This window comes from Paralichthys olivaceus, chromosome 1, assembly GCF_024713975.1.
Source record: "Paralichthys olivaceus isolate ysfri-2021 chromosome 1, ASM2471397v2, whole genome shotgun sequence".
NCBI lineage: Eukaryota > Metazoa > Chordata > Actinopteri > Pleuronectiformes > Paralichthyidae > Paralichthys > Paralichthys olivaceus.
Genome location: NC_091093.1, coordinates 21,112,988 through 21,178,871, shown reverse-complemented (window position 1 = coordinate 21,178,871; position 65,884 = coordinate 21,112,988). Strand labels below are relative to the sequence as shown.

The following is a 65,884-nucleotide window of genomic DNA, read 5'->3' as shown; positions in this document are numbered from 1 at the left end:
AAAGATGTCAATTTGAAAAGACGACAAGATTGGAGAGATTTAGGTAATCAAAGTGTAAAGAGTGCTAAACCAACAATGCATGCTAAAATGGCCGGGGCTTATATAACTCACTGCAGATTAGGTAACAACAGCTTGGAGGTATTAAAGGATTATTTTGCTGGTTGGTAATGCAGAATTTGCTTTTGTAAGTTTGTCATATTATGTGATATTATAGCCAACATGAGTTAAAAACATAAAATGAATCCAAGTGCTATCTATCCAAGTGCTAGTGAGTTTTATAGCTAACAGATAACATTCCAACAATTCAAATGTAAGCCAGGTGGCAAAATGCTTGATGTACACTAATGTCAGCTGACAATTAGCTATATAGGCTAGCATTGTCAGAATTAGATAATATTTCAGACTCTGTCTAATTAAGCCCTCTTTTGGGGACATCTCCAGTTCCTTTGGTTTACAATGTCTCTTATCAGCAAGATGCTAATTAGCAAGCTAATTTGTCTTTGCAGACTAATGCTATCTTGCAACCTTTGATTTTATATGTGTATTCATTTTCATTTGCATTAATGCTGTGTATGCGTCCTTTTACATAACTTAAGCTATTTGTTTGAACTTAAAACAACTTAAAACCATTTAAAAAGAATAATACACTCTATTTTAAGTAGTGTTCTGCTCATTTAGACCAGGAAATCTCTTCGGGCATCAACCTCACCACGAGAGGAAGAAGTTAACGATGCACAGTTGATTAAAATGAACACATTTCAGTGTGACACAGCCAGCATCAGCATAAAATCAGGACCGAGAAACTGTTTCCTGTGAAAAATACAATTTTTCTGTTATAATTATATTCAAAATATATTTAGGGAGATGTAGTGCTGATTCTGACTTCAGGCATTAAATTATGTAAAATCTGAAACCACAGGAAAAAAGAAAGAGTTCACTGTGTGAAGTTTATTCACTCAGTGAGTTTTCCTCTTTTATCTCCCCCTCAAACTAAAAGGATACAATAATCATATTATTCCATTACATCTCACAGTATATACTATTCTTTACGTCGCTATTTAAGCTAAGATGTTTATACTCAGGAAGAATTTATCAAAACATGCAACAGTTTAATGGCTGCAACATTCTTTCAAATGGGAATATTATAGATACCTTGTGCATTTCTTATTGTATTACATTGTATAAGCAGTTTTGCTTTACATATATCTGACTCAAAGTTTAAATTCAAATTAAATTTATATTAATTTAATATCAAATTGAAAATTGAATTGGTTCAGAAGGAGATTTGTGTATCAGATATTTTAAGCATCTCTCAATGTGTTAATACTCAACGTCAAAGACATAAACTTGTTTGTGAGCTCTAACGTATGATTAGTTGTTTTTTGAAGATTGAAGACTATGGGACGTTTAATGTTTTTGTTGTTCTGTAGAAATGAGAGAATTCAAATAATGTGACTTTCAAGGTTCCCTTTTGTGTTGAACAGATCATTTTCCTTTTCTGAGGGTGTCATCTGCGACTACCTGAATTTAAAGAAGAAAAGCGACAAGGGTGATGAATACTTAATTTCATGTTTTAATTACACTGTTACATTGTTCAACACAGACAATAACCTGAATTAGAATGTTTTACAGCTTCACACATCCAACAGAGCGAACAGTTAAAGAGTGGTATTAGCAACAGGGAGGAAAGCATGCAAGAAATAAATACAAATCAGAATTTAATTCTTCTGGCACAGTTTACTTCATCTAAAAACGGCAACATGACTTTCTGGAGAGGAAAAAAAAACAAAAAAAGGAGAAATATCTTCAAAGCGCCAACCTTTCCTACAGAAACAGATTTTTCTGTAATAATGTATTGCACAATACAGTATAGAATGCTTCCCTACACATATAAAACCATAAACCTTTTTTCTGTTCATGTAAAGGTAAAAACAAGACCATCCTGAGCCATGGCTTTTAGGGAAACTAGTGCTGAATCCACTGTTATCTTTCTACTGTAGCTGTTCATCAGTGCCTGTTTCACAGGAAGGACGTGTCACCATCACATCAGATGAGCCTTGAAACTTCATTGGTAGAGTTAATGGTTCGGGTAGGGAGGGACGAATGCCAACCTGCTAATATTCGTCTTCTCTAAACATGCGTTTTGCCCAAATCATGTACATAGTTAAACAAACAGAAAAGTGGCTGATGTGAAGTGTTTGAAGACCCTTGGATGGTACGAAACAAAAGCAGAGCCCTTATGAGTTTGCCATCTAAAATATCTTCACAGAGAAACGTACATGACACCTCGGCACAGATCTCATTTGTTCCATGACTTAGTGAAGCTCACACCCAGCTGAGCGGAAAACCGAATGGATCTTTGTCGATATCGGAGTCAGGAGGGAGAATCTCAACGACAGATTTCTCTCTCCTCCCACTCACATTGGTGGGACGTGACGTTCTCGAATGCTGGGACACGAGACAAAAACCTGAACCAAAGTGAAACCTAAAGAAGAAAGTTGTAGCTTTTGGTTGTATTTTGGTCATTTAAAATGGTCTACTGGGTTTGGTTTTGTTAAGTTTTTCTGAGGGCTTACTTGCAGACAAGGAGGCACATGCAAAGCTCTTAATTGAGTTGAATGGAACTGTCATTGAAGTGTTTGATGCGGATATTGTGTGTGAAACATGGTGTTTGACTGAACAAAGCTGTTGCTACATATTGCAAATTGATCTGCCAGGATAGTCTGTCTGGGATGTTTCATTAAAGCTCTGAAGGTTTCAAGTAGTTTGTACAGAGACACAAAGAAAAATGATTTTTTTTTTTTTTTTACAAAAACACACACCACAATTCAAACACGCACACACACACACACACACACACCCACCATGCATTCATTTTTATCTCTGCAAGGCTTTGTAACTGTAAGAACATGCAATCACAAGGCTTTTTCCAAGGGAGAGGCCTCTATTGTTTTTTACAGAAGCACTATTCAATATGTAGACAACAAGCGCTTTGATTGCTTGAATAGGAATTCTACACATTTCAAACTCAGCCGCTTCATTGAGCATGTTCCTTACTCTTGTGCTCCGAGTGTGTGTATTTCAGACACTTTGGTTAACTGCTGTAATGGAGGTCTAACCTTATTATTTATGGTCTGTCAATACACACACAGTGTCAAAGCCTACTATGGCAATGCAGAAGTACTTTGGTCTGTGCTTTTATTGGTTTTTGGACGACAAATGTACATGTCATGGTGGATTCTATGTGTCAGTTTGGTAATCTGCAGAAAATGTATTACTAAATTCCTGCAGCATCAGTTTGGTTAACGGGATGTCATCAAAAAGGTGATGTTTGGTGGGAGTAAATATTTTTTTTCCACATCTTGAGTAATGGCAGTTCCTTTCAACGCTCATTAACCGACAGATTATATGCAATTCCATGTCTGCGCTCAGCCCAGCTTTTTATTTCTAAGTCCAGGTCAACCTCTCCTGGTGGTTAGCTGTATGGTCACAGGAGGTAGCTAGTGTGAGAGGGGGTCGTGTAGAGTGGTCTGTGGGATAGTCGTGGAAGAAGTGGACGTTTGACAGAGGGGAGGGCCACACAAAAAGGCTGAGATTAACACCACATTACGGTAATTATGACACACACATACATTACAAAAATGCTACACACAGATGCAGGGGTACCTTGCAGCTTATCTGATTTGAATTATATGTATCACAGAGTCAAAAAATTTTTGTTTTATCCATGTGTTGACAAATGAAAAGGAGAAACAACATTACCAATAGTTTTTTTCTAATTTGGTCCAAATGTGTATGAGGCCAACCTTACAGGTTTGGCCCATAAAGGCCTTGAGGCTGTCGGACATGTTAACAAGAGGGCGATCCGATTGCTGGAGCATGTGCGGAGGGCTGAAGAAAATAGCATAAACCTAAACCTCCCTTAACTTCAATCTCAAGTTTACATGCTCACGCTGCAAAAAAGAAGCAACATTGTAATGGTTGGGTATGGAAGTTAGCTATAAAGTTTACTGTAGCTTAACACTGGCATTTCAAACCTACACTGATGGTTTGCCCTGCACCTTGGGGGGAACACAAACACACATACACACCAGTTGACGAGAACCAAGAGAGAGGGTCACTTTGCGAAAAACAGAACGCTTGATATGATATATCAAGTTTGACAGTTCCTGCATTTGGTGCAATTATTGAAAATGAGACCTTTTTTTAAAATATTGACCAGACTGGGGTTTTCTAATTAAAAGCAGGATAAAACACACACAGTTCAGTCCCCTCCTGCAGGATGTAAACAGACCTGTGGTGGATGAAGCACATGACAATAGCTATTTATTCCAAATTAATGCAATGTTAGTGATACTCCTTTTGTGTCAGAGATTATCCTGATGTAATTTGGGTGATTTTCTTTTTTTTTAATTGTAAATTAAGGCCTATTATTCTAATAAAAAGTACAGGAAGTCCTGTTTTGCCTTGTCTTGTCCATCCACTCTAAATCTTTTTTCATCCATTTTCAGCAACATGCATCGTGGTCTTTTATGGAGCCACTCCAGGTGGTGTTACACTTTGTTTAGAGTGAAATTTGAAAGTGTTTAGCTTTAGAGACAGTGAAAAAAAAAAAGAAATTGATAAATTCGAGAAACAAATGAACTTTGAGAAAATCATATTCTGGACATTAAACTTTAAAGGTTTCTGTTATTTGGCAAACACATTTTTGGACCTCTTTAAATACTATGTACATTCACATTAAGTTACTGATGTTACTTTAAATATATTTATATGTATCTATATTATATGACACCCTATGGGCAGTTGCTGAGGTTCCATTCAGTAGCTGAATTCTCTTCATATTGCACCTCCGTCCTCTCACTGTCTTACAATGCGAGCAATACAAAATACTCTACAAGAGGGGGTTTCATCTCGTCAATATAGATACAAGAAATCAAACAATAAGTACAATGTGGGACTTCCTCTCGTAAACGAGTGTCCTCTGCTCTGACTTCACTGCTCAGCCCAAACTCAAAGGAGGAAAATGAAAAAGGTAAACGGAACTGAAACAAAGTCCATCTTTCTGGACACACACAAGGGCAGCACATGTGGACATTAGCGACAAGAGACATTATCAAAAAATGAAAAGAGGAACAATATCTACAAGCAGGTTTGAACTCTTCCCATGCGGCTGCTCGGAGGCTCCGTCCAAAGCAGGCTGTGTGGTTAGGGAGCAAACGAGAGTCAAGTAGTCGGGGAAGAGCATAGAAGGGAGGTGTGGGGCGAGGGGAGGTAGAAAGAGAGAGGATAAGTCTACACCACCCTTTTACTCAGCTCGTTCATCTGTTTATCATGCTTTGGAAAAGGAGGAAACGAATGTAAAGGTAACAGCAATTCCTTTGAAATATCTCCTCGTTGTGGAGCTTTAAAAAAAAAAAAAAAGATTTAGAAACAATCTTCCCATATGTCTCTGTAGTATGTCATGCCTTCTTTGAAAATGTTTTCAAGCTTGCTTTGAGGTTTTTGGCAGCTCCATTGCCGCGTATCATCTCCTTTGAGGCCGTGTAGCTTTTCCTGTCCTCTCTGTAACCATTCACAAAAAAATCACACTGTGGCAGGGTTTCTATTCGTCTCGTGAAGTCTTTCTCTTGTAGGCAAGTTCACAGCATTGTCCATGTTCACTAGTCTGGTCCATCACTGAGGAATCACTGTCGTTTAGTCGAGGCTGCAGGAGGTGGCTGCAGATCAGACCAAGTCACAGTTTTGTTTTTTTTTGTTTTTTTTTTGTCTGTATCTCTGGGTCCCGCTCTGCAGCTTCTCTGCAGCCTGGTCCTCTCAGGGCTGGCTTATCTGCTGAGGAGGTGATGTTGCTTTGCGTTTGGTTATGAGTGCTTCTCCTTATCGCTTACTTACTCACTTTGGCAGTGTAATACAAAGGTTTGGATCAGGTTGTTTTTCATCTTTGAATTCATTTGGGTTCACAATGGTGCAGAGAGGTGAGTCCGGTGTAGATTTTCTTGGCTCGCTAGCAAGGTAGTTAGCAGTTTTAAAATTAATTTATTCTCATATCATTATTGTAATCATCAGCATCACTATTATTCTTTATTTAGAATATTTGGACTTTTCTTTATTTTTTTCTTTAAAGCCAGAAAGAAACATTTAATAAATACTAAGCTGTGTTTCTCAGGAATTAATCGCATCACAGGTTTTTTTCCCCTTCCCATCATCCATTTGAAAAAAAGGTATTATGTTCCTTGCCTGTTTCCATTAGGACATTGTAGGAAAAGTGCCACATCAGTGAACTGTCTGGACTAGTAGTGCACATCTCAGGGCTGGGTTCTGTTCTCTCATTGGTACTTAATTAAAGGGAAATCCTACCCAAGTGCTAATCGGCTTAGTCATCCCCCTGTCGATGTTGCCTTACTGCAGCCCTTGTCTTGTGTCCGTACATGGACACTATTTTCCATGCTTACATTACATCAAAGTTCATGTTCTCAGCAAACACATCTGATATGTTTCTGTTACAGAGATAAGAGACACTGCACTATTCATGCTTTACACTACACTGAACCCCAGGCTGGAATCTTTGAATGTGGTTGTGAAGAAGAGAAAAAGTATTTTTGGGGGGAAGGTTACGAGTTGAGTCTGTTGTCAGGTAGTGAGAAGATTTTCAGAAGAGCTTAGAGGGAAATGTGGGAGGAGGAAAGGGATCGGTGTGCAATGAAGATTCCTCAGTTTGGTTTTTGTGTGGAGTGTGGGCACTGTCGCATCAGTATGCAGGGGAGGGACGAGGGTCAGGCGTCAGCGAGAGGTGGCGTCCAGGAGGGCGGGGGTGGCTGGAGTTGTGGAGCGAGAGGCACTGCTGGAACTGCTCTCCTTGGGGCTCGCAGAGACGCTTCCGCCGCCGCTGCCTGGCCCTCCTGCAATACTGCTCTGGCCTGCCAGGGACAGGGGTCCTGGCGGGGTGCTCTCCGAGTGGGTGGGGGGCGCACCGGAGGATGCCGAGGAGGAGGAGGGAGTGCCGAGGGGGACACTGCTGCCCCCTGGCAGTCCCTGCAGGCCTTGACCACAGACGTGGTGGTGCTTCTCCCAGTCTTTGTGTTGGCAGAAGGAGCCGCAGTAGCGAGCCGTGTTGCAGCCGCTGCACGTCTCACTGGCTTTTCTCCCGCAATTCCAGCAGCTCTGTTGAGACAGTGGGGAGAGAGTGGGTTGATAAAAATAAGTCTCTTTCTTATCCCAGGGTATCAGCAAGCTTTTTCTCTCATACACAACACGTACTAATGTTGAACCATAAATAAATCATGTTTCTAAACTAGTTTCTTTGACCGATCCTTATTTTTTTCTGTTACTCTCTGATAGGGCTTTGATTTTAAAGCTGTGAGAGCTGCACCAGCACCACTGGTTAGAGTTACCAGCAGGTGGTGGTCAACTGCTCTGTAATGGCCTCGGCCTGGCACTCTGCTCCAGCCATCTGGGTCCGTCTGCTTCTATTTACACAGACAACTGGACTGCTTCTGCTATAATGATGACAACCTGGTGCTGCACCAAACCAAGAGCAGCCAGCTGTGTGGATTACACAACACAAGATAGCCTAGATAGGTAGAACAGTCACAGAGAGAGGAATTGAAAAACAAAAGGAGAAATTGTGAGAAGAGGAAGTCTGTGATACTCACTTCACTGGAGTCCTCCTGTTGGTTGATGACTGTGAGTGCATCCTCAGAGGCTTGCCTCTTGGCCTCGGCCAGCGCCCTCTCCATTTTAGAACGCTCGGCTGAAATCATCTCATGAGCCTTCCTCTCGGCGTCCGACACCGCCTTCTGCAGCTCTGACATCGCCTGTCGCTTCACCTCATTCACAGCCTCCTCTACGAGAGAAAGGGAGAGAGAGAGAGGTGTGTGAGTGCCTATGACCGTCATCTCATCCTGCCTGCTCTGTCATCCTTTATTAAGGCCCTTTAAGCTGCCATCTTGTTGTAGCTCAGTGAACAGATGTACATCATCCAAGATTTAAAACTTTCTGCCAGAAAAGGGAAACAGCCAGACTTCAATAATTAATTCAAACACGTCTGGCCACAATAATTTTCAGTGTTGACAACAGCAGATGTCTCTGGAGTTTTGTCGCCAACTTGGCTGTTCATCCAACATCCTGGGATTCCCTAGTTTGCATGATTGTCATCTTGTCATGAGAATTGTTTTAAGAGAACACGTGAGACAGAGTTAAACAGTGATGGGAATAATTTCCCCAGCAGTAGACATGCATATCTCCACTGCAGGGCTCCCTACATTGTCGATGTTCTTTATCTTGGAGCCCTCTGTTCATCCAGCACAAGCACAAACTGTATGAGTGAGGAGGCTGTGTTTTTACAACAGGCAGGTGTGTAGACTCCTTTCCAGATGGCAGTCGAAAATAGAAACTTCCCGCAGAGGCAGGAGTGATTACATTTTGCCATCTTTCATTATTGGCCTCACTGTGCAACAATTTCTCGCAGGTCTTTTTATACCTGGGAAATAGGTTGAAAAACATACACTATTTATTAATCAAACGCTAATGGGGTGTGTCTTGATTCCTCTACAGTATCATTTTCTTCTGCCATCTATGACAGTAACACTTGAGTTTTTTCTCCCTCCTGCTCCACCTCCTCCAGATGTGCCATGTAGACAGTAGTGGCCCACCAGATGATGTGTTGGCCCAACCAAGAGGGAGGTGAGACTGATATTGTTCCCTCCGCTCCTCCATTTCCTTCAGTCAGTGTTTGTTTGAAGAGAACTCATAAATATTCCTTGTAGCTTAACTCCAGTTTTTTCAAACTACTCCAAAAAAAAAGACGAGCAGTAGGGAAGGGGACCTTATCCAGTCATTGCTGTGTGTATATGTGCATGTCAGTGTTTGATTCCTATGCCTTTAAGCCAAAAAGTTAGTTTTCTGTCAAACCTGTCAACACGCTGTCTCTATACCTGCCCTCGTCTACCTTCATCCTTCATTTCATTTGTACTCTTTTTTCCCCTCATACCCTTCCTCCTCCTCTTTCTTCTTTCTCCTTGCAAACAATATCTGCATTATCCCAGGCTTCTCAATTATCTGGCCTAATGCATGCACCACTAAGATTAGTTTGCAAATTTAATTAATTCTTATCAAGGAGACTGCACAGCAGATGCTGGGGCAATTAGCACTTAATGGAAAACACGGGGGCAGCAATATTAACGTTTTAATTCCACAGGGATTTGGCAAGTCCCTGAAACGTGTTATTTCTGTCTGCCTTTTCACACTTCAGATCTTATGTTTTCAAAAGCACCGCAGTCTCTCAACCTGAACCAGACCAGAGAATACGTGTGTAGTTTTTAATTAAAAGCAGGAGGTGCAGCAGTACATCGGGCTGACTACCCAGCTCGCCGAGATAGAGGTGACACGTCAACACATACAAACACTACAGAGGTGAGATGTTGGGAGCTACGTTACTCACCCTGCTTGTTTTGGAGGTGCTTTAGTGCTGGGGAGAGCGGGATGCTTGTAGTACCTGTATGAAAAACAACTGCAATTAAAAGAGCTTTTTTCCTGCTGGTGAAAATGCAGCACAGTATTTTGCCAACAGCAGCAGCATCTTAGCTCCGCAGGGTATTGGAGTATGACTGCAACATAATAGCGCTGGGACTGGTACTGGAACAAGGGCTGAGTCAGATGACTCCTGGGATGGGCTCTATCTAACATGCAGCATACGAGGAGGCCCAGGCAGTGCAACACTTCCACCTGCTTTCCATTTCTCTACAGAATGAGTGGACATTAATCACCATGGTTCAGATTTCTTTGTCTGTAAAGATGAATGTCTGTAGTTGATGCACTCCAGTGATATATTTTAAAGGAAAATTGAAAGAGAGGTATAAAAACTTGAGAGCGAGTGTGTTTCTCAGGACAATGGAGACAAGTTGCGGTCCAACCTGTGCTGCTCTGCTGCGGCAAGCCTTGGGCCGGATGACTGCATTTTCACTGCAGCTTTAACTGCAGTGGCCTTTCATAATGGTGACTGATGGAGGGCGTCTCGCCCGATAATGACACAGTTCTCCAATCCTCTGGCCTGATGGACCTACGGCTGTGAGAGCTCTTTTCTGTGTGTCTCGGTAGCCAGGGCGAGGGCCACGAAGACTGATGATGGTGATTGTGTGTGTGTTTTGTTCGTCTGTATGTGAGGTCAATTAGGGAGACAGTAAGAAAAAAGGAGGGATGTTGGCTCTTACCGGCTTTCCTCCAGATTTCCTCTGGCAGGTATCCTGAGGGAGGCCTGTGTAAGAAGTCTCGGTGGATCTCTGAAACACACATGTGGGGAACACACTGAGTCTCAGTTACACACACACACCCACACACGGTGACAGACTGTTGATTTGCACAAACACACGCACACAACCCTCCCCTATAGTTTGCAGGTTTCAATTTGGAATCAATGCCATTAAACCTTTTCATCCATGTCTTGAATATAAATCTTAATTATGAATGAGCATGCTGGAAACTTGTGGGTGGAATCAGTTGTTTAAAGATCCAAGATGTTGCAGCTAGAATTTGTAAATTTGAAGAAAAACATGATCATCTCACTGATTCTTTGTGTTAAAATCGATGTATAAAGGCATCTCAGCATTTCAAATAAGCCCTACCTTGCAGTGAGTGTTTTGCTTTTGCCAAACATAACCTGCGTGTGTTTGTCTACCTGTCTGTCTGCCTGTCTGCCTTTCTGCAGCCGAGGGAGTTCCTATGGGCAGTGACTCGCTGCCGCTAGCTGTGTTGGAGGAGGAGTTGTGGTGAGGAGTAGGAGGAGGAAGAGGAGGAGGAGGAAGGCAGTGCTGTCCGTTGCTCCCACCTTTTTTCATCTCCTCCACGTCGCTGTAGCGCCGAATCCAGTGGTTCATCTCTTCCCGGTCGGCCTCCTGGCAGCGGCGCAGCACCGTCAGAGAGCGGCGCGTCTTCTCCACCATGTCCATGATGCAGTTCAGCAGCTGAAAAGAGACAGGATTGAGGATAGGGTGAAGAAGTGATCAATGAACAGGTGAAGTTTAAAAATATAAACATGCTCAGGGTGCTCAGGATTAAATAGAAAATAACTAAAACTTCAATAGTGAACTGAAATGAACCAAACTGTCATAAATCTATTAAAAACTCCACAGACCAGATGAACAAATCTGATTCTACAGGAACAAATTACTTTTGGAGCCACTGTGCTTGTGTGTGAATTCACGCACTATTTCAATCTGCCCCCAAACACATACCACCCAGCAGATGTTGTGTGTTTGTGTGCAACTATGTGTCACTGTCTGTGCCAATCGGTTCGTGATTCGTGTGTTTGTCAGTGATTTCCAGTGTCTTTAGAGTCTCACGGCAGCGATAAATTAACAGCTGGACTGCTGATGAAATAGTTGAGCCAATTCCTTCCACCCTTCTGCTCCCTGCCAGCTCAGCAGATTTCCTCTGCTTCCTCTCCATGCACCCACTGTTGTAAACAATGTCCATTTTTTTTCCCCACAGCGCCCAGTTTCCAAACCTGGCCCGCTCTTCTAAATGGGTTTAGCATGGTTGACATTCAATCCTTATCATTCTTCTCATTAATCTGTGCGTATCTCTCTGCCTCCCCCCCGTCCCCCCCGTCCCTTCCTCCCCTCAGAGTTCGCTATATTTATTTCAGTGAAGTGTTTCTAATTTGGCTGGGGTCCAGGCCTGGTCGGTTCTCTCCATGACTGCAGCTCTTGTCTCAGCTGCTCTGCCCAGCTGGAGCTGCTCTCTGCTGGGTCCTGAGCTCCATCTGGGGCCCTGTTTCTGTGTGTGTGCATGTGTGTGTGTGTGTCTGTATCTGCAAGTCTAGTATACATGATTTTTGTCTGTCTGCATGGAGCTGGGTGCCAGGAAGCCAGATAGGTGTCTGTCTGTTGTGAGTCCATCACACAGTCGTGAACCTCATAAGGTCGGCTGTCCCTCATCTGTCAACTCAAATGGAATGAGGGATTCTCCATCTGTCATCAGTTCCTGTTTCTGCTATCTAGACTCCATCTTTACTAAAACTAGCTTCAACCACCTACTGACCTTCCTGGCTCTCTTTTTTCCCGACAGCATTATGATGTTCATGAATCAAACAAAGAGGCGGCTGATGTAAACATGGCTGCAAACTCTGATACGTACATTATCAAGGTGCTTCCATTCCTCTGCCCACTCTCTGTCTGTCAGACGGTGGTCGATCACCTCTTCTTGGCGAGCGCCGTGCACTGCTGCAACAAAATCACATGGGACAAATCTCTGTTAGGATCATGTACAGAACAATTTAAATGACACTGTGGTATTACCTGAGCAGAACAGTCCATGTTAGATATATAACGATGTGTACTGCATATTCTACTTGATTCTATTCCATTTATTTAATGTATCTTACTTCATTTTATTTTATCTCATCTTGTTGTATTACACTTTGGTGAACTGCAATTCCTTTAAAGTGTGCTATATGAATCAAATCAGGCCTCTCAAGTGTTAAACATACAAACCCCGTTGGGTTTAATGCTTAACTCATCCACATAATAAACTAATAACATGTATTTTCTCAGACTTGTCATTGTGTACCTATGTGTTCGATGCTGTCTGTGGCTTGAATTAATTTAATTTTGGTGTATTGTCTGTATTGTATTCTCCTGTTCGTATTACTTTTTGCTGCTAAGACTAAAGCAACATAAAGCATCAAATCCACAATGCAATGTTTAATGAAAACTGGTGGCAGAAACAGCCTCGTGTGAGACCGTTTGTCTAACAATTGATCTCTTTCCTTCTGGGAAAGACGAAAGGCATATATGGTTGCCACAGTTGTAGCACACAGGCATGTACGGCTGTGGGCTTTATATAGATGCACCGCCACAAGGATTATCACACCGGACTGACAACTGGCCTTTGTTCATCACATACACCCCACTGACATATGCACGAGCCCACTCAGTTTTGACAGTATAAGTGTAACCTATGTGACTGTGGATGTTTCTATCCGTGTGATAGCTGCTCTACCTGTCTGCCGATGCCTGTCTCGAGCGTCACGGTGTTCGTTATGTCTGTAAGCGTCTCTGTACTGGTGCGCCAGGGCCATGTCTTCTAAGCGATAGTGCTGGGGTCCCATTTGGGGGTTGGGCGGGTGGGGTAGGCCGTTGGGAGGGTGCGTGGGGAGGCCGTTAGGTGGTGGGTGAGCAGGAAGACCCGTGCTGGGGCTGAAGCGTTGGCTGGGGCTGATGGTGCAGGGCCTCTTGGCGAGGTGCTCTGGGTGCAAGCCATCCCTCTCTGAGCTGTCTTTGGTCCTGAAGAGGAGGACAGGGGAGAGGATTAAAACACGACAGAATGCTGAAAGACTCGGCTGCTTCTAAAATATACAGTATCACACCTCGACCAGAAATGAATAGTGCCAAGGCTCACTATCATACTAATTAATGTGGCCACTAATTTGTAAGAGCTTGCAAATTAAAAAACCTTTAAAGGGTGTTTTTTTAACTGAAAACAATTCAAGCTCTGAAGTAGAATAATTCGTCACCACATAGTTAAAAGTGTGAAAAAGCAGATGCCATGCAAACTACCATGTTGTGCTGTTATATTATGATAAACAACATAACAGATCTTTGTTGCATGATTCCAAGTTCATTTGCCTATAAGTGATGCCCTTGCACAGCCACGCTACATCTCACAAGCTCTGTTTCCATTACCACATTTACCACTATTCCACAAATCCAATAAACAATTCAGCTGCTTTTCTAAATTTCAACCAGTCAGAAGTAGTTCTGAGGTTAAAGTCACCAAAAAATCTGCAGCTTGGCTCCTTTCTCACCCCAGTTTTATTCTGAAACAGAGTTTTGACACTGTGTTAATGTCTGGAGGAAGAAAATTTACTTTTGAAAAACCTACTTCATCTTTCCCCAGCTAGTTCATCCATGGCTGTGCCAGACCACAATGAGTAATGTGAAATGGATGGTTTTGCCAGGCTGAATGTGCATTGCTGGCGAATTACTTCATAGTTTAGGAAAACATGACCTAGTAAGGACCTGAATGCCCTTAACATCAAACCAAGACACACATAAACATCATGAATCTGTTTTTGTTTTTGCAGTGAGCTGGTATTGCCAACATTACAGAGAGTATCTGTGTATGTGGGAAACCAGTCAAGATAAGAGTAGCGCCAAATTATGATGCACAAAGAAAACTCAGACGAATAAATGATCAGCTGTGCTCCAACTCTGAACAAATAAAGATGAATTCAAAGAGTCAAAATGTGTCCTCAGCTGCACCTCTACATGCAAAAACAGCTGCGATATGATGTAGTGATGTAAGTATGATGTAACTACATGTTCTGAGAAAAATGAACAGTTCATCTGTCGAATGAGAAATAACAGTTTACAGCGAACTGTCGTAATCATTTATATTCAAAGATTACAACATCTAGTGCTGTGGATTGTATTAGATGAGGCTCTAGTAAGGAACACGAACTTGTGTTTCAAATTTCAGTAACATGGTGTATGCAAACTCACACATTCACACACACACACACACACACACACACACACACACACACACACACACACACACACACACACACACACACACACACACACACACACACACACACACACACATACACACACGTGTCTCTGTATTCCTGCTGAGAGCTGCTTGTTGTTCAGTTATAGTACGACTCTACCCCTCTCTCACACAGCTGTGCACCATATGTATCAAGCAAGGCCAAGTCCAACTGTACACCCTGCGTCTCAGGCTCTTAATCTGAGTTCCCCTCAGCCTTAGATTGCAAGTGTTCCCCCCCCTCCCTGCTCTCAGGCTTAAAGGGCAATATGGGCCCAATGCTGTGTGTTTGGCAGATGTTTACTGACACTCATTTGTGTCCATGTACTTTAAGTGTGTGTGCGTGTGTGTGTGTGTGTGTGTGTGAGAGGTTGTGTTTGTGAGCCATCTGGACAGTTTAAATGGGAGTGTTGATATTAATCTGTTTAGCTGGATGGCAATAGCCAGGCATTCGGATAGAAGTTACTCTTTATCATCCAGAGGATCAAATGCTACGCTGGCCCATGTGTGAGTGCGTGTGTGAGTGCATCCTCGCGGGCTCACTCTCAGTTATCCATGTGTGTGTTTGTGCATGTCGGCCACACTCGCTCTAGTATCTGACAAATCGGAGGAACAGCTGGCAACAACGCACCCCCCCCCAACCACCACCAAGCCTCGCCTGTTTATAAACCAGAGGTCGGGAGGCGGAGGTGTGCGGATTACAGTAGGATTGCACGTTTAACTCCAACCTCTAGTCCCGTCCAAACCACCATCAGCCACCTCCCCCCCTCCCCTCTTAAAGTGTTACGGTCAGCACATCACAATCTGGACACATCCCTGACATATGGACAGCTGCTGGGAGCCCGCAGGTCAGGCAGTTGTGGAGAGAGCAAGAGGGGGGGGGGTAAAAAAAAGGGTGAGGAAGTAATCAGAAAAGCACGATGCCAGGAGGAGAATAAGGAAGAAAGGGGAAGAAGAAGAAAATGCCTTTTAATTCTCATGTGTCGTCGTCTTAGTCGGGCGAATAATGGAGAGTCCTGACTGGGGAGAAATGTGGGACAAAAGTAAACCGCAGCTTGATGTCTCTCTTTCTGTCTGTGGGTTGTGCTGAGGACATCTACTGTACTTCCCCCCTTCTTTTCTTCTCTAGCCCTCTCTCTTTATCTCTTCATTCTCAACCTCTCTCTTTATTTTCCTGCTCTACATTTATCTCACCCCTCCCTCTCAGACAGCTGGCAGAGCCGGCCTGGCATCAGGGCTGTCCAGACTTCCGCCTCCCGCACAGAGGATTTATAGCCTCCCCTTGTCGCTTGGCTTTCTGAAATAATTCATTTATAACACTGTCTGCGTGAGAGTCTGCCAACGTATGTGCCCGAGTTAATGCGTGTGGGCTTTCTAAGTGAGAGACACTGTACCTGTCAGGGGTCCTCCTCTTGCCGTGTTCGTTCATCTCCAGCATGATCTCGGAGGAGTCGAGGGGCGAGCTGGCATTGGCGTCCAGGAGAAGCTGCTCGTGTTGGGCCAGATACTGGGCTGGAGTCTGCTTGGCTAACCTGGCACAGTGGAGCAACTCTCTCTGCAGCAGAGGCAGGTTTGCCTTCAGTGGTAAAGACAAAGAGGGAGGACAGACAGATCTGGATTAGGAGGTTGTTGAAGGAAGGATATACGGTAGATTTAATGAAACATATGTAAATGAAGGGAACAGTGTTAAATGGACAAGAGATGAGCTAGAAACTTAAGGTGGAACAATGGATTGATGGGGTGATGGTAAAATAATGCTAGATTAGGGTGAGAAAAAAAAGAAAGTGATAGATGAAGAGACAGGATGAGATAAGACAGGTCGCCTCACACATTCCTCTGCCATGTCTCTCTCTCTCTCTCTCTGGGTTGGCTGGTGTGTATATTGTATTTGTGTGTGTCTGTATGTGTGCGTAACATTGCTGTCAAATAGCCCTCTCAGACCTGTCTGGTTGATATAACACAGACATTGCTGCAACGTCCCAGATGTGGAGGATCATTGCATGCCAGGAGGTCTGACAAACACACACACACACACACACACACACACACACACACACACACACACACACACACACACAGGCACGCACACATTGACACACACACACAGGCCCAATATACCACATTTTAATGCTGCACAGTATCAATGTTATACAGCTTTATGTTTCTTATCGAGACTTCTGCTCCTCTGAACAGTTTCAGAGTCAAAATCAGAATGATCAGAGGACAGGAATACATATCTGCATAAAAACACACAATCTTGAACAATGGCCCTTTGTACAGCTAGGGGCAGTAAGCTGTGTGCACGTCAATTGAGGACTTGATTTAGTTTTACACAGACACTTACCTTCAGGAAGGGAATGACAAATGGCCTCAGAGGAAAATTGGTGGCCTCGTGAAGTTTGGAGTGAAACTCTTCGATAGTGAGGGTGGAATTCTGTCAGAGAAAACAGGCCGAGTTAAACAAAAGTGCGCACAAGAGTCACAAATCAAAATTAATTCTGCAGGAATGTAATGAGAACTCACCACCAGTCCCAACACAAGGCTGCGCACTCTCTCTCCGATCTCAGGCGATATGTCGTTGCCAAACTGCTGCAGCGTGGTCAGGAAGCGCTTCAGCTTGCAGAGCTGCCGGGCGCCGCAGGCCGGTGGGAGCTGCTGGTTGGACAGCGAGGCCGTCGAGGACATGGCCGGCCCGTTGCTGAAGCCGTTGGGCGTGGACGGAGCACCATTCAGCGATGTCGGAGAGTGGCTGCTTCCGTTCAGCACTGCAGATAAACGGACAGACAGAAGGGGAAAGAGACAACGTGAAGTGGGTCAGTGTGGATGGGGCCTGGGGGGCATCTGACAGATCTGAGGGCAAGAGGGGAGACGAACTCATATGCTGCTAATAGAGGAGAGTTTGGGTCAAATTCAATAGACGTTAAGGACACAATAGACCCAGTAGTCTTTGAGGCACAAAGTGACTTCTGTGGTGCACTTTTCCCCCAGTTTGATGGAGAACTCTTGAGCATGTGTTTGTGTGTTTGCAGCAACTTCAGCTGTCTCACAAGTGGCACCATGGTACATCTGACCCCCCACCCCCTAGCTCCCCCTCTGTATCAGTCTATTCCACCCTGCTCCTCACCCTCTTCCCCCTCACTCACTCACTCACTCAGTAGGACACAGCTATAAGAGGAACTTGTTAAAGAGCTGCCAAAAATAGTCCTGCGGCCCATGTTACTTTTATTCCAGTAGCAGGTGTGGAGCCAAATTTGGACCCGCACCTGTCCACCAGCTGAAAGTAGCTTTGCAGCTTAAGGGTTCAGAATAGACTCAGCACTCATACACATGTATAATCACTCACATATCACTCTTCTTAATTCAGGCACAAACAAACTCATAGATACACAGGAGCTCACTCACACACACATTCTCACACGTTTGACCTTACCCCTGATTTCACATTTGAGTTTCTGAGCCAGACGCGAAAAAATAAATGCAAACTACGTTGTCAGATTTGATTTGGAGATGAAATGCTCTTTTCAATCTCTACTGTCTCTTGTAATTGCATTTTTTTTAAATATGCATTTGCACGCATGACATCTGTGTGGCCGCAATAATCTTTACTAAACGTATCAAAGCCTCGACAGTGAGGCACCGAAGACTGTAACGCTCTGTCTTAAAACTTAAGCTTGAAAACAAGAGCGTACGCAGTTGAGTTGGTCAATAGTGGAGTTGCTGCTGTTCCTCTCCGGCATGCTTGTTGCTCTAATCTTTGGGTCGAGGGCCTCAACACATATGGACTGACCCATGTGATCCCGACAGGCAGCAGCGCTTGTGTTCTGGCTTTAGAGAGGAGGGAGAGGTGCGAGGAGGGCGCTACACTGCTGACCGTCGGCCACAACAGGTGAAACAACACAGCCTGTCATTGCTATATAGGGAAGAAATTAGTCCACACACACCGCAACAGCGCCCAGGCTGATGTCCCCTGTACCGCCGCCGCCGCCTGACCAGCTGGTAAACAACACAGACACACTCGCACATGCACTCAAGACAATTGTGCCACCAGCAAGGACATTCTGCACACAAAGAGACACACACATACACACTCACACACATAGTTGCCTGCAGAAACACACCTGACGCACAAGTGACTTCAACACTTGCTCAGCAGAACAGGGAAGAAACACATATTTGGAATTTCCCCTCATGTTTTACATATTATCATACATTCCCTTCATATTTGGAATTTCCCTTCATGACGGTTGAGCAACAAAGACTGTGGCGTTCATTGTAAATGTCGTCTTAGGTGTTAAAGCATGTTATTTTCAAAGATTGATGGGTGAATGGTTTTAATCAAGGTCTTAATGACACTATGAAATATCAAAGTGGCCAAAGTGCTTTCTTGTTGGGAACTGTTGGGTTTAAAGATTATGACTTTTTAAGGTCTTGACCTTATTATTATTTATTGTTGAATTGAATACCTTCTATTTTAATTCATTCATTTTTTGCTATGGATTTTTGTGAAGCACTTTGTAAGCTTTTTAGGATAAGTGCTATACAAATAAAGTTATTATTATTACTATATCAGACCTAGACCAATACTCTGATTTTGGGTTGAATTTCAAAATGTTTGCTTAAATTTTACAGTGAAAGTGAAACAAATGGAGAGAAAGAAAATGCCACAAAGTTGCATATGGAATATCAAAGCAGACATTGTGATCACAATATGCATCTTAACACCAATAGGCCACTGGTTGCAGGGTTATGGTGCACATATTACACTGTATCAAGTTAACCTAAAGTACTATAGAGAACCCTTACTTGATTTACTGGTGGTGGGGGTGAACGAAGCGCTGCGATTGGTTGCTTGGCTGACAGCCGGGGGTGGTGGAGGCATGGTGGGTGGGGTGGACCTGGGCTGGGTTTTCACATCCGCAGGTGAATCTGGCATTGTTCCAACCTTCTGCACTCTGCTACCTGAGATATGAGAGGAGGAAAAGACGGAGAGAAACAGAGAGAGAGAGACATCAAGATGGAGCTCAGGGAAAGTCATACTTTTCAAAGTGGAAACAGCTGGTGAAGGAGCAGAGCACGGACATTTTCACCTGGGAACCATCGATTGTTTCCTTAAACCAAAAAAAGTCCTATAAAAGGAAAACAAATCAATGCAGAGTGGAAATGAATCCAAACTTGTATTGTGTTGGAGATTCATGGGCCTGGGAGACATACAGTAACACCTGCTCACTGGTTCAGCTGCTGCTGACTGAAATCCCCTCCTTCTCTCCCCTCTCTCTTTCTCCTTCACACAGACACACTCCATGTAGCTCTGACATCCCAATCAGTGCCCCTTCACTACAACTTCCAACCCCCAAACACACACATGCACACACTCCTCCCCGCCTGTCCCCTCTCGTCCCCCTAGTTCAGACAGCCGGCTTGACAGCCAGTGACAAGTGCAGCTGGATCTGCTGCTGTCCATCACTGTGGACTGGCTTTCAGCAGAGCTCTGGCTGCTACTAGAGGCTCCCCTGTCCTCTGCCAGACACCCTGCCAGGACCAAACAAGGCAAGGCCAGGCGCTGTATCGTGAAGGGGATAGATGGTACAGAAAAGGACACGAGAAGAAAACAAGACGCAGGGTGGATGTGCCAAAGCCGCAAGCGTGCAACTCCTGCCTTTTATTCTGTATTTGAAGGAGAAAGAAAGTCTAATGCACAGTATACATGTTCAGCACAAAACCACATTCACTGAGACAAACTATTCACAATAACTATTATTTGATGTATCGGTGGCGTGTTGACACTCTTTCTCTCTATGAGTCTGACGCAGTGCAGCTGTTGGAACCATATCCTTCTGCAATGTCAACCTGAGCTGAGAGGTGTGATGACTTTTGCAGCCTGTGAGCAGATAGCTTTTATGCATGTGTGCATGTGGAAGTGGCAGAGAACACCACAGATGTGCACTGTGCGATGAAAAACAATGACATCAAATCGCAGCACAGTTCATACATCTGAACTGAAACATCTTTCTGTCGAAAAACACACGTTTATGTGGAATTCATTGAGTTTGGTTTGAAGCGTCCTTTCTTCTTTTCTTTTTCTCTCTTTCAGCTGTTGAAAAATCCATTAAATTAACAAATCACTAAAGGAACCTTTCAGAAAATGTAACCTCTTGTGCTTTACTAATAAGTAAAAGGAGAAATACTCTCAACACCACTGGATTGAAACCCAGTTTCCAACTGCAGTGTTAATACATCGTAGTAACTAACATATTAAATCACTGTCACGTAGTGTGTCTTACATTTCACTTCTCCCATGAGCCAACAGTAAATCCAGTGTTTTCCTCCGCGGCACATTTAGCCCATTTCTCAGAGCTCGCGTTCAACAGCTGGTGTCTGTATTTAAAGAGTGCCACTCTGGAGTGCTGCTGCACGAGGGCCATTGACACAGTGATCCTCGGAACACGAGGGGCACTCCGCTGTTTGCCCCACGCCAGACGCTCCGAACATAAACACATAAGGTTGCAGATAGAGGCAGACAAGGTGGTTGGTATAAATAGATGCAGCCATTCTCTTCCATAGAGCTCAAAAACACACAAACAAGCTCGCCGTGCTACTGAATTGCTGGGCAGCTTCCTGTAGGGAGACGGCCATATGTTCCAGTGAAACCTCGTCTTTCATCAAATTGTACCGTGCCGCTGTGTGAAGTGTGCACTGCAGGACGCTCATACAGCAAATACTTTTCTAGAGAGTAGCTTAGTCTGTTTGTCCCTTGTAAGTCTGAAAATACAACTTCACTCAAATGAACAATAGGTGGACTTGTATGTAAGACCAGGGGGAGGGTGTACAATTAAAATGCTTTTGTGGCTTTCTCTCACATACAGCACAACTATTTTTATCACTTCCTTTGGAGGAGGGGAGACAAGGGGAGAGGAGACAAGAGGAGATGAGAAAAAAGGAAAGGAGAGGAGATGAGCAAAGAGGAGAGGAGAGGAGAGGACGTGAGAGAGGAGGAGACAAGAGGAGAGGAGAGGAAATGAGAGGAGACGAGAAAAGCGCAACTACTTTTGTCACTTCTGTGGGAGGAGAAAAGAAGGAGAGAGGAGAGGTAGGGCCCTGTCTTTCTGTCCGTCCGTCTGCTCCCACTGTGGGATTATAGACAGCTGTTTAATCTGACCAGCTACAGGGACAGGGCACACACATACGCACCGCGCTCTGGATTTCACTTTTAATACATTAGAAAGTCTGCTAGGTCTGCAACCCCATCTGCGGCCATCTGTCCTCCCATTGTGTTTGACGCTGAAGGACAACACACACATGCCAAAAAGAAGGATGAAAAAGAAGAGAGAGACTGATGAAAGTCGACCTGTGGTTGAGGTTCAGGTCTGAACCACGCTCCTGTCTGCAAGCTGCTCGATTTCACCCCAAACAGGTTTTTATCTGAGCCTCTGAAAGGAGCCACTTTGTGATCAATACAGCTGAGAATAGATACAGAGATGCTGCTGTCTGTCCCAAAGAGCCACTATTGAATATTTAGCTGAAAATAGAGCGACACAATCATTACAGCTACCTCTCTGCTGCTGTCTGTCTCTGTTTCTCAGCCGTACGCCTGCACGCTTGACGTAACCGGGGCTAAAAGATTGCTCACCAAAGAAACAAGTCTGCCGTCTGTAAGTTCTAAAAATGTTCTCTGTCTTATCCTCTCCCCGTGTGCAATGATGAAACAAAGTGAAAACAACTATTCGCTGTGAGACGCACAAAACCACACACCCTGCATTGTACTGTGGGCTACAACTGCAGTCACTTGGTGGTTTCTACAGCCATTTGGGGGTCTCATTAGAGATTTAAGATATTTGCACACGGTCATCAAAGCACTCACATACACATACACAAATAAATACCCTTTCACACTGACAGGCCATTAGACGGCAGTTTAGACACTGGTCTCCTTTCACACTGCCATATGTCTGTGCGCTGCATATCTGCGTGTGTGTATGTGAACGTGTGTTTGTGCTTCCCCTGGAAATACAGCTGCAACTTATTAGCCTGAGCTAACCACCGAAGAACAGTCCCCCTCAGTACCCCCCCCCCCCCGTCTATTCAATCTTGCGGACTCCACAGAGACTCTTCTCAGTGACCACATAGCCCTAAAACTCTCCCTCTGTCTCTCGCTCCTTACATCCCTCCCTCCCTCTCACTGTAATTCCCCCAGTCTCCAGGAATGCTGTTGTTTTTAATTTCTCCCAGCTGCTCTGGCTGGCTGCCCAGCCTCCTGCCTTCCCACATCTGTTCCCTATCAGGCCGCTGAGGAGTCCACACAAACACAGCCTCAGCCTCTGGCCCCCCAGCCCCCCACCAGGCCTTCATATCAAAACACGGGGATTGTAGCCCTGTGCCTCGGACCTAAAAGACTCAGGGATACAGCACTTAAAATGTTGTGCACTCTCATAATATGAGCCCAAATAATAAAAACCCTGTTGGCATCTGTAGCATGAAACACTTCAACCTTTTCAGGTCAATCTAAAGAAAGATTTTCATGCCAACTAGTTCTATTATTTTGATACACGCCTTGTTATCAGCTGGAGGTACAACGTCACAGGTAAGACAGGAACATGTGTGGGTGTCTGTGTGTGGGTGCACACGTGTGTGTATTTGTGTGTCAGCGCTTCTGCAGACAGATCCCAGACTCCACTTCATCTTAAACTGATTTAGAGCTCAGAGGCTTTAAAGCCCTCACTAATGACAGGGTGGGAGACAGGCCTGTACAGTGCTTGCACACACACAAACACACACACACACACATTTAGACACACAGATGCATGCACACACGCCCACAAGTTTGTAGAATGCATACGTTGTGGACACAAACATATTTTTCCCTGCTTTACTTGAGAATCTCTGTGATCATACTCATGCAGCGCCGGCTGAATAAACAAGCTGAACAGAAAACAAGCGAGTGGAGGAGTGTGTGTTTGTGTGTGAGTGTGTGTGTGTGTGGGGGGGGTCTTCTGATAAGCACTCACAAAAGCAATGATGTCTCTGATCAGATTCCCATGAACAAATCATTGATAAGTGACCATTTTTCCAAGTCAAAAGCTTTGCAGTTTTCTTTTTAAATGGTTAACCTGGCGAGAACAGCAAGGATAACTTGAGGACAAGCAGGGAGTGAGGATGGATTAGACAATTTATCCAGGGCCAGAGGTGCTAAGGGTAGAGGAGTTGTATTTCGGTCTCTCTGAGCTGCAGGGATCCTGTCATACAGTGCTTATATCTGTGAAAGCTGTTATTGATGTAATTGTATTGAAGTTCTAGCGACCATCTGTTCTCCTTTGGGAGGGCCTGGCTCCTCTCGTCGGCAGTGAAGTGGTTATGTGCAGCATATCACTGCTGCCGACGTGCTCACAGAGAAAAAACTTCCTTTTCAGATTTTCCCAACGGCTGCTAATAAAATCCAGATGCTAGACCGGAGCCGTTTCTGCCTGGCTCCCTCTTGCTCCCTCCTCCTTCACTCCTCCCTCTCCATCTTCTGTCCCTCCACATCTCTTCTCTTAGTGCCCCGTCTGCCTCTTTCCTCCCCTTGTCCTTCTACCCTGCTAATCATTCATTCTGCTCTTTTCATCTTCCTCTCCTCCCTTGGCTATACCTCCCTCCTCCTCCATTTACCCTCAGCTTTTTCTTTTGCCCTAGCCACCAACCCAGAGCCCATTCCTAAATAAAGGAAAGTATTTGTGACATTCAGACAAGGCAGGCTGTGCCAAGAACAACTCCCTGGTTAGCCAGAGACATCTGGAGTGTGTTAGGGCTGCACTGGGCACTGGTACCCACACTGGCTCTCCCACCACACATGCACACACACAGAGCAGTCTCAAACTGCACCATAGGAATCCCTCACACACTGGACTGCGTGCGTTTTCACAAAGCTTTTTGTTTTCATCTCAAATTGAAAACTGTGTTTACTGACGCCCGCCAGACAGCCCGGCAGCTCTAGACACATTTCTCTGTTGTACTTGTTACTGTATTGTTTGCATCTCTGCTCAGAATCAATAGAATATGCAGTTTGTGTGCATAACTGAGCATGTGTATGAATGTGAACTCAAATGGAGTGTGTGCATGTATTGTGCTTCTGCGTGTGTGTGTGTGTGTGTGTGTGTGTGGCTCCAGGGTCTCTGTGTGAGAGGAGTCGAACACCTGAACATCAATAACTGTCATGTGGGCCACCTGGGACCCCACAGCCAGCTTGCACCATGGGCACACAGCCATCACGAGCACAGCTGCCACAGAGAGGAGGAGGCGGGCGGGGGGGGGGGGCAGCAGAGATATGGGGAGGAAGTAGCAGACAAGAGAGAGACACACATATGAGGAAGTGACTGTGCATGTACATGTGGGAACGGGCCAGGGAGACAGAAAGACAGACAGACACAAGTGGAGAGAAGGATTTACATGTAGCTTCTGCTCTGCATGATAACTCTACTTTGTTCCAACTCATCTACATCTTCTTTTCCTCATCCTGTCAGCTGTGTGCCTAATTTTGCCAGCTGAGAGCTCAGCCTCGGGCTGCCACGATCTAACAGCATATCAGACCTTTTTTCATCTCGCTGTCTGCACACAAACCTAAAACTTTACCCACCTCTTTAAGACACGCCTTGGATATATCTGACTGTTTTATCCACATTTAAGACTCAAGCTTGACCTGAGACATGGAAATGTAATTTCTACCTTTGATCTCACCAGGTAGGTGATGCAACGCACTGGCTATACACTCTATCCCTCTTCCCAGTGAGCATTGCGTATGTACTTGCAACGCACGGCATGCACGGCTGCAGATGAAAGATAGAGAGAAAGATGAATCTGTAAATGAAATTTTAAAAAGACATAAAAAAACAAAACCCTTTAGAGATTTTCTGCGAGCTGACTAAAGCATGATGGATCCCACCAAAATGTCAGGTTTTAGGTCTGAAAGCAGCTTCATGCTACTGCAGGAGTAAATCTTACCAAGAAGTCACACTGGTGCTGTGTCCGAAATCAACCACTCATCCAATAACCCCTAGTTCACTCTATCAGGACTTCTACAGAGGACTAGTGAGCTCATGGGCAAAAGAAAAAGTGCTTTCGGATGCTACTTTGTGCATTTCCTAAGCAGTGACCATTACTTTTCATGATGCATTGTGGGAAACAATGAGAGCTCTATAGAGGGAATAAAAACTAGCACTACAAAATGGTGAACTCACTATATAGTAATTAGGGAGTGAATTCTGACACACACTTGACCACTAGCCATCATTCAGAAACACATACATTGAATCATATATTTTTGAATAAAATATGTTCTAGATCTGCCCTGCCCCCTCACAGGATGCTCACTGTGCAATTACATCAATAAGAGCCAAACACCTGCAGCCTCACCCAGCACCAATTAGCTCATCAGGCTTTTAATTACTCTGTTAATTGCATACAGGCAGCATGAAGGGCAGCCTGGGAATAGGGCAAGGGGGCCTCCTGAGGACCCAGCCTGACAAGCCTGACAAACAAAGAGGAGGTTTTTCTACCAACGGCAGCCACAACAGTGTGACTCTGGAGGCTGGGAGGAGAAGCAACACAGGAGACAATATGGGTCCAAGTGCTTCATCAGCAGCACGGCAGTGATATCACTTCCTGCCCTGATCACTTTGGCTGAGACAGCGGAGCGAGTGATGAGTGACGCTGGTGGGAAAGCAGAGTCACGGAGAAACGGAGAACACAAAGGAGACGGGCCATGCAAAGAGAGTTATGCGCACATCTGTGAGCAGCCTCGCTACATCTGGATTAGTTGATATTGGTCACAGGGGGGTGGGGGGTGGGGGGGAAGCTGGGCGAGGTGGGGGTGGGTGGGCGGTGCGAGCAACAAGCGTGGGAATGTCCCACCGTTAAGTTTAGGGCGTGCAGGCTCATTGTATTTGTGGGAGAGTTAGGCTGGAGTCTCCGCAGAGTGACCTGTCTGTCACAGAGCGCCGCGATAACACAAACATCCTCTCGACTGTGCACAGTCTGGATGCGCACACATGCACACAGGACCGCAAGGCAGCTGACGTGAGAAGGGCGACACAGTCCATGAGAAACTGTGTGCTTGTTCCCTCCTTATGTTATTTGGCATTTAGCAAATCTCTCCCATCTATTGATCCGTCAGTGTATCAATCTGGCTGCCTGTCTGTCTCACCCTCGCAGCAGATGTCCTCCCTTCATTTCTTCCAGGAGCAGTGTTTGAGGAGGTGTATCCAGGAAACAGTGGCTGGGCGCTCACTTCCTGTGTGACAGGTGTGCGATGGAGGCCTGACAGCTGCTGTCCAGCGCTCTCTTTCCCTCTCTGTATCCCTCACTCCTGTTTTTTCCTCTTTCCAGCCAGCTGCAGCAGAGAGCAGCTCTGTTTGTTCTTACGTCACTGCTGCTGGCTGCTGATTTATGGAGCACAAAAGACTTAGATTTAACCCTGGCAACACACTCACACACACACACCAAGGCAACTGCACCATCCCTCCTCATCATAAAAAACAAAATCTTGGGTTTGTCTGTGCGTCTGTCAATTTTCCTTCCCGTGTCTCTTGCTTTTGTACTTTGTTAAAAACCTGACACTGAGCTGTCACTTACAGCTAAGATGGGAAAACAAACAGCAGATTAGTCTCTCTCTCGTACTGGATGTCATGTATTTCATTTCATTCTGTGTTAAACGTCTGCTCCGTCACTATGGAGCTTTCAGTGGCCTGAACTGCTCCACAGCCTGCCAGCACCCTCATACCTTTTCATTTGGCCCGTGGGCACGGCAACAATGGCTCCTGACATTAGCCAGACACAGGGTAGCGTGTTGTGCATTATCCTGCAGGAGCCTGTAGGTTTCACACATACACACACATTGACATGTGTGTACACAAACCACTGGGAGAGGGGGAGGGGGGCATTCATGTGACAGGTTAGAGAGACGCTTTGACAGTTTCTCCATTTAGCCCTACGGTCAGCTCGTGCTGGAAGCTGCCGAGATAAATACCAGCGACTGCTCTGGGACGCAAGCCGACTACGGGACGCCGCCGTGAAAACAGAGTGAGCGGGGAAAGAAAGAGAGCGACGGTGGTGCCAATAACATGCTGATTACGTGAGCTAATTGCAACTACATAATCTTTTATGGCATAAGATGGAAGTTTATTTACTTTATTTAATGTTAAGACAAACCACTACACTTAATTCCAATGGTTTATGATAAACATTTTCAGTTATTACTGAAAGTTTGCCAAGGATATGAATCTCACCACTAAATAATAAGTCAATTACAGATCTATAAATTCATAATTAACACAGTTAGACCTTCTTAAATCTCCATAAACATATTCTGCATGTGAACATATAGAATCTTTTGTAAGGGAGATTTTGAGGCTGGATGTCCTTAGGTTTTCATTTTTAGTTTGAACAATCACTTTTGAGTGCGCTTGTTTTCCCACAGGTAAACAGTGTGTGGAGAGGAAAGAAGTGGAACACATCGTGTTTTTAAATACAGAACGCTGCCAACGGAGATGAGCCAAAATGTTGCGTGAACCTAAAACAGCTACAGAAGAATTGCTTGTTTTCGTTGTTGGTGGAGAAAGGTTTGAAAATTATCAGCCAACCCCCAGAGGCTAATTTGCTGTTCGACGGTAGCCCATGGGCTCCAAGCTTCGACTTTCTTAGATGATTTACCTGCTGCGTCAAAATTTTGTACATTTATGCCACTGATTCTCACATAATGATGTGTCAGGCACTAAAACATTAAAAACGCAGGGAGGAAACATTTTTGGTGACTCCACTGTAATCTCTTAATGAAAACTGCTTGCAACTACATGCAACTTTCCTCATTTAGAGATCCTCGGTGTTATCAGGAGGTCCAAAATAATACGAAACCTCAAGAAAATATGATCTCCCGTTTAACTGAAAGCCTGTAAAGACGTCCACCTGAGCGATAACTAAGAGGGCAGGGTATATAACTAATGATCATCTCTCCCTCTGAGTCAGCACTTTAAAGTGGAAAGAGTGGAAACCATCAAACGCACCCTGCCGAGCCAACGAGGTGACTTTAAATGCCAGATGATGACTTGCGCCTCAGAGTGACCAGTGCTCATCAAGAACACGTCTGACCTTCCCCTCTCTGCATTTCAAATACTTTGCAGAAGCTGAAATGTAGATTAACCAGTGAAATCAGTACTTTACACAAGCAGTGCTATTATCTGAAGGGCTAGAGTTGGTCTGTGTGTGTGTGTGTGTGTGTGTGAGTGTGTGTGTGCAGGTGTGTCTGTGTAGAGAGAGACGCAGAGAGGCAGAGGAAGGAAGGCTGGAGCCAAGATTAAGGTCTGTACGACTAACTGGTAACACGACCGCACTCATTGGCTCAGCCTCCCATTTGAAGAGGGACGGAACCATCTGTGTGGCACAGGATCTGTTTCCAGGAGATAACGGCTTTTTTAATTTCACAAATACTGTACAGACAGAGAGCGATGGAGAGAGAGTGAATGTGAGTCTTCCTCCCCAAATCTCGGCCTGAACGCAGAACTTCCGCAGATGTCCAAAGAGGACTGTTGTGGAGTGGAGGCCTTAATAACTTCAGTCTGTTGTTTACTCCCCGCCTGTGATAACAGCCTCGACATAGGGCAGACAAAAAGGGAGGGATTCATTGTATCAGGTGGCGGTGGCAATATGAACTTCCCATTTTCTCTGTGGGCCTGTCCGTTTGACTTGATTAAAACAGAGCTCAGCGCTACTGTAGATTAGCCCAGCTGTTTCCTGTGTCCGACTCTGATGTGAACACACTTCCTACCGTGACGGGGAGCGACTACGAGGTGAGGAGGTGCCACGGGGGAGAATGGGAAGGGGGTCAGGAAAGGGTCAGAGTGCAAGTGAGGAAGTGAAAGGTGAGGAAGGAGGTAAGGCAGAGGTGAAATAGGCACAAGACAAGGAAGGGAGGAGGAGGAAGGTTTTATTTTTTGTTGTTGTCTCAGCTGGAGCTGTCAGAGATGCAGCTACGGTGTACGTGTGAATTCTCCGATGTTGTGACATTTGTATTCACTCGATTGTATTTGTGATTGCAGCCAGAAATGTGGCTCCCTTTTGAAATGCATAATTGAGGGTACAATTTGTCAGTGCTGTATGTTGAAGTAATTTCACTAGAATGAAGAGTCAATTGAACAAATTCAACAAATAATTTCTGGAAATTCTCAACCATAATGGCGCGTTTTCATCTGTGAATGTCACAGATAAGGTAATTGGAAAATTTCACCTGCTCCACATGCATCTAAAGAAAAAAACACCGGTTCATTACAGTGGATGTGAAACAGTGTTATGAGTAGCATTGAATAAACGTTAAGTGTGTGTGTGTGTGTGTGTGTGTGTGTGTGTGTGTGTGTGTGTGTGTGTGTGTGTGTGTGTGTGTGTGTGTGTGTGTGTGTGTGTGTGTGTGTGTGTGTGTGTGTGTGTGTGTGCACACTGTCATTCTTGGGAATCTCTGGATCTGTGCACATGTAGGGAAGAGAATTAGGGAAAAGAGCGAGAGGGTGATATTTCACACACACATTTGGGGTTTTGCTTGGCCTCCACCCTGCGCTCTGCTCCCACGCTGTGGCGTCGGCAGGCCAGCCATCCAGCGAGTGCGTTTCTCATTCCATCAGATGTTGGGAAGCAGCTCGCTCCTCTGCTCTAGTCTCTGACATTCTCCATCTCCCCAGAGAGGCTGGCCAGCCTTGTCACAGTAATGTCAAACACATGTGGAACAGACCAGGGGCAGAGCAGACACACACACACATACACACAGACACACACACACGCACTTTCCCACTATATATTGGAATAAACAGCAGAGAAACCATAGAGATTCAGCTCCGGGAAAGTCACTTGCTCCCATATTCTCACAAATACACACATTTACACACTGATCTCATTAAACCCACTTTAACTGAACAATACGCACACTGTGTCTCTGCTGTGAGCATCAATTCTGCACGAGACTAACTGTCTTTCATTTGTCAGCCTGGCCTACTGTAAATACCAGAGACCTAACAAAAGTCAAGAAAAGCCTTGTAACCCTCTGTAGCACTTCATCGTCTTCTCTATAAAAACCAATCACAGTTCAGTTCTCCTCCATTTTCTACTTTTACCAACAGTTGGAATACTTTTAAATTGTGGCTTCTCCAGCTCCTGCAGGTTTTTTTCTCACTGTATTTTTTTCACAGCGAAACACATTGAGCAGAGGGTGCACTTTTCCCTCTTATTTTAAAAGTGCCCTTCTCTATTGGAGGTTAACGTTCTCACCCTGGAGACAAGATTCTCGCTTATCGGAAAAGAAAATAGAGAACTGGTCTTGAGTGACAGCTTGGATCACGGATAAATAATTTGAATGAACATAAACACTTTAATTGTATTGATACCTGAAATATATTCACACATCAACAGGAGAAAACCATAGACTTTCACACAAATTACCTTGTTTTGACTCATGTGGTCAAATTTGTTCTTATACCAAAGGATGACAGATTGCACCGGCACTTGAAATGTCCACTTTCACATTGGTATCTTTCTTATTTTTCTTCCCTTTATAGCTTTTCCTCTTAAACCTTTCAGTTCAGCATATTGCTCCTTTTTATTGGAGGACATGAAATCAGATATAACAACACCACACATCTAATTGTTGACTCACAGGACACATAGACACACACACACACACACACACACACAATCCTGATGTGTTTGGCTTTTGTCAACCGCTCGGCTCGTCTTGTTTGTGATGGCCCAGGTGTCTGTGTTGTGCTGACCACCTGACTGGCTTGCTGTGCGCCCGCCGCTCCCGCCCACCTGAGGCCATCTGCTGCGCTCATTAATGAAGAGACAGCCAGTTTCACCTGCACAGCCCGCGTTTAGCTCACAATAATTACCACACACACACACACACGATAAGCACACTCAGTAAGCCCACACACTCATACAGTAAACACGCAGGTCATACCCAGACCCTGCAACATGGAGTCACAGCACAGACAGAGGCTTTTCACCTGCCCTGCATGATAAACACACAGTTACACTGAGATGATGAAAAAAAGCGACTATTGGAATATCTTGAAACATCTGCTATACAAGCAATTAAAAACAACAAATCTTGCTGACAAAATAACATATTGAGCCTTTTAATCCTTGAAGGTTTAGTGTGTAGAATTAAGTCATATTTAGTGGTGAGAACTTGTGGTAGCCTCCAGCTGTTGTAAAAACTCAAAATGTGTTGATTTTTGTCCAGTTTGGACTTCTGAAAGAACATGGCAGCCTCCCTAGAGAGGACTCGCTCCAGATGTAAATATTAAAGGGCCATTCTAAGGGTAAAGAAAACCTCCATTTGTAGAGGAAACACAGTAGTGAAAACATCACGAGGATTAAATTATATTCAATTTCTGCCAATAGATCCCTACACACTGGACCCTTAAAACATGAGTCATGATGTGACAAAATAAGCAGCAATGATAAAGACTCTAAAGTAAAAGTGACTCTCAGGCCTGTGGCTTTACATGATGCTGACTCTTCAGACAAAAGCAGGTTGTCTGGAGTTCATTTTCATGTTTTGTTGTATGTTCTCTCATATATAGAAAAAAGAAGACACCCCGTCCTTGCACCTGTGGTATAGATGGGAAGTGAACAAACACTCGGTAGGTTGGGGGTCATAATGAATGTGCCTGCCTTTTTCAGGAGCCGCTTGATGATGAAGTGGAGACATCTGCCTTCGCAGGCCGGGCCTGAGCTGAGCGATGGGATGGGATGGCCAGCGTTTTGGAAGGAGAAAAGAGGAGATGCCCGCTCAGTGGTGATGGAGGTGATGGAGGTATAATGTGCGGTGAGGCAGGGTGTCTGCACTGCGGTTTCACCTCTACAACCCCCTCATCCATTGTTTCGAGACTATTATCAGCTGTTCAATTATTCAGGTGATATTTACCAGGGCCAATTATACAAGGCAGCGTCCTGCAGAGAAAAAGGCCAGAGTGTTTTACTGTTGCACTCATGAGCGGAAGAGTGCGCTGCTGAGGCTGTTCAAGTGGAGGTGGACTTGTTTCTTCTCAGGGAGTGTCCCATTGGTACAAATCATGATTTCACCTTTTCATCTAATCACCTTTGAGTTAGGTAAGGCCTCTGTTTGCCATAATATGTCCTTTTAACTGTCTCTTTTAATGTCTTCACAGATTATATCACAACAAGCACCCTTCACCCACCAGGAATTGGTCAAGTGTCTAATTGCTTTGCTACACAAAGGTTTGACACTGCTGCTGTGTCACACAAAAGGCAGTGGGGGTCTATTCTGAGGCACCATGGAGTTCAGGTCGAGGCAAACGTCTAAATTTATCCCTTCACACCCATTTACCTCCATCCAGTGCAGCTGGACGCCGAGTTCACAGACACCAAAGATTTTGTGTCATCACTTTGGTCTCAATCATCACTCTGATGTGCAGCACAGACTGAAGAGCAAACAGCACACACAGCCTATGTCTCTCTACCTCTCTCTCTCTCACTCACACCTCAGATCTCAAAGCACAACTCAGGGAAAGTAAATGAAAAGAGATAATAATAGGAACAACAACTACAATAATAAAAACAATAACAATGCTTCTGCTGCAGTTTCCAGTGTAGCAACATTCACTTGATAAGAAAAGTGTTAATACTCAAATAAAAGACAGACTGAAGAAAAATGTATGTGTAAATAGTGAAATTAAATATAAAAAAAGATACGCACGTGAATAAAGATCATTATAAAAAAATATAGAAAGAATGTAGAGAAAGACAGATGGAAGAACAGCCTTGTCTGTCTTCACCTTCACATTATCAAAAATGTGACTTTCAGCTGAAGATATTTCAGCAGTTTGATCATTTAAATATGAAATATGAGCAATTTAAAGGACAATTACAAGATACATCCTCTTTCAACTCCCTGTGCGTTTATGAACAATTCACACCATATTATAGAATGCAATGATTTGCATTAGTAGCAGTGGGTTTTTGCAGGTTGTACTTACTTTTTGAAGGTCGAAGTCAAGCTGAGGTAGCGGTGATAATCCACACCAGAGTCTCTAAAACACCTTTTATATCGTCTTAATCCTCATTATTTTGGGGGGAAAGAGGGGATAGAGCGTTTTGCTAAACAGTGTGGAAAACTATTCCCTCGTTGTGTTGTTTGTTTTTGAGATATTAAAAAGAAGGAAGGAGGTGACACAAAAGAAAAAGAAGGTTTATGTTTCCTTTGGAAGTTCAAAAGGTCTCTTGGACTTTCCAGGTTTAATAAATTATGAGGTATTTCTCTTCTCGTTTATATGGAAAGAGAAAAAAATGAAAACTATGCAGGGCTGTTGGATCCTTGTTGTCTTTGGTTTTGCAGTCTCGTGTTTTGTGATGTGTGGAAAATAAGTCACAACATGCCCCAGTCATGTAAATCCTCTCTCTTGTTCATTTTAACCATCCCAGGAGAAGGAATAAACGAAAACAACAGCGATGCAATTAACGCTGCGTAAAACCGCACTTTTTGGTTCGTTTTTACGCAGACGAAACTATAAACCGGGTAATATTTTGTCCACAGATCCTCTCCTGTTGGCTCCCATGTATTTAAAAAACCCCGCAAATGATTAAGATGCGGATCCTGTTGTCTGCAGGGTGCGTCTTTATGCCCCCTGTGACAACTTTCAAATCGTCCTCTTTAGTTGAGCCACAGTCCGCGCGTTAAGAACAAGTCTCACCCGACGAGATGGATAGATTCGTCTCCTTCGTGTGAAAAAGAAAAGAAAAACAATTTCTTCACAGTCTCCTCTTCCACCACCACGCTTCTCCGAGCTGTTCTCCGGTGCTTGTCCTCCTCCTGCTGCTCCTGCTCCGACGCGCCGATCTTGCGCCGAGCTTCACACTTCAGACGGTGTTGGAGAAAAAAAATACTCACTTTTCTTTTTATTTTCCCCCAAATTAAAATCACAATCGGCCGATCTGATGTTTTCTCCTCTGCTGATTTCTCAATTATTTGAATTCTGGGACTTGTTTTGTCTTCAGTGATGAGTGGGGCTGGCGGGGCCACCGTGCGCACTAACCACGGCTCTCTCCTCCTCCTCCTCTCTCTCTCTGTCCTCGCTGTAGCCTTCTGTCTGCGTTTAAACACCATCTGGAGCTCCTAACCTCTCTCTCTCTCTCTCTCTCTCTCTCTCTCCCTCCCTCCCTCCCTCCCTCTCTCCTTCTCTCTCTCTCTCTCTCTCTCGGGTACCATCAGATGCAGGAGCTGGCAGCCACACATGCAGGAATCCGTTTTAAATTGAAGAAGATCCCAATTTAAAAGCACCACAATGGCTCATTAATTATTATTATCAATACAATCATATATATTATTGCACAATACATGCATGGCACTGATAATCAATTTGTATGGGCTGTAAATATATATATTATTTACAATAAAACGCCTTAAAATTCCCAATATAAATATTATTAATCATGTAAATGTTTATTTTGCAAAATTATCGCCCTAAACCTAATTTGATCATATCAAATAAATTCAAACCAGTCGAATGAAAAAAAGAAAGAAAAAAAGCAATGATCTCAGTGTCACTGTCCCGTTGTCTGCCCATGGGGGACGCTGTTTCCTTATATCAGGCCGACGAGGACAACAAGGGCAGGCAGCACCGAGTCCATTAGAAACTGCAGATTTGATTTATTTTATTTGTAACACTTGAGGTAAACAAAATACACACAAGAACAAGAATTAATGGAAAATAACGTCTCTGCCTGCGTGTGCGAACACTCACCAGTAAAACAGTGAATAGCTTGTAAAGTGTGTAGTTTTCTTTTGTGTTGTCAGCTGTTGTCATAAATCGTCAGCAGCGTGGAGTGATGCGAAGATGGAAAGATATGAATAGATGGAAGACAGTGTTTGTCTTGCAGAGTAAATAGTGCCATTATCACAAGTGATTAATGTGCCTTTTTTATTTGCGCTGCCTGTATTTATATGCTTCTGGTTGTTGACGTTTCAATTAGCAGCTCATGCAGTAGCCTAGTGTTGTGCTACTAATTATAGTTAAAAACATATTATCTTTATTTATTTATCTGTCAATATTATTTGTTGTTTAGTTGATTGCTGGAAAGTAAGCGCGCGTCTTTAAATTGCTTTGTTACAATCCAAAAGCCAAAGGTGTTCAATTAACAATTAAACAGTTTTAAGGCTGTTTAGACCATTTTATCAACAAAAACCTTTTAGTAATTAATTGATTTTCAGAATTGTTGTTGGTTAAATTAATTTCTATTGATTCATTAATAATTCTACTAATTATTTCACCATAGAAAAAAATAGACCTTTGGCAGACCTTGGTGCATATGCAGCTATATTTTCTAGAACATCCTATATAAGAGAGACAGGCAGAGTTACAGAGAGCCCTGAGAACAAGGCAGGTACATCAGGTCTGTTCATGGTGAGAATCCTCCACCTGTCCACACTGGTCTGTGAGTCCCTCTGCCCCACCCACCTGCCCTCTCTCTCCCTCTGGCGGACACACACACACGCCCTCACACATATACACACATAACCATGGAGGGGGACAGAGGACAAAGCTGACACCCTACTGACCCCTCCTGTGTCTACAGAACAAACAGGACCAGCTTGTAAAGTACTCACAGACAGCTGCTCATCCCTGACTCTCCTCAGCCTCAAACAGAAACGCAGCCTTCTTATGGAGCTGTGAGGACATTTAAACCAGGTCTGGTTAAACATGTGAGAACAATTATACAGGGGGAAACCCCTGCTCTTCATGGCCCATTGGAGGGAATAACTTCAGGTAGCCTAAGGTCCAGTGCCAGGGTTTTAGCAGGAAACACAATACAGTACATCAATTCAATGTAAGGCTGCTGCTGCTGTAAGCGTGGTCACACACAGTCACACAATGAAATACATCAAGTTTACATACATAAACAGCTGCACAGGCCATTACAGGCTGGCTCTGTCAGAGGCAGTGTGTAAAGTACCGTGGTGGAAGTACACTTGTCAAATAGATGGATGGATTGTTAATGAAATCCACTCTCTATATTTCTTTTTCTCTCTTTCAGAGTTACGGCCTGAGGTGGCTCCTCGCACAGGCAGCATTGTATGTGTGTCCCCTTAGTATCTTACTGTATGTGGCTTATTTGTTTCCTGTGCAGAATACTGAAAAGGGAAGAGCTATGCCAGCATGTGTGTGTGTGTGCGTGTGGGTGTTGTGTGTGGCCTTGAGTGACAGAAAGGTTGGCGATGGGGGTTGCATCCAAAGAAAGGATTCCTGTCAAGGTGACGGCTCCGAGATTGACAGGATGCGATTCTCCTCGGGAATGGCGTCAGTCAACCTGTCAGCCTCCCTGTACGACAGCCTCTCACTCGTCTTAATTTGGCCTTTTGTTGAGCGGTCACTGGGTTAGCGCTGACACTCCATGTGGTCGGCCTGATAAACTGCACAATGGAACGCGCACAAGGTGGGAGCTCGCCTCAATGAACTCCCCGCGCCATAATACTGCGACTGGAAGTCCCTTTGATGGCCTTAATGACGGAAAAACAGCTTTGTCCCCTCTTTCGCACACTCCTCTATCTCTCTGTCTGCTTCTACGGTCAGCTCACAGACACCCCAATCAACACCCGGCTCTCGACTCTATTCTCTTGACAGCATCTCCGAGGTCTAAGAACCAGGTTTGGTCATTACGCTGGTGTGGAAAAGATTATTTCTGTGTGTGTGTGTTTTGTGCATGTCAGCATCAGAGCAAAGAGAGAGAGAAAGTTTGCAGCATTTCCTCTACTCCCACAATGTAAATCTTTTTCTATAGTGGCAGTCACAGGCTAGTGTGTTGAAAGGAGATAAGGCCCTGAGCCGAGTGAAAGGAATGCTAGACCCTTTGTGTTCGCGCTCTTCTCAATTCTCCTATCCTCTCCTCTCACATGCACAATGAACAGACAACACTGTCATGGACTTAACATTAAAGACCCCGGGCATCATGAAAGGACAAAGAGAACACCTCACTCAATCAAAACAGAAACAAATAGTACCTGAGCTGTGTTAAACGTTGATGGAGATGATCGGGTTTGTGTTGAGAAATTTCCCTTTGAGTCTTGTGCATCCTGCCTGACCATGTGTTTGGCGTATTTACATGTTTTTTCATTGCGTTCAAGAGGATGTTGTTCTCTCACTTTGGGCGTTAAGATCTTCAACGTGTGTACTGTATGTCCTCGAGCTGCTCCATTATCTTGTGAAAGAGGATGAGAGAGAGAGAGAGAGAGAGAGAGAGAGAGAGAGAGAGAGAGAGACTGTCTGTAATATGGCGTGGTGTAACGGATCATTGACCCACCCACTCAAGCACGTACGTTGGAATGCTGCCTTTACAAATTGCACCCATGGACCCGCTGACATTTTGTTTGCAATTGAGCAGCAAAGTGTCAGTTGTTTGAATCATCCAGACATGATGGGAATTCAAAATTCAATCCGTGTTCTTTGGAAAAGAATAATGGCCTTTGAAATACTTGACTTCCAGGGTCGTCTTTGCCAAAGAACAGCTTTAAGAAAAGCACTATGGACAATGCATTGCTATTTCATGTCTGGCAATTTTTTGTATTCCAAGCACTTGCTGCAAAGTATGACCCACTACAATACCGACATTAAGATTCACTTGTTGGAGCCTACATTACTTTCTCATATTTATCAAGAAAAAAACTTGATACCATGAACCCAACATGCCTTGTTTCATCAGTTTGAGCCCCTTAACACCATCAATCATTGTTTGAATGTCACAACCCAATGAATGGTCTCAGTTTAACATCTTCTAATGTTTATTTCTTTAGCAAAAGTCTCAACTGGTTGGTGTTCAGTGTGTCTCCAGTCATCAGATTTTAATGCAATACAAAATCTTTGTGTTAGAATGACACATTCACAGCGTGAAGCCGACAAATCTGTAGAAATAATGCGATGCCTTCACGTCAACATGCAGCAGAATCTCAAAGGAACGTTTCCAACATCTTGTGAAATCCATAAAATTAAGAACTGAGACTATATGAAAAAGCAAAGACAAGAACTACCCAGATTATTAGCACTTAGCAACTGTTTGAACTTAAACTTATACACGCAGTTACAGCAATTTGTGTTTTCTTCGGCCAGTGTGAGAGCACAGCTGACCAACAGAAGTGCAAACAGACAGAGGAGGAAGTAGCACCTGATTACATCAAGTGTTGACTCAAGAGCAGGATATGCAGCCTGAGCACAGAGGGAAATGGACAATAAAAAAGTCCTCAGACTGCAGGTTAATACGTCCCTCATACATTCACATGAGAAAGTCGCAGCTCTCTGTGTGTGTGTGTGCGTCTATGTGTGTGTGTGTGTGTGTGTGTGTGTGTGCAGACAGTTGGTGGTGCTGGCTTTGGAGATAGTGAGTAGAGGGGGATGAGGCACTGTATCAAGTTGTGAACATCTGTTCCTCATAGAAACCACAAAGCTGGTGCTGAGGAAATAGAGAGGATAACTGCTCTCTCTCTCTCTCTCTCTCTCTCTCTCTCTCTCTCTCTCTCTCTCTCTCTCTCTCTCTCTCTCTCTCTCTCACACACACACACACACCTCATCATCACCTTGCCTCTCCTCCCACATGTGCCCCTCACTTTTTCCCATTTACTATTAACACATTTTTAACTATTCTTGCATAATCATCATCCCGATATTCGTTATATTCATTCACTTGGATCGGTGCCACAGATACAGTGATGTAGTCATTAAGCAAGGCATGTTTCAAAAACTGGATGCTATCGTTTCAAATCAACATTGCTGTTTTAAAATTTCATTACGAAACCTGTCTGCAAAACCTTTGCACCATCCATCGTTCTGGCTGTGATGACATTGTCCAGCTTCACTGCTGAGATGTGCTGAAAAGATAAAGATAAAACTGTGTGTGTTTGTGCACTAAACTATATGGTAGATCTTTAAACCCTCAAATGAAAAGGAATATAATTGATCTTCTAATTTGTGTAATTGTATAGTCTCACAAACCCAAGATATAGATATAACTTATACCCAAGATATAGGTGAAGTTATGTACTTGTGTAGGTATATATAAGTCATTACTGGTGTCATGTCTCTTTTTGTGAGAGGAAGCTATAAAGCATAGCCTATTAATAGCTATAGAGGATTAGGACTGGCACCAAATTATGAAGTCTATGATACAGCAGACATGAGCCAGGGCTTTGTTAGGGATTCACTGCACCTTTTTCATCAAAGTCCCTTGATTTAGTCCTTACTCCTTTCTCTTCCTCTCACCATCTCTCATTGCCTTCCTCCCTCTATCTAGGCCTGCTGTGAGGATATGCTAGTGCTGGGTGGCTGTTACTTATTTCCTTATTGTAGAGTGTCTATATGAGTGTGTGTGTGTGTGTTTGTGTGTGTGAGTGTGTGTGCTGTGTGCGGCTGATAAGACCGAGGGAGAAGAGCCAGCGTGCCGACATATTCTTGCCACCGTGGTTATCGCCCGTCGCAGCTGTGCCTGAGCTCTGCGACATCTGCTCCCTCACAGGAAGCCTATGCTGCAGCTCACAACACCTCGCACACACACACAGACATACACACACACACACACACACACACACACACACACACACACACACACACACACACACACACTCACACTCACACTCACACATGTACGTGCACGGACTCACTCATAACTACTGCTTCTTCACACAGTGTAAACATAATGCTGGACTTTATAACCACACACACACATACATGCAGCTACATCAGGTGAACTACTTGAGACAAAGAGCAGTGTTTACATTTCTCATTGACACATATTGATTTCCTCAGCGTTTGCATCTGCGCGTGTTTGTGAGACAAATGGGCTGGAGCACCAGCACCAGAGTTCTACTGGGTTTTTATCACAGAGTTACAGGGAGGATGCTTATGACTAAGCCTAATTATGGAAGCCTTATCACTGCAACGTTCACAAAGCTCATTACAGCCAAGAGACGGCAGGCGCTGCAGGTAATTCACTACGTTGGGTATTAGTCCTCACGCTGGCTTACAGTTTCTACATATTTATAAGTCTATAAAATTAGGCCTTTAATGTCTGACTCTTAATGCATCTCTCCCTCCTCAAACACATTGCTGATTTAAGTGAAGGTTTTCATTTTTCACCTAAGGTCCATATTTCAGTGTTTTAAATTCTTTAAGAATCAATTAAGCCTTTTTTCTTCTCTTTCTTTTTCTCCTGATTGTCTTTCCGGTATCACTCATCCCTCCGTGAAATGCTCTTTTAAAGTTTCCACCATTATTACCTGTGATGCACCCCGGTGACCTGCACATGTATTATGAAGGAACCGAAGCAGATCAGTGAAACTCCTGGACTCACTTCTGTTTCCACGCAGCTGCATGGGGAAACCCAAACGAAGACACCCACACAATCTTCGCCCTTTCCCCCACCCACCTTTCCAATGAAAACCTTATTTCTCTTTCTTTACAGTGCAATGGCAGAGAATGTGCTCCACTGGGCTTATTAACAATAATGATTGTGCTCATATGAAAACCATATAACATAATTATAAGGGGGGATGCTGTTGAGAAAAAATTGTTCTTGGTGGCCAATTTAATCCAAATGTAATGATTCTGTTTGGACTCTAATTTCAGGCTGTTTACGCTCTGTCCACTATAATGCAGATATTTGCAAACAGATTTATATCCTCTGCATTTGGGCCTCATGCAAACAAAGTCACTATAGAGATTTTCCAAAAAACTCTGGTTCCTGTGGATCAATGTGCACAAATGGGAAATGATGATGTCACAGCTTACTTGCCCACTGGCAATTTCAGTGACGAGCATGTGTCAGAAACAACCATGGCGGCTATATGGCGGTTTCTCTACATTAGGTCTAATTGCAGGTTTGCAGCAAAATTTTGCATTACCACATCACCAGCAATTACAGGCGTCTGCCTTGCCCAATATTACTAAGTGCACAGCGTTCTTCTTTGGTATTTGATGGATCGTTTTAAACTTTATCTCCACCCACTTGCTTTTTCGTGTTTTCGTCTGGATAGAGATATTTTGCAAAAATGAAAGTGAAAAAGAAGAGGTGGAAAAAACCACATTAAAAGAAATGTCCGCTGTAGTATAGACAAGGCCTCAATGTAAAAAAAGAAATTCAGTCACTGCCCTGGGAATCAGCCCTCCAGCCATGTTACATGTAATAACTCTGAAGAAGAAACAATTTAGATGGTAGTGGTTGATGTCTTTTTAACCTTGAAACTCTGCTTCAGTCATCAAATAACAGCTCTACTATAGCATGCAGCGCTAAGTCAACACAAACTGATTATCTGTCAATCACTCCAACTTAATGAGGAGACCTGACAGCAGCGGGACCCTCCATCACTCATCAAGATAACACACTGCCAAAAGATTTCCCAGAGCAGGTCCTTTAAGATACAGCGAGCTCTTACCTTCACTACATCTGTAGTGGCTGTTGGGTGCCAGGCTGGGCTCAAGGCTTCCAGGCTGGAGTCTGCGGGCGGCGTGTTTATGCTTCAGCTCTCGGTGGCTGATCAGCGTGACCGTGGGCACATGTGGAGCAAATGCTGAAGCAAATGCTGAAGCAGAGGTCCCACTCCTCAGGTCAGCTCTCTTCTGTCGCTCCGAATGGATTTCAGCAGACATGATCGAATGTTCAAATCACCGCGAAGATCACTGCTACGACTCCCAGTTTGTTATGGAGGTGAGGGGTCGTTGGAGTGACACACTGTTGGTGTGGAGCACAGTGGTGTACACTGACAGCCTGCAGGTCCAGATGTGGCGACACAAGACAGTCAACTCCAAAAATCGCTTAAATATTCTGGAAGTTTCCCTGTTAAATGTTTTTGTCATGAGGTGTGTTTGAGGTTCTCCATGTTTCTTACCCTTGACACCCCAGTCGATCGTTGTATGACCCGCTGAACTGACATGCAGGGACAGGGACTCGTCTGCAGTTACAGCTCCAAATTTTGAAAAAAGAGAAACAGCCAGGGTTTGATTCGTCTTCTTCCTCTCATGTCCTCATCAAAAGCTGTTTTATTCCCTGATTCCTCTGACAGTTAAAAAAACCACAACTAACTGTTTTTGTCCTCAGTCACAATCCAGTGTCCTGTTGATGAACTTGACACATCTTCCCTGTACATCTCCCTTAATTTCTTCTTTTTGTTCCTCTCACAGCCACTTTTCTCTCCAGCAGAGTGTGTGTGAGGCCACCAAGGCAGTGTGTGTGTTTGTGAATAAGTGTGTCTCAGTGGCGGGTCAGCTTGCCTCGGGGCTCTGGCTGAGGGGCTGTGCTCTCATCTGAACCCTCCTCCTCCCCTCCCTACCACTGCGGCTCAAAAGAGAAGTGTATGTGTGTTTTTGTGTGTAATAGTTTGTGTGTGTTTCAGCATGTTGCAGGTCTGCAGCTCTTGGAGGGGACAGGCAGCCATGTTGGCGCTGGTGATAGCAGCAGGCAGTGGGACCTGGGTCTCCTCTGTCAGGAACCAGCTGTGTCTGCGGCCAGCAGCCACCGCTTCCCTGCCCGCATCCTCCATCCTGAGTTAACCCCTCTACTCTCCTTCTCAGGATATTTTGCTCCTGTACGCCTTGACCAGTTGCATCTTCCTTGTGTGTTCATCAGGTGTTAAGTGTGTAGTTTTCTTTCCAGCTATCAAACCAATTGCTCCAACTTTAGGTTCATTCGCTTTTTTAATCAGCTCTTCTTCACTGGCCTTTTGTTTTTTCACTTTATTCTTTGGCATTTTTTGTGTGCTCGTTTGTTCACGTGTGCCATGGGTATCACATAAAGTAATAGCTTGTTAGCCTGGTAGATGATTGACTTCAGCAGCTGCCTCGGCTCTCAGTCGGTTTGTGTTGAACAGGTACTGTGGCTTGTTTAAAGCTAGTTTATTAGAAATGATAATGTTGTGAATGATGAGAGCCGTGAGACTCAACTATTCATTTTAATCAAGGATCATATTATTTCACTTTCCTGATGTGATGTGGCACTTGAGCACAGACTTTCATTCAACCCCCATCACACATCACCATGTGAGGAGCAGTGAGCAATCACCTATAAATAGAGACAAAGGATGCACAACAGCGCCTGGTTCAGGAGGTGATGGGGAAACATGTTGAAACGTTGCTGTCGCACACTTGGAATCAAAGATTCAAAATAAACTTTACAAAGTTGGGACAGCTGAGAGCAACTCTCATGTGAAACTCTAGCTACATTGTAACCGTCACCGCCTTGACCCCTAACCCCCCCAGGACTCATTAACCCCCTAAAACAGACGGAGTGGCCAGTGTGTATGTGACAGCAAAACTCCCCATGGCTGGGCACAAACTCACACATACACACTCACACATACACACACACACACACACACACACACACACACACACACACACACACACACACACACACAGAAACACACACACACACATATTTTTGTTGGTGCAAGTAGTGCGCTGATGAGAGAAGTGAGAGGGGATGTGAGTACACAGATGTGCCAAGTGCCTGGCCGAAACCAACACACAGATGGTCATCAGCAGAGAGGAAGTGAGAGAAACTAACTGTTAGAGAGAGAGAGAAAGAGAGAGAGAAAGAGAGAGAGAAAGAGAGAGAGAAAGAGAGAAAACGCATCCAGAATATGAAATGTAGGTGTTTTTTCTTTTATTTCCATCAGCTAAACCAATAGTATTTCCCACACTTACATGTGTTAATGCATAAAACATTCAAATCTTATATTATTACATTAAGCGGTGCAGAATACATTCAGTTCTAAGATTTGCATCCCCAGATTTAGACATGGTCTGGTTTTGATTTCAGGCGGAAATGCCTGGTACCTACACTAATCAGCAAACAGAAAATGAAAACCTCTGCAGGAAATCATCTCAGGTGAACAGGCAGGTGCAGAGTGGCTGTTCTTGTTGCATAAAGGCAGGAAAGTTTTCACCTCATGTAATTGGATGATGTGAACCTACAGGAATTTGTCTCTGCGAGAAAAATGAACAGAAAGAACAAAGAGTTGTTGTTAAACTAATTAGAGGGAGCAAAAAATGACAGAGGAAAAGCAACGCATTTAAATTTGAGGAGCTGATGATGAGATGCAGATGATAAGATGAAATAAAAATGTTTTTTTTACTTGAACCCAACATGGCATCAATCAGAACATCTTATCATAGCTAGTTTAACCTCAGTAAATATCCATGGGAATATAGTTTATGAAAATGAGGTAACCTCTCCCCTCATGCGAGGTTGTATGAAGCTGAAAGCAGATGATCAGTTATCACCATATAAAATCTGTATCTTATCACATTTACATCAAATTCAAATCCTACACAGAAAAAGGGAGGTTTTTGTGCATGTATTTTTGTCTGCGTATCCCAACCTGCTCCCCTGGTACACAGGCGAACACACACAGGATTTTCTCTGTTACCTGTTATAGAAGCCTTTGCTCCTTTGCCCCCTCTCCCCTCAGATGCTGGCAGGTATAAAATGAGTTTTTGGGGAGAGAGAGATAATGATTCCCCCATAATCACCAGAGGCCAGCTCTGGTTCTGGCAGGTGCTATCACAGCAGCGACCCGGTGGTGCCTTCTCCCCTGAGATAAGGTCATAGGGATGTTGGGAGGGAGGAGCAGGGGAGGAGAGAGGAGCAGGGCAGAGAGGGGGAAAAATGTGCGTTACAGGCGAGCTGCTAGCCTTGCCTTATCTCCCCCCGGCGGCTGCGGCAACTGGCTCCCAGATGCGGCGGGCCGGAGCAGCCGTGTCACAGAGATCCCTCTATCAGCGACACACAGGCACCCCTCGCCAAATGTAAACCCAGTAGGAGGACAGACCAGGACTTCATTACATCTTTAAAACTCCAATCAACATGCAGGAGAGTAGCGAAATAATCTGAAACTTTGTTGGTATATCAGAAATCCGGAGGAAAATGCATAAAATCTGTGTCCCTTGTTTACTACTCATCGTTTTTGTCTCGTGGTCATGTCATGAAAGCAAACACAACAGTCAGGGTTTAAGCCAGATGCAACTTTTCACCTTGTATAGCAAAAGTTAAGAATGTGAAAGTCAGCGGTTGGGACGGCGAGCGTCTGGTGGTGAGAAGCGGCCATATGGTGAAGCGTCTTGTCTGCCTCCAAGACACCTGGTCAACACTAAGTGGATGAACTTTTCAACTCTGCCGCTGTCCTTAAAGTCCTTTGAGCCAACGCATACTGCAAAGTTGTAAAACATATAAAGGTTCTGGAAGGTTTTGCTTGTAATTGAGTTAAATTGATCACTTGCATATTTTGGACTTGTCCACAGAAACTTAAAAAAAACACAACAGCTTAAATAAACATAAAATTAACAATTGCAAGGTGCCTATTATAACTTTGATTCTTTGTTTTCCCACAATGACTTAAATAAACCAAATCCATTTGATGAGTTCACTTCTTTACACAACTGAAGATACTGTATGTCCCTAACTCCGGTGGCAGGCATTTATTAGAGCGGAAGAACATACAAGCAATTTTCTCAATCTTGTCCTATGTTCTGAAATGGGTTAGAGACATAGAGGGAATGATGTCTGATCTACTGAGCGGGCTACATGGCTTTCATTGTATTGCCATACAAGCCAGAAGCCATTCAGATTTACCTTTAGCCTGGTTTTAACCTCAAGTTCAGCCTGTATCAATGATTACAAGGCCAAAACACTTAACTGAGGTTATACCCCTAACAACCGCTGGTTGTCGCTAACACCTGCTAACATCTACTGGTAGTCGGTAACTTAAATTGTGCAGAGGACCTCAAACGTACTAGGGATATTCACCATCTAGTCCGATAATCTATATCACATGATTTATCACTACCTGCTGCCCTACAGCACGACTCCTAGGTCTGCACCCACCTACTTGAACTTAATTATTCAAGCTTATGCTTCTTGTTGGCCTGTGGAGCATTGTCTGTCACTGCCAGTCCAGTCCGTGCACACAAGGTAAGCACAGACTTGATTGTTCTCATTCGGTTGGTCCCCAATGATGGAACGAGCTTCCCAAAGCTACCACTGCAGCGTATTCCCTCTCTATCTTCAAGAACCCCTTAAAATATAGGCTAATCATTTTACGCGAGCGCCTCCTCTCTAACCTTAACACCCCAACATGCCAAACTAGCACTTTCAGTGCACATCTTCACCTAATCTCCTACTTGTTGTCTTTTTAAACAGATTCAGCGCTAAGTGCCAACATCAAGGTTTCTTACGGTACTCTCTATAGTGCTGTCTCTCAGTTGTAAGTGAGTTTAATTAAAAGCAATAAAGAGGAGTAAATGAAATGTAATGTTAAGTGGATGGTGATGGTGCAAAATAACTGATAGTTTCAGTGATAGATAAGAAACTTAAGTTTTTAAAACCTTTTATTCTGCAGCCTCAATTAGACGGTTACCTTGTGAGCTTCAACAACAATTCATGGACGACTTCACCGAAGCAAATTGATGTGGATGTAGTTTGTATTTTTCTCCACTCGCCCACAGACAGACAGGATAAATGAGAACACTCGAGGGTAATGTCTCTTCAGAAGGGAATTACTGCAACACATTTGGACCCACATAAAGACGAGAACACAAGACACAGTACGCACTGGCATATTCTTATATCAGTGGAAACACAGCTACCAGACAAATAAGTCAGTCGAGACTTGTTGTCCTTCCCTTTCTTTGGTGTGTTTAGAATATACACCTGTTTGGCACAGACAGCTTGAGAGAAAAAACCTCCAGATCTTAACAGAACTCTATAAGTTAAACCGTCCCCATCTGTCACAGTCGAGCTGCACACAGATGCACACTGAGCGCCTCCTCTTTCTTATCCTTCGTACAGCACACTTGGCACTCTTTCAAGAACTGTCAAAGCACACCTGCTAAATTAAGCCTGTTCTCATACTTGCATAGCCACACACTCACACACACACTCATATACACACAAGTTGAGGGATAAACAATGTATACACACATGCAGAACTGGACACACATACCCACCCAGTGACGCACACGGAAGCTGATAAATGCTCAGCATGATTATGTGGATCGATGAGGTTACTCGTAGTGTTCTTTGAAAATACATTTTGCAATTTATGACGTATATGCATAAATAATGTTCAAACCAAAAATAATCTTTAATACTGGACATGTGCTTTTTTATGTTTTTTACTCACTGCTTGGTTGCAGAAGTAGATGAAGATGCAGTGTTTGATAAGTTTCTAATTTAGTGGCTTCTCTCCTGACCCACATCCCCTACTTCCAACAGGTTTTGTGGTAATCAGTTCAGTTGCTTTTGTGTAATCTTACTTTCAAACAAATCAATTAAGAAACAAAAGGGCAGGGGTGAAAATATAATCTCCTTGGCGGAAGTAATTAAATGAAAAATTGGAGGTTACATTGGACCTGATGTATTAATATGGCATCATCCTGTAAGACAGGTTTATTATTCATCTGTTAAATACTGAATAATCCTATAATCTTACTGCCCCTATACTCCAACATGTGATCTATTGATGCCCTATCTCTTGACCTCTCTAAACTCAGCCTCTCTCTCTCTTGTGGCTCGTGGCATGCACAGCCGCTCCGCTCTAAATAGGTGCCACTGTGAATTGGAGACAGATGGAAACGAAGGTTCCCTGCAGAGTGGTTCCCCTGCAGCTGTGATGTGTACCCGGTGCCAGGGAGTGATGACAGCTCAGCGAGGGGGCACCCAGAGACACAGAAAACAGCACCATCTCCCTCTCACTCCATCACACACACAAACACACACACAATTGGAGGCTATGCAAAGGTGCAAAGAGGAGGCGTGTTAGCTCCAATACTAGCCTCCAGGAATGTGAAAGTCGAGATTTAAGTGAGGAGACAAGCGATAGACGGCTACAACACATCTTCACTGCAACCAAACAAACAAGCGAGCTAACACTTGCCTAAAGAGTCATACATTAAACATTAGCCCACTGTCCTCCAGCAAATAATAATTAAATAGTAAATGGAGTTAGGTCTACAGTGGTGTAGGAGTCTCCCATTGTGACTATATAGCACTAATATTAGTATTAGTAATAGTAGTTGCATGAGAAATAGTTTTCAATCATTATCAGGGGGAGGGGTTAACGTTTTATAGAGTGTCCATCTCACTCAGCCTATAAAGAAAGAGTTTTTCAAAAATTGGGATTAAATTTGTTGTTTAACTGTAAGTTTGAGAGAGTTCAGTACAAAACAATATGACGATAACAAGCAAAACAATAATAAAATGTGTGAAAGTCTCACTGGATACAGCTTTGACCAAGGTTTGTATGCGTGTGTGTGTGTGAGAGAGTGAGAGAGAGAGATGGGAGAGAGAGGGGCCTTCAGAATTTACCTGCAGCTAATTGGCCTTGTCTCGCTGTCTGACACATTGTGTGCAGGGTCATGTATATTTCATTAGTCGAGGCCTCCTGTAAAGGTCATTGTGGAATTCCTAAATGAAGAGACACCTGCTTTATTCATCGCATACAATCGTTCCAGTTATCAGTTTTTTACCCATAACTTTTAACTGTCTCTGGAGAAAATGCCACAGTGGAGCCTCCACTCTATTTCAGCAGCATAATTCTCAGCAGTTACTTCCTTGTGGTGAAGATGATTATTTGTGTAACATTGTCGGAATTGTCAAAATGGCTTCTTACAATAATTGCTGCTGCTGCTGTCGTGTTGAACTATTGTGTGAGTGAGTGTGTATGTGCGTGTGTGTTCATATTTGCGTCACTATGTGCCGAGAAAGAAACAGAGGGAGAATGGGTGGAGGTACAGAAAGTGTCAGGGTGCTCCTGCTCATTAGAGCTGTATTTTACACATAGAAGCGAGTCCAGGGAGTACTTCTGTTTGATCTGCTTTGCATAAACCAATCCAATCTAACCCGGCTTGTGAAGAAAAATCAATTAAATTCTCCGTAATTGGACTGACAGTGCACTCCAAAGTGGAACAGCAATCAATATTAAAGATAAAAAATGAAGCCAAAGGCCATCTCGCACCATTGATTTGCAGTGAGAGGAGGAAGGATCTAGATATTACTGCCACATAGGAATATGAGCTATTGAGCTCCATAATGTTGTTATTGTCTTCGTATTGAAAAGGAGAGGCTGGAAGTGAGCCATGGCTGACAGCATCAATTAAAGCTCACTGATCTGTAAACAGACCTGGGTCAAACAATATTTGGAAATACTTTCTGTGCTTTGTTTATTCTTGTTGGGAAGCACATGGTTAGCTTAATGGGATAAAACACTGAAATAGAAACTGTTCAGATGCTCAAATACAACTCATCTGTGGTGTTGACAGTGTTGGCAGGGTTACTTCTTAAGAATGTGCTTCATTACAGATTATGTGCCTCTAAATATATATCTAAAGGATAGATTCGATTATGGGCAATGTATTTTAAATAAACAGGATTACTACAACATTGTTGAACATTATTATCGTGTGCGACTCTGTGAATGAATGTGGCATTTAAACAATACTGCTACCTAACATGCAGGAGTCACTGTGATGCTGATGTCAGAGCCTGTCCACTTCCTACTAATGAAGTTGTGTTTGCCTGCAATTCACCTCAGTCGCAGGGTAGTCCTCAATGATTTGTTGTGAATGGAGGCAAAAAGCTATAAAGATTATTAACTTCAAGACATGAAGGCTGATATTTATTTAAAATCTTGACAATTAAGGTATTTGTTTGTATATTGGAATTTTAATGAAAAAATATAAATGTAGCTTCATTTTTCTCACAAGAAGGGCAGTTTTTCTCATATCATACTAGCATTGGCTAAGGATTTAGGACCGACACCTTCCTCGACGGGTACAGAGTCTTAGGAAAGTGAATGATCAAGCAGGACAAGGAGGAGAAGATGGTCGTGTTTGAAAAACAACTGTAAATGTCAATCTGGCTTATTTAGCAGCTGCTAACTGGTCGTGATGTCACAGATACCTAGAGAAGGTGCTTCAGTGAGAAGTTATCTTAAAGAACATGGAATGAGCTTATGTCTTTAGGACCACTCAACGCACTGGACATTATCGTTTGCAGTCACCCGTTCACACACTCATTCACACAGAGCTACTAGAGCACCTCTATCAATCGACAACTCGCAGCCATCAGTATCAGTTTGAGATTCCGCGTCTTGCCCACTTCAACATGCAGGATCAAACCATCGACCTTCTGATTAGTGAACAGTCTGCTCGTGCATCCTGAGCCACAGCTGCTCACACTGGCACCAGTATAAATCATATTCCTTCAGGTAATAGCAAGAGATAAAATCAGGGCAGTGTGACATGACTTTGTATTTGTGTGTTATGTGTCATGTCTTTTTTTTTGTACTCTCTGCTTCACTCTCTTCATCGTTTTCTGTCTTCTCTCTCCAATGCTCCTTGCCCATGTCTCACACACCTTGGCTCCAGAAGCTGGCAGAGAGACAGACGGACAGATGTGAACTAATCAGCAGACAGATGGACTGACCGACCATCAAAAGACAGGCAGATGTTCACATAGTTAGATGAAATGAAAATACACTTTAGGGTTGTGCAGGATCCAAAATAGTAAAATGAAAATGTTTCCTGTAATATCCCAAGTGGATTTACTACATGACGTTTATCACATGTTGGGCTGTAGTGTGTTTATGCAGCACGTTATTGAGGGGGAGAGGGGAAGAGATGATCTCACCTGATCTTAGAAAGTTTTATCTCACGACGCAACTGTTTTGACACACAATCAACTTTTTGGATTATGAAAGTACACATTGTTGTTTACATCTTCAGAACAAAACATGCAACAGCGATTTTTTTCTTCGTTTGTGCAACACTGACATCCCACATCGCTCTCCAGGAAAAAAAAACAGAAAGGCAAACTCAGGGCAATAGTAAAGGATTCAATTTTCTTGTGAGTTCATCTGCAATAAAAATATATATTAAGCTGCAAATGTTGGTTTAAGTGATATAAAAATAATATGATAAGTGATAATAGTTTAAATTTAGTGGCAGTCCATACCCCAGTGTTTTTCAGTAATAGTGGGCTAACACTTTATAATCATCATGTCATTATTATTATTATAGTTGTAACTAGTGGGGTTCAGTTACTGCCTCCTTCTCTCCTCTACTGGGAGCTTAATGGAGGCTTGGGATTCCCTCTCCTCAGGTTTGTTAATGATGTCATGGTTACGGTCAAAGTCAAAGGAAATGCTGGTGAGGCAAGTTCATGACAGATGGTGAAAAGTACTTGTAAAAAACTCTTATCGTCTCCATATAGTGCATGTATGGTGAATGTACAGACTGCAATAAACTCCCATGGTCTCATGTCAATGAAATAAAAACTCACTGTCTTCTGAGACTGCATGGCAGGAACACATGAATGTGCAACTATGTTCCTCTTCCTCTGCTTGTGTAATAGGACTTTTGCAATTAAAAAAAAAAGTCTTCAGGGCTTTCGTGATATTCACGGCCATCAGTGCTCAGGGAGGGAGGACACCCTGCGATGTCAACAGCCTTTCGTCCCCACAACCACAGCCCACTCCTTGCACCTCTCGTTGTCCTCTCCTGCCTGTCAGCTTATCAGGACCCTGGCAGACACTCTGATCAGGGTTTCTAAGCGCTGCTCATGTGTTTGTTTGCTCCTTATCCCACCTCATGGCATGGCATGCGGCACAGCACGTCCCAAGCCCCTTAGCGTACCCTGCGTGGAGGAGAGAGATAAAACAAAAAAAAAACTGCCACGAAGATGGCAGCAAGAGAAGAGGCCGTCATCACTGGAGGAATCTGCGTGTTCTTCCCTGAGGAGAGGAAACAAGAGGTGAGGAAACAATAGGTTGTTGTGATAGTTTTTTCGAAGGTTATTTGTTAATTGGAGTAAAGCTTTAATGACTGATTGGCTGCCAAAGCCAGTTCCTCTCTGTTTCACTTCTCTGGTCCTACAGGTTTCCATGCAGATGTAAGGGACCAGTAAACTACACCAGTTGGAGAGAGGGTAACATGTGACTAGGAATCAGTAGCACCATATTTTACATGGTAAATATTTTATCTCTTCAATCCTTTATTGCCTGACATTAAACATGTTTAACTATTTTTCACGAAAGTTATATTAGTACAATATATACTATATAAGTAGTAAAGTATAAGTAAAGTATTTCCTCTCTAACTGTTAGAAATGGACAGAGCAAGTGTTAAGCACATAATTTGTACATTATGCAAGAAAGTAAAACAAATGATTGCTTCCATCAATATTAATATTTGTGCACAGCTCATCCTGTCTGAGAATGTGTTAAGAAGCTTAGATCACAAAATATAGTTTGACTATTGTCATACTTAGAGCTTGTTTCTTCGTTTGTGAGCTTTTATGTAAATACAGACCATTTACCATGTGGTTAAGGTTTGGTCATATTTAAGCTAAGGTCAGGACAACGTTGCCATGGTTACAAACACACGTTCACTGTTGAGACAGGACATGAAGAGTAAACTTTGATTTTAAAATCCAGCAGTTTTCATTATTTAAAGTGACTGAACACATGGTCAGTGTTCTGGTGAGGACAGTCTCCCACTGTGCATGGTGTCAGCCGATCTTCCTCATTATTCATGTCATATCTGTATGGAAGTAACCCCTCAGTTCACAGACATTTAATTCTTGGTCGGTGAAACCATGTCCATAACTTTATGTCATGGTGAAGGTCAGAAGCAAAGGCAGCAGAAAAAGATGTACTGTAAAGAGACAGTGAAAAAGGAGCTCGATAGGCATAGCCAAACAGAGAGAGAGGGAAGGAGAAAGAGGAAGAGATGAGAGACAGCACAGTGCCCAGTGGAGAGAGAGGAGGAGGAGGCAGTGAGTAAATAGTCAGCGGCTCTAATAGGAATATCAAGCCAGTGAAAGGTAAACAGGCTTCTCCAGGCAGATACAAAGGGAATGTGGCGGCTTTGAGAGCGCTGGAGTGCCGGCACGCCACTGTGGCACGACGATAACGGCCCCGGGCCTGCCTGCATCCCAGAGATAAGACCGAGCACTGGCATGTGTCGACCCTGATCCCAATTTCACAGTCAATATTCATCCAGCCCGACAAACAAGCAACATTTAAGATAAAAAATAAATATAGAGTCCTTCTGCTATTACCTCCTGTTTATTAATCTGCACACAGCAGCCACTGCCTTTTAAATGGTAGTAAACACCCAGCCCTCCCCACCACGTCCCCTCCCTCCATCACACCCCTCCCCTCCCCTCCTTGTAGGCACTCCACTCCTCCTCCCAGTCCCCTCTCCCTCATCTTCCCCCCTGTCTTCCTGCACATCTGGGGGTTTGCATGGCTTCGCTTATTCTTCTGAGATCGCCGCAGGCATGTGTCTCCCTGCATTTGTGTGCGAGTTGCACACACCTGTGTTTGCATGTGTACGTGATATTGTTCCCAGATAGCTTTCAGATGCGGGCGTATGTAGAGGCACATGTATAGCTGCTTTCTTTGATCGCTGCAATATGTGTATTTGTGTTAAAGCATCTTTCCCTGCCGTGTTTTCTTCACTCGCATGTTGACACATGGAGTCAGGCCCCAGCTGTAAACTGGAATCTCTTTCTGTCTCCCTCATAGTATCACCCTTCTCTCACCTGGCACACATACGTACTGCAAGAACACGTCACGCTCAGTCATTCCCATTCATTCAGTCTGAAAACCCATACTTTTGCACAGCTGGGCAGCAGAAATATAAGAAAATAAAAGTATTCTTCACATACTTAATCTTAAACAATATTTCTCCATTAAAATAGCATTTTGCGCATAGTAAGAAGAAGAACAAAGCCAGAGAGGATAACAATTTTTGCTGGGATTAGTGAAATTATCTTATTTTATTGGACACATTCCAACTGAAAATACTGCTGGATTAAATGACTTGCTAAGATTGATATTATTTTGAAATGTTGGCCTTAAGCTGCATCCAACAGGCCAGCTGGGCTCTGATTACCATCTGCAACAATCACAGAGCGGAGAACACCAAGAGCTAAGCAGAGCTACTTTGCCTGCAGCTTGTTTTGTGCTTCTGTTGCTGGAGTAAGCACAGAGCGCTCACTTCAGTTGTCATCATTGGTTTTTTGACAGAGTGATGAAAGAAGGTGACAAAGCTGTGAGATGTAGTCTTCCATAACCCAGGTGTGACACAGGTACGTGTCAGTTACCGAAGCACAGCACTGTAGTTCCCACAGTTACAGGCAGGGACATTATATTCAGCCTGTTCTATTATTTGCTGGCAGCTGGACTATAATCATTCTTACCAGTGCTCTTTATTGCTCCCTGACCACCAATCCTCGGCTCCCCCTATCATCCTCGCCATTACACCTGACCTGCTTCATCACAGCTAGCTCGCTCATCCCCTCCCTTCTCCGTGGCCTTCTCCTGCACTTCCTTTCTCTCCCCGGTACAGACCTGTCCATGCCTAGCCAGCTGGCCATATCCCTTTAAATCTGGCCTGAGCTGAGCCGCTGTCTCCAGGAGATTACTGCACACTCTCCGAGGCTCCACAGATGGGAAAGACAGGCTGCCAGCTGGCACAGGGACACCCACTATCCCCACTGGAAACTGGCCAACAGTCCTGGCTCTCTGCTCCATACTCTGCCCATTCACACGTCGGTTAGCTCTCTGACTTCCCGCTCTTACCTTCCCCCTGTTTCCTCTCATTCTCTCTTTTTTTTGCTGCCCATTCTCTCTGGCTCTTTTTCTCCATTACAGTGATTGAACACATAATCAGATCTTTTTCTAACTGTAAGTAAAGTTAGAAAGGCCTGTTTATCACACTCAGACAAGTTAAAGTATATTTCCCTACTTTAAAATTTCTACAACTATTATCAACCAACATTATAACAGTGACACATCTGAAAACTGCAGAACAGACTGGACAGATTGAGCCATTGATCAATACACAGTCAGTCAACATCAGTTATTTAAATTTAATGTTATTTATGCCCATAGAAATTTGTGCCCTTGTCACAGTGCACTTTCATTTATGAGCATTTGAGTCCTGAATACACAGCGGTTGAAGGGGTATTTAAAGGGTTCAATGGCCACCACCCCTATATCACATAGAGAAACACCTGCCCTTCACAGTCCCATGAAAAACGAAGGGGCAGGGCCAAGTGTTAGGGCTAAAGAGTGAAATCAGTCAGGCCCTTTGTTTTGGTTGTTCTATTCAAGTTAATTTGGTTCTGCTCAGGTTGTGTGGAGTTAACATGTTCTCCCCATGTCTACATGGATTTACTCTGGTTTCCTCCCACAGTCCAAAGTTTAAAAAAAGGATTCCAAATCATCTGAGGTGTGAACTTGGATGAAGTGGAGGGTAGAGTATCCAAAAATACACGAAACTGGGAAATGCTGGAACATTGACAGAATAACTGACCAGTAGAGATGAAACTGAAAAAAGAGACTGTATGATGAATGTAACTAATGTGAGGCAGGTGATCTACAAAGGAGGGAAACCAAACAAAGACAGGAAGTAAAATAGGAAAGACTAACAAGAAAAAAAGTTAAAAGAATATAATTAAATACAAGTGTAAAGATATAAATCCAATAACCAAACACAAGGAAGACAACAAAGTCAATAAAGACAATGAGTGTTTAGATAGATACTTATTGTTCTGTCACCTGCAGAGATTCCCTCATCCTCATAGTATTCAATTAAACTATTACACTCTGGCCTATTGCAGGTCAATTCAATTTATTTTTTTCAAATGCCAAATCATAACATACATTATGTCAAAGCAATTAACTAACAAAATTATAGAGAAATCCAACAGAAGAAAATACAGTTATTCAGCATATTTGATATATAATGAGGCTGGAGTATGTATATATTGATGTGGAGATAAATAAATGTTGTTTAAGAGGCTCAGTACTTTTGCATCTTCATTTCTTTTTTTCAAACCATCTCCTCTCAGGTTTTGGATTCACAATTTTTCTCATCGTCGCCCACCAACCATCTCTCATATGCAGGCAAACATACACTCACACACATACAAACACAATCTCTTTATCTCTTCATCTCTCTCTCTCTCTCTCTCTTTGGAGAGCAGAGGAGAGAAAGCTGTGGACTGAGGGTTATTGAAAGGTGTCACATGTGCAGATGTGATAAGGGTGCCAGGTAGAGATAACCAAGTGCCCTTCATCACCATGTAACAACACACAGGCTGTCCTCTTGAGTTAAAACAGAGTGCACACTCACACTCACATGGATATAATGCGCCAGGATGGGACAAGTTCATTATCCCTTGTGTGTGGTGGCGGCTTGATAAGGCCCGGATCGCCTGAAATAGCTATACTATTGAGTTAGGACCTTCCTCTGCTAAATAAAAAAGAATGCAGGGTAGAATATATAGAGCATTATCCTCTCCGCTCTGTTATCTGTCATTTTCCATTACAGAGGGATCAGGTGTCCTCCTCCTGGAGGTTACCAGCAATCAGGAAATACGTTTTCTGACGCAGAGAGGACACACTGTTGTCCCTCATGCCGTAATGATGCTGTTGTCCCTGCTTACATGCACCTCCTGCTGCATTTTCTCCTGAGCCCGCCAAGCTGTCCCTTTGCCACTGTTGGCACTTTCCACATGTAGCAAGGCCGCGGGGAATGTGTCAAGTGCGCCGGAGCCGGGGACAGCGCTGTCAACACCACCGTCTCACAGCTGCGGATGGTAACGTGATATGAAAACTGCTCATCTATCTTTAGATATGCACCACTCTCTAATCTCTTCTCTTTAATCTGAGATTTTGATCCTCATCGCCACACACATGTACGTTCAGGAGAAGTGTAATGCTTACTCACATGTGTCATGGTCAGTGAGCGTGTGTCCACAGACAGCTCTGTAAAGCACTGGCGTTAGCTGTTGGAGGAAATGGGCAGAATCTTCTCTCCCCAGCCTTCTGCCGGACCACCTGCTGAGCTCCGAGATGATTACAGTGCGAGATTGCTGTGCCAGATTACTGTGACCCCAAGGACCCCTCCAGATGGACACACACACACACACACACACACACACACACACACACACACACACACACACACACACACACACAAACACCTGGCATCGCATTTTAGGGACACTATCTTGCAACCATAGCTGCTTGTGATGATTGCACACATACTGCATACAGTACATACTTACAAACACTCAATCATCTGCCCTGGCCTGTTGCCATGTGCATGAGCAGAGGGAGATGTGTTGGCAGTGGGAAACGGCCCTCCAGGAACTCATGCTGCAGGGGCCACAAGGTAGAGGTGTGGATGAATTGAAGGTGTGTGTGCATGCAGGGGGAGGTTTTGCGCGGTAGAAAAACAAACAGTGCAATCATGTCTGCTACTGGAGATGTGTGTGTAAACAAGCAAAATGTTCTATGAAGTATTGGGCTGTATTTATACAGCCGTTTTTGGTTTTTATTTACCTTTACACTACAAGTCACCAACACATTTGGGGTTCAGCAATTTGCCAAAGGGCACTTCAGAATGCAGGTGCCTGGAATTGAACCACTGACCTTCTGGTTAGTGTTAGAGTGGTGGATAATAATTCCTCACTACATAGAGATACTGTACACACAGCAAGAACAAGTACAGTCGGTCAAAGTTTAACTAAGGCCATCTATATATTCTGTCAGATGATTACAGTGCTCAGTTCTGTGTAATTTACACTGAATTTGTTTTATTTCCCAAACACGTTGGACCAGATCCTCTGACTGTTTGTCTTCATGACTTCCCCTCGTTAATAATTATAATGCTGCATATACATAAACATTTTTACTTTTCATATAAAATGACAGTTGTTACTAATGTCATTATGAAAGCCTTGATTCTGTTAAGGTGAGCCAGCATGAACAATACCACTGATCATGATTCTGGAGTGACTAAATGAAATTCAATCATTGTCAAGATGACCTTTAAACGTACAGGGATTTTTCACCAACTTGTTTCTAAAATGTTACATGTCATGACTCTGCCTGTGTCTCACTTTTGAAGAGACTGTTGAAAGACTCTCTGTTGTATGGTCTCATTCTGTTTGGATTTATAATCTCCCTGTTTAATCTTTTGGTTGGATTTTTTTGGATTCTTATGTTTGGATCTTGAGTTCATTATTTCCTGTTTTATTTTGAAACTTCTTTCCTTCTCCTATCTATCTGTTGTCCCTCCTTTGTTGATTACCTGTCCTGCCTTAATACTTTCACCTGTGTCCACTTGTTTCCTGTTTCTTTTACATAGCTGTCTCTCCGGTTCTTCTGTGTGTTGCAGTATTTTTCCAACCTATTATTCCTCTTGTGTATGACCCAGGTAAGTTTTTTTCACTCTGCCTTCATTCTGTGTTTTTTAGATACACCTGCTGACCGAATTTACAGAAAAAGCTAGAATTCAGATCTTAACACCAGTCGCAGTTTAATTTTGAACTGATTGCATTTCAGTTTATGACACAATATCTTCAGCTTTGTGGCTCTAATAAAATTCAGATATTACTTTTGCAGGAAGGTGCTTTCATCAGCATGACAACAACAAACCAAGCGATGCATTAAATGAGCTCTGTTTTCCTAATGTCAAGGTTCAAGTTTCAAAACACGTGAATCATCATGTAGTACCTTACAAGAAAGGCATGACTCAAAAATACTTTTTTTTAAATTGAAGGCCACACTTGATTTTCAGATTCAGCAGATTGTAAAGGGCCAAAGCCTTAGTGAGATTAATGGAGGGAGAGGAGGAGAGAGGCAGAGGTCCATGATAACTGGCATTACAGCGCATCACTTTGGATCATACGTGATGGACTGTCATTACGCTTCACATCCAACTGCACATCTCTCTCCACCAGACTGTGGACGTCACATGATATCAGTGGAATGAAGAAGTTAACTTGAGGCACTGCCCCCCCCCCTCTCTCTTTATATATATATATATATTTATATATATATATATATATATATATATATATATATTTATATATATATATATATATGCTGCCCCCTCCAACCCCAATCTCTTCACCCCACACCCCTCCACCCCTCTCCTCTCCTGCCATGCTTGCAAGAGCGAGGGCTCTGGAGGGTGGCACTCTGATGGCGTGAAGCCAGATGGCAGCCACAAGGCAGGCGACGTGGCGCAGAGCAACGGAGGGTTTACACATACACACACACACACATACACAGACACACACACATGCACAATCACTCACTCACACTTTCTCTCCTTAATGAACAGCCATGAATTATTCATCGCGCACACTTGCACAAACGCACACACACGTCTCTCGCAGGGCACATACACAGCTCCTGTCAACAACAGACGGCACTGCGACTTCTCTATTTTATTATCATTTCTCTAGGCATTTTCCTTGGTTGTAAAGGAATACCAGGTGGTGCTCAACCCCTCAAACTATCAACTCCTCCTCCTTCCTCCCTCCCATTTCCTCCACCATGCACCCTGTCCCATGCTCTTTCTCTCTGTCTGAGTCCTTGTCATCCTCTCTCCGCCTGTTTTTGTTTTTTGTTTTCCTCATTGCCTCTCCCCTCTTCATCATGAGTGGGGGGCTTTACACAACTACACAACTATGAAAGCAAACTATAGGAAGTGAGAGTGGAGGTCAAGTCTTACACGTGGAGACATATCTGCCCCCAAATCTGTTGTCCAGCCTCTGCTGCTGTCAGGGGGGAGTCCATCGTCCCAACTTACTCAGTCAAATATATTTTCAAATAAATTCAAGAAATTCAAGGTTGAAAATTGAGAAAGTTTATTGTTGAGCAGATGTGTCTTATGCTTACACATACCGTGCACCTCCATAACAACTGATTTATGCTTTATATTTACTCTCTCAATATTTCAGTTAAATTAAGTATCTTATAGATATTGACATGCCACTGCCAGGTACATAATAACTCATCAATCAGTATTTGCCAGTATTCGCCCATATAAAAAAAACTTGAAAATGCAAAAAAGTTGTACCCTTTCATTTTATTTCATATTAAAAATGTGAAATTATTTTCAGGTTCTAAATATTTGTTTGCATGTGTTTTCTTTTAATTTATGGTTATCTATAATAAAGTTTATGGTTAAAATGTAAAATATCAAGCCTCAATTAAATTTCATTGTAATTATGTTATCTTCACTTCCAATTTTTTACCTAATATCGACATCAGCCTCTACATATCAGTGGTGCTCCACTTGAAGAGGATTTAGTCAACATAAATTCACTCCTTTAGTGAGTGTTTGCCAAATAGATTCAATTATATATACCTGCCTGGATAAGTATCTTATTTAATTTCATTTTTTGCTAAGTATTATCTTTAAAAAAATGAATATGATTTTCACCAAATACAAATGTGTTCATCCACTATAAATTCAGAAGCGTATAATTTTTACAGTGTTCTTGCTTAAAGAAAACCTATTGTGCTTCCCTGTGCACCTGCGACCTCAGATTTCAACTACTCACTCATTAATTAGGAAGACGGAGGGTTTTGAAAGGAAGAGAGAGGTTTTCTGACTCCGTTAAAGCACCTTGAAAGAACTCTCCACATTTGTGCAGTTTTAAAACTGGTCCTTGTTGTTTCTGAGGTGCTGTTTAGAATATATTACAGTTTGTAACATGTACAACAGTTATTTTCTGTTCAGCTTGTCAACACGGGGGGTGGTGGGTGTAAAGTGACAGTGACATATATGGCAGATGGATAGAAGAAAACTTGCCCTCGCTGTCACAGAGGTTCAAAGTATGAAACGGAGATGTGAAGGGGACGGCGTGGGTTTGGTGGAACAGAGGGAGGAGCAGAGCTCTCTGGGGAGACGGAAATGAGGAAGTCTGATAAGGTGTGTGGGGACGAGAGGAGCGATGGAGAGAGGGAAAAGTAAAAAGGGAGGAGGAAAGGGACAGTCACGCTGCTGTGGTAAAGGTCACAAGGCTCCCCTGTGAGGTTGAGTGGTATTTGAACCTCACGTCTGTACACACTCAACAATATACTGTGCCTCCCTAAGTGTTATTGGAAACAACAGCCCAGGAAACAAGGCCTTTATACTGCACTGTGTGTGTGTGTGTGTGTGTGTGTGTGTGTGTGTGTGTGTGTGTGTGTGTGTGTGTGTGTGCTCGTGTAAGTGTGCGTGTAGGTAGGTTTTGCACATCTGTGTGTGTGTGTGTGTGTGTGTGTGTATGTGTGTGTGTGTGTGTTTGTCTGGCAGGGGACACAGACAAGAACTGAGTTTAATTGTCTGTAGCAAAGAGCTGACTCCTTTAGGAACCATTGCTGTGCCGAGCATGGGATCATTTGGGAGACCATAATAGAACACACACACACACGCACACGCACGCACGCACACACGCACACACACACACACACACACACACACACACACACACACACACAGTGCAGTATAAAGGCCTTGTTTCCTGGGCTGTTGTTTCCAATAACACTTAGGGAGGCACAGTATATTGTTGAGTGTGTAAATGAGAAAGGTTTGCAATAGAGAGCAATGTTTCTTATTCATATAACGATGAAAATGAATTTGAAAATACAAATCATTGTTTTTTCATCGTGGCACCAGCATCCTTCAGGTTCTACAGATTCACACATAAAGGAACAGTGGTTCCTAACTGCTGTCAGAAAGATCCTGAGTGATGAACCCAGAGTAGAGCTGTGACCTTTGTGCATCATCTATTAATCTGTCAATGATTTTTTTAAATTCAGCGATTACTTGTTTTATGTGTACGCCAAGGTACATTTATTTATATATTGCAATATCATACACATAGGTCTTTCAATGGACTTTACAGAAATCAAATAAGCATAAAGGTGAAGAACATTAATGTATTAAAGACTGTGTAAAACAATATAAAATGTCACGTTTTTTAAAAACTCAATAATCAACTTTTCAAACTATGACTGGACTAATTAAATAGTCGACCAAAATAAAATAATTCTGATAATCGATTAATCTTTAATTAAAGTAAAAAAGGCCAAATACTGATCAGTTTTAGCTTCTGTTTCAAGGATTAACTGAATGTGTAGAATTGACTTTTCTCCTGTTATATTTCATTTCATAGACTAAATGATCAACCTGGACTGAACTCTCTCATTCTCATTGTCCTCGTCCATTTTCATTCCACACCACAAACTTACATGTTACCTGCTTTTTCTTGTAACATTTAATATTTGAATGCTATTTTCAACAAGGGGGAGTCCACAGAGAGAGAAGACACTGGTTCCGCACTCTTGTGGCTTCCGTTCATGTAAACTCATCCGCGTTGCCGTGACAGATACAAGTAAAGGCTTTCTCTAAGTGTAATGTAGGTGATGTCTCATGTAAAGAACAATGACAAATGTTAATTGTTAATACTAACATCTCTAGATGTGGATTAATGTTTAACATTGTACTTGTGTTCCATATAAAACATGAAACCCACCGTCTGAGTTTCTGGGTCATTTTGTTACATCTGCAAGCGAGGTTCCGTTTTCATCTGCATTTGTTATTTAGTTCGAAGAATTGCACGAAACCTACTGGACGGATTATTACAAAACCTATTGGGACCATGGGTCTGGGAAGAACCTATTAAATGTTGTTGAAGATCTGGATCAGGGGTCAGATGTAGAAATGTGAGAGGGTGTTTTTCATTATTTTCCTTGATTTATCAGTGAATTTTCATTGATCTTGATTAAGAAGATAAGACATCTTTCAGTCTGTAGCTGATAATTTACTTTATTCATTGACCTTCTGGTCAGGATCATGACGTGACGTGAGCAGTCATCAATCTGATTAAAGGGAAGAAGAATCCCATTGTTCTCTTGCTTTATTGATGTGAAAGTAAGTGTGAGTAATTTTGAGAGACATGCAGAGTGTGGTGTGTGTGTGTGTGTGTGTGTGTGTGTGTGTGTGTGTGTGTGTGTGTGTGTGTGTTTATCTAAGAGAGAGACGAGTAGCGACAAAGCTGCAGGAGGCCCAGAGATTCTTTAAGGCCACTGAGACTTTAATGAGGTAAGACAAGGAGGGAAAGCGTAGGCGTCCACGCTCACTCTCACCTGGACTTTGCTCTGGTAAGATGACCCCCTGCACATGACTCATTAACAGCGCCTCATTTTCTTACCCCACTAATCAATAGATCTCTGGTCTGACTGGTTACGTCTGAGTCTTGAAGAGGAGCCAGTGGCTGTGGAGCAGTTGATGACCTGCTCGTTTCATCAATTGACCTCACGTTGCTATGTCTCCTCCTTTACCTTTGCACTCACATACTCACACACATAGATAAACATTCTGAAGAAGGGATTGCTTTGATTCATAACGTGTTTCTTCATAGTAACAGATCCCATATGATTTCACTCCCACAACACGAGGCATAAACATCATCAAGAGTCATGAAAAAGCATAAAGATTATCATTGATATATATATATCTATATCTATATATAGATATATATATAGATATCCTCAGATTGTCATTCAGACAATATCAGGGCAATCTGAATTTTGAATTTCAAAGTAAAAGCACTTGGAAAAATGATATTTTCACTGTTGTGACAACACAGAAGGAGCATTTGACAAAGAAGACGTCATTGAAAAGATGGCAGAGGGCAGTGAGTTACTGCGCCTCCTTTTTGTTTACTAGTCTGGTAACTTTTACATCAACAAATATAGGGTTAGCCTACACAGTTAGATGGTGCTTTGCGTGAAAAGTGTTGCGAACTGAGTCAAAATGATTGTCCCAGTCCGCCCCGCGTACGGATTCTCCCTCCACATCTTTCCTTGACCCCCTGACGCGTTCCATCAGGGTCAAGTGGTTTGGAAAGAGATTATTTGTACTTACCGAGCGTAGACCTCGTCTCATCGTGAGGGAGCTGGATGCTGCGTGGTGAGTCAGCCTTGATGCCACATTGTACCAGTGACCAACTACAGCTCTGTAACAAAATAATCCCCTCAAGCCCACAGAGCCTTTTTTCCTCCTCAACGACTGCTATTGATTTCAAAGGAGACATCTGCAAACCTGCTGAAAGGACACCTCGAATTGTTATCAGGCTATTCAATTTAATTTTAATCAGTAAGACATCATATAGAGTTGCACATCATGAAACTGACTTATCAACAGTAATGTGTTATATTTTGGGAAGGCACAGGATGCTGTCCTTGGAGGCATCAGATCAGAAAATGCTTGCAATATTCAAAAGGACGATTTTGTAGTTGGAGTTGTAACAAGGTGTAGATCAATTAGAGGATGTCTCTCAATAATTTGATGTTGATTCGCTCTACAATGTGGGACGAGCTTGGTTAAATGTTTTTGTACGTCTCTCCTCCTTTGTAACATGTCTTGCTGGAGGGAGTTTGATTAAGCTGCAGGCTGTGGAGCTGAATGTGGAGGTTTAGGCCTCCTCCCAGTGTCTGTCCTAAATGGCTATGTAATTGCTGGGCTGCTGGTCGTGGGGCCCCGCTGTGTGGAGATGAGAGCTTGACTGCTTCATTCCTGACCCCTTGACCCCCCCTCTTGTTCTGTCTTTTCACTCTCTCCCCTTTTTCTGTCCTCTTAGTTTTTTGTCCCCCCATTATCCCCCGCCTGTGTTATAGTGAAACCTGCATACTGACAGCACGGATGCAATTCTGTCTGGTGGTAAATAGTCAAATCTTCAGCCCAGCGGGGGGATGCGGACCCCTGCAGGACTGCGGCTTGTCAGGCCAGGTTTGTTAATGCACGGGAGTGTGGGGGCCTAGCAGGTGCCATCTTTAAAGCCTTAACAGTGACACGAACACAAAGTGAGAGGCAAACACATGCAGCATGGTCACTGCAAGGTGCTGCTCCATCATCTAATATGGCAGCAGGAATTGTGAATGGTTCAATGACCTCAACTGCACAAATCAGGAAATGGTTTTGATACAATGAGGAAATCATTTTTTATCTGTACATTTTCTGTAGTCATTTGTCTTTTTTTTGTTGTCCAGTGGTGACTCTATAGGATTTTACTGAATCAGGATCCATTAGGGGGCCACAATTTACATTTATATGTCCAGTATGTAATTCTTAATCTTTATATATATATATATATATGAACATTTAAGTAATTCCTTGTTAACTGCTAGCTCTATAGCTTTGAGCAAAGCCTCACATCATTGAACATATTTTGAAAAATCTTCTTTGTACAAGCACATTGTGCATTCAAAAATTAAGCTTACAAAAAGAAACACATATTTTTAGGAATTGCCATATTTATTGTTATTCAGAAACTGATTTTTTTTAGGACTATTAAAGGACAGGGACAGTTCAGGGGCCAATCAGATTTCAGCGGGGGCCAGTGCCCCCCTGACCCTGCCCGTAGATCCGCCCCTGAGAACAACACTATCAGTGATGACATTACCGTG

At 43.4% G+C, this 65,884-nt stretch overlaps 1 protein-coding gene across 7 annotated transcripts; it reads right to left on the bottom strand.

Moving 5' to 3' along the window:
- Positions 1-5,413: 5,413 nt before the first annotated feature.
- Positions 5,414-42,801, bottom strand: cbfa2t3 (CBFA2/RUNX1 partner transcriptional co-repressor 3). 7 transcript variants are annotated; one of them, XM_069525074.1, is made up of 13 exons: positions 42,449-42,585; positions 41,996-42,327; positions 19,354-19,509; positions 17,074-17,315; positions 16,895-16,984; positions 15,945-16,126; positions 13,000-13,283; positions 12,136-12,221; positions 10,676-10,961; positions 10,212-10,280; positions 9,443-9,496; positions 7,656-7,846; positions 5,414-7,173 (listed from the first exon to the last, which is right to left on the bottom strand). In XM_069525074.1, exons 2-13 carry the CDS (start codon positions 42,207-42,209, stop codon positions 6,784-6,786), a joined length of 2,244 nt encoding a protein of 747 aa, XP_069381175.1. In that variant the 5' UTR covers positions 42,210-42,327; positions 42,449-42,585; the 3' UTR covers positions 5,414-6,783. The 7 variants fall into 7 exon arrangements, with proteins under 7 accessions (XP_069381175.1, XP_069381179.1, XP_069381192.1 ...); XM_069525078.1 differs by having other exon boundaries at positions 5,414-7,164; positions 41,996-42,801; XM_069525091.1 differs by having other exon boundaries at positions 10,826-10,961; positions 41,996-42,801.
- Between the last annotated feature and the right edge of the window lie 23,083 nt (positions 42,802-65,884).

Coding starts and splice junctions, on each gene's coding strand:
- cbfa2t3 (XM_069525074.1), bottom strand. CDS start 42,209: ATGTCTGCTGAAATCCATTCGGAGCGACAGAAGAGAGCTGACCTGAGG. Junction 10,962..12,135: donor AATGGAAGCACCTTGATAAT/GTACGTATCAGA, acceptor GTCTCTTTTCAG/CTGCTGAACTGCATCATGGA. Junction 7,847..9,442: donor GCACCTCCAAAACAAGCAGG/GTGAGTAACGTA, acceptor TTTCTCTCGTAG/AGGAGGCTGTGAATGAGGTG.